Raw genomic sequence first — 72089 nt, 5'->3', positions numbered from 1 at the left:
AGGCCTAGTTTGGAGCAGGTGATCATCAGAGAAAAAAAATCTCTAGAAAAATATTTGATCATATTATAATAGCATGCTGATTCTTTGGCAAGTATATGCAATGTAATTATAGAAAAACTATAAAATAAGGATGTTTAATATTATGACAATAACGAAAAATATCAAAATGTGACAAAATATAAGAAAGGTCAACTAAAAATTAAGGCCAAGTATATTCCATAAATTTTTTTAAATAATGTTTTAAAATTCTATAAATAAAAATACTGATTAACACAAAAACATAGTGGAAACAATATGAGGAACTGCATCGATTTGTGGGGCAAGAAGGAAAAGAGTTATGAGAAGGAAGGAAAAGGAAGTTGAATCCAGCAAAGTGTGGTGTGATGGAATTTCAAAAATTATAATATTTTCACAGATTTTTTTTAAAGCTGAAAGGAGAATAAGTAAACTGAAAAATATATTTGAGGACATATCTCTATGTATTTGTGTCTGAAAAAAACAGTTAACAGACATGCATGGTAGAACTTCAAGTTCAATGTACATCGAATAGAAGTTATAGAAAGATCAAATAAAGAAAATGGAGCAGGATTGTGGCTAAATCATCTATTCTTGAGAAAAATCAAGAAATCTCAATTAATAAATCACAAAACAACATTGAATTATTTGAGGCATACAATTTCTCAAGTCTTTGTCACCTCAATGTAACAGACATAAGAAATGAATCATGCCTTCTATTGTTTGCAAGCCAGTATGATATTTATACTTTAACAAAATTGTGAGAAAGTAAATCCTCAAAATATGCATGATGCTAAATAATCTAGTTAATTTACCACATTTACTTTTTCTACCTCCCAAATGGTTGCAAGTTTTATATATTAGACCTAGAACATTAAGTTTAATAACAGATTAATAAATGATTGCAAGAATTCTCACCCAAGGAATTGCCCTTGCTGTCTAATGCCAGTTCTAGGAAAGAATTCCTAAGAGTTAGTAACCACTTCTCCTTTCCTTCTCCAGACAGATGAATTTCCCAACTCTTACATGGCTCCTGGAAATTTCACCCGGGTCACTGAGTTTATCCTCACGGGTGTCTCAGACCGTCCAGAACTCCAGATTCCACTCTTCTTTGTTTTCCTGGTCATCTATGGACTGACTGTGGCAGGAAATCTGAGTATCATCACTCTCACCAGTGTTGACTCTCGACTTCAGACCCCTATGTATTATTTCCTCCGACATTTGGCTATGATAAATTTTGGCAATTCTACTGTTATTGCCCCTAAAATGCTCATCAATTTTTTAGCAAAGAAGAAAACCACCTTTTACTATGAATGTGCCACCCAACTAGGGGTGTTCTTGGTTTTCATTGTAGCTGAGGTTTTCCTGTTAGCTGTGATGGCCTATGACCGCTATGTGGCCATCTGTAATCCCCTACTCTACATGGTGGTGGTATCTCGGCAGATCTGCTTTCTGCTGGTATCCCTCACGTACCTCTATAGCTTTTCCACAGCCGTGGTGGCTTCATCTTCTGTATTCTCTGTGTCTTATTGCTCTTCTAACGTAATCAATCATTTTTTCTGTGACATTGTCCCTCTGTTAGCATTGTCCTGCTCTGATACTTACTCTCCAGAAACAGTAGTTTTTATATCTGCAGCTACAAATTTGGTTTTTTCCATTGTTATAGTTGTAACATCTTATTTCAACATTGTTTTGTCCATTCTAAGGATACGGTCATCAGAGGGAAGAAAAAAAGCCTTTTCCACATGTGCTTCACACATGATGGCAGTCACGGTTTTCTATGGAACAATGCTATTCATGTATGTACAGCCTCAAACTAAGCATTCAATGGATACTGATAAGTTGGCTTCCGTATTCTACACAGTGGTGATCCCCATGCTGAATCCCATGATATACAGCCTTCGAAATAAGGAGGTGAAGGCTGCCTTGAAGAGATTTCTGAAAAATTCATGCTATTCTAAATCAATATGATTTTAGGACTATATAAGTAAATGAAGAGAAGTTTAAGATAGGCTGCCATTATGCCAGAGAAAGTAAAGGTTAGGTGACCGACCTACTTACTTTACAAGCAAATAATCCTGGGAATTAAAGGGAGCTAGGATTTAGAAAGCAGTGAATTAAAAAATCAAGTGAAGCTCTAGGAGTTATGAGGTTAATACAGAAACAAAGCATTATTCACTGACTTTGGGTAGGTAGATTGAAAGAAATAGTTCTAACATTCAGGAGAGATATAACTTGAAAAAAATTAAATGAGTTAAAACTGAGTAACAGAATATGGATCAGAGAAGTAAGTCCATCTTTCTTATTCTTTGGCTTCTTTTTTGTTCCTGGGTATGTTTAGTCAATGAACTTTGAAAAACTGTTGTTGCAGATGGCTAAAAACTTTCTTAAAGTGAAGTCAGCAAAATTAAACTGACAAATATATTTAAAATAAAACTCCTTGACTTTTTAAAATATCATATTTGAATGAAAAACATATATACTACCAATGAACTTATATCCTGAACGCCAGCTAAAATATAACTGAACTTGTTTTTATATCCATTGATGTAATTTATACAACTTTTTAATGAAAGACTGAGAGTATCGTCATTGAATATGCTTTCCTTCTTCGTACATTTTGATTGATAAACCTCATGGATTTTGTAAAAGTTTTCCTTTCTCGTTATTCTGAGTCTTTTTTAGTGTGTCTAATAAATTTACTCTATTGTGGCAATATTAAGCATTCATTGGACCATGTTTGTGTAAGTTCTTTACATCATTACAGGAAAGATTCAATTGATTTGTAAAATTTTTGTTCTGTTTTCTGATAGATTTTGATTAGTGAGTGTACAGCAAAATAAATTGTACAACTTTGAATATGTAAAGGTGACCATATTATATCGAAGACTTATCAAATCAGAACTGAGTTAACCAATGTGATATTAAATTAATGTGTATCGTTTATATAGTGAACATTACCATGCTGGGCATTTCCAAAGAAGAAGAAGAAGAATCCAGCTTTGAAATTATTTTACTAAAAATATTTGAACCTGGGCCTGCCCTTGTGGCCTAGTGGTTAAGTTCAGTATGCTCTGCTTCAGTGGTGTAGGTTTGATTCCTGGACATGGACCTACACCACTTGTCAGTGGCTGTGCTGTGGTGGCAGCTCACACAGAAAATAGAGGAAGATTGGCAACAGATGTTAGCTCAGGGTGAATCTTCCTCAGAATTGAAAAAGAAGTTTGAACCCCTAAGCTAGGCATGTACCTGGTACATGAAGAATGTCCTAGAAAATATTCTTGATTTCATTTGGACCCTCAGGTAGATAGAGGGTCTAGAGAGAGAATGTTAACACACTCAATATGAGTGTTCCAGTTTCTTCACATCCTCACTAACACTTTGCATAAATACCATCAATGGCAACCCTCCTTGCCACTGCAACATAGACGTTCTTCCTAAGAACTTAAAACAGATTATCTTGAAACAGGTGGGCAGAAAATATTTATCTTATTTTTGTATTATGACCTTTAAATGATTGAAAACTGTACCTTAAAATGAGTCACTTCTCTTTCATTTTGGAAGGCACTGGGTATTGTATATAAACAAATAATACAGTGTTTAAACTAAGGCTTTTTTCCAAGATTTATAACTGTTTCGGACAACACAGGGTGCCAAAAATGACACAGATTTTATGTTTCCAAATTAGAACTGCTATCGTTGTGTTTTGTATACTTAAATAAATTATATCACTACTGAAATATAGGATTATTGCTCACTGAGATTGTTGATATCATACTTTTACTTCAGCAATATTATCTAAAATGAAAATAGCATGTGTTATAGAGCATCCTGTGAAAGAATGCTGGACATACAACTACCCAAATTCCAAATGATGCTCCTTTTTTGAGCATATAATTCTAGATCACTAATTTTCTCAGGAAAATTTTCAATTAACTCTGAAAACATTCAGGCAAGTGTATATATAGAAGCATAATAAGTAATCAATATAATGATGAAACATGTTTAGATAAACCACATATCTTATAGTAAAATAATCTGTCAACATTTTAGTTGAGAAGATCTGAAAAAGAAGGACTTCTATTTGAGGGAAGTCACTGCACAAGCAGGAGGAAGATTTTAAGAAATGCAGACCCATAGATTCCTAGCGTGATGGAACAGAGCCTCTATAACATTCTCAAGGAGGAAATAAAACCCATTTTCTGGCTGCTCTTGGTTCCACAGACCTAAAATAAGATGTGCAAAACTAAGTTTATTTTCTTCATATTCTGCCTCATCATTTTATAATAAGCATTCTAAGTACATAGAAGTACATAGAAAATATTTCTATATGCTTTTTTTGTTCTTTTGGTGAGGAAGATTCGCTCTGAGCTAAATTCTATTGCCAATCCTCCCCTTCTTTTGCTTGAGGAAGATTAGCCCTGAGTTAACATCTGTGCCAGTCTTCCTCTGTTTTGTATATGGGATGCCTCCACAGCACAGCTGATGAGTGGAGTAGGTTTGCACCTGGGATTTGAACCCATGAACCTGGGATGCCAAAGTGGAGCATTTGGCACTCTAACTGCTTTGCCACGGGGCTGGCCCCATTAATAAGCACTTTTTAATGCTATTATTATTAATCATTAGCCATAAAACATTTGTGCTAATTTGAAGACAACGCACTATCTTTTTACCCTCCCTTTACTCATTAGTATTCATAAGAAGATTGTTAATATCTAAGGTATAATCAGGAATGACATTTTTTAATTCTCCAAAATCAAGTTTGTCAGCCTCCTTTGACCCTATGTTCATTTACACTTTCTGATAGTGTGGGGTCACTGCTACAAATAAATGTTGAGCAGACTTTTTTTAGATAACATGCCACCTATCAAAGTAAGTGGAGTAATCTCAGAGCAATTAATATGAGTAAGGATGTAGAGGGACAGAGGCGAAAATGTATGTTGAATGAGTGCCTGGTAGGGTTGTATGACTGGAAAGGTGATATGGACCTGAATGTGGAATGCATTGGGAATGAGGCTAATGCATATTTCAATTATCCTAAAAAAATAGCTCTGATTACATATCTTGATTACTCCAAAAGCTTAGTGACTGTCGTTTGCCTACCAGCTAATGTGAGAGAATCATGGCATGGAGACCAAGAAGGATACAACAGTCAATGATAGTCTTAATGAAAGCTTGACCTGAGGAAGTGGAAGAGGAAGATGCTTAGGATAAGAGAGTACTTATGGAAACTGACATATAATAACATGTGGAACTTTGAAAGGGAAAATTAGAGGCTGTATGTGTGTTTGTGATTTACAATGTTTGCTTGTTAAAATTTATCATTGCAGTTTAAAATAAAGTACAGAATCAGCAATACATTAAATTTCAGCAGAAATAGAAGAGCTGGTGTAATTTAGAAGCATTAGTTTTGGATGATAGTTGATATGTTTGCTAACGAAGATGATGGAGAGACTGAAGTCTGCAGACAAAATATTAAAAATTGTAAACACACTTGGGGCCAGACCAGTGGTAGAGTGGTTAAGTTCATATGCTCTGCTTCAGCGGCCCCACATCCATGGGTTTGGATCCTGGGCATGGACCTACACAGAGCTCATCAAGCCATGCTGTGGTGGCATCCCACATGCAAAACATAGAGGAACAGATGTTAGCTCAGGGACAATCTTCCTCAAGCAAAAAGAGGAAGATTGGCAAAAAATGTTAGCTCAGGGCCAACTTTCCTCACACAAAAACAAATCAAATTGTAAACACAGAGAAGGCAAGACAAGACAGAGGCATGGGAGGGGGCACAGAAGCAACATCCTCTAGTGTAGTGCTTGGGGATAAAAAGAAGTTACAATCTCAAAACAGACAGTTGTCCCTCAGTGGAAAAGAATACAGATTGATTGAGGAACATATTAGGAATTTTTGTTGCAAGTTTTTAAAGGATTTTGAAATAGATTTAAAAAATATAGTATATCATCTAGATTGAGGTTTCTTAAGTTTGCAAGCCTAACCACATATAGGCTCTCCAGACATAAATATTAGCTGGCCTAAATGATTGTTTAAATGTGTCATTAGCACTGAAAGCTTATCATGTTCAAAACCATCACTCCATCTTAAATCATATCCTCTAAAAATGCAGAAACTGTCATGGCCATTGACTCAATTGCAAAAAAATCACTAATGTCTTTCTTGATCTACCCCCTCATCTGTCATTCCCTCATATGTTTTTCACATAATTCATAGTATGAATTATGTTGAAGATATCATGTTTCTGCTTCCAACCGTTGAGTGTATCTTATTTCCCTTATCACCAGCTTCTCCACTTTGGCCCAAGTCAACATTATATTATATGGGGAATCCTATAACAACAACTTGACTCAGTTTTTAAATTTTCACTCATAATTTCTACCCTTTAAACCCTATAATTCATTATCATTATAATAGCAAGAGTAATGTTTTTAAAACTTAAAAGCTGATCATGGTCACCTACCTTAAAATTTATCAATGCCTTACAATTTACTTAAAATGAAATCCAAATATTTATTGTGACCCACATTATCTGATTCTAGTAATTCTCCACTTCCTCATTACTATCTAGTGACACTGGGCTCAGTTAAATTTCCTCTCAAAAGCAAACAAACAAATAATGTAACGTCTTTTCTACTGTAGAGCAGCATTTTCAAGAAATACACTCCTGTCTGGAATCTTGAAATGTTCTTCCTATGATTTATTAAATAGTTGGTTCCATCCCATTTTTTAGGTTCTGGCTCACATATCACCCTCTTAGACAGGCCGTCCCTTAACATACCATGTGAAATAATTCTCCCAGGTTATCCTGATGCTTCTTGATGTTAAATTTTCTTATTCTGCTTGCTACAATTTACAATAATCTGCTTATATGTTTGGTTAACAGCTTCTTGTCTCTTCCTTATGATTAAAATAGAAGGTCCAAGACATGATGAATGAATAATTTATCCGAAACTTGAACATTGCGTGGCACAAGTAGCAAATCAACAAATACTTGGTAAATAATTAGGAGGATGATTCAATGGAACTTAGCAAAAGGATGATGTTTGGTGTTGGAAACAAACTGATATCATATACTCAACAATGTTAAAAGCTATTTTGGTCTTATTTTTCTGAATCTGTTTGCATTGTTGCTTCATTCTTTTTTCTCACTGCAGAATAATTTTCTATTTTTCTTTCTATTTTATCATTTGTTTTAGGAGTGATCATGTCAGTAACTCTGGACTTTCACAATTAGGTCATTCATGATACATAATTTTTTTAAAAAAAGAGCTTTATTGAGGTAAGAGTGACATACGAAAAGCTGAACACGTTTAATGTACAGAACTCGATGAGTTTGTAGATAAGTGGGCATCCTTGAAACCATCACCTCAATCTATGCCATAACCATATTCTTCATCTCCAAAAGTTTCCTCTTGCTCCTTAATTTATTATTATTTTGCGTGTATGTATACATAAATTTTTGTGAATGGGTAGATCGGACGTTAAATGACGACGTAGTTTTGACACTCTGCAACTCAACTACAAATCTTCAGATAAGAGACTATGACAAGACTTTCTTTGGTCCAGGTCTCCCCATTGGAACCATCAGTTGTGAATGGAAATGGACTCTAATAGGCTTGGTTAGGAGCAGGTGACCATCTTAGAAAAGAAAATATCTAGAAAAATGTTAGAACATATTATAATTACATGCTGATTCTTTGGCAAATATATGCAATTTAACTATCATAGAAACTATAAAAATAAGTGTGTTTAATATTATGACATAACAAAAAATATCAAAGTGTGAAAAAATATCAAGGAAAAGTCAACTAAAAATTAAGGCCAGATATATATCATAAATTTTTAAAATTATATAAATAAAAATACTGCTTAAAGCAAAAACACAGTGGAAACAATATAAGGAATTTCATCAACTTATGGGGCAAGAAGAAAAAGAGTTACATTGAAGGAAAAGGAAGTCGAATCCAGTAAAGCATAGTGTGACGGAATTACAAAAATGATAATATTTTCACAGATGTCATTTTTTTAAAGCTGAAAAGAGAATCAGTAAACTGAAAAATACACTTGAGGACATATCTCCATGTATTTTTGTCTGAAAAAAGCAGTTAACAGACATGGATGGTAGAATTTCAAGTTCAATGCACATCGAATAGAAGTTATAGTAAGATCAAATAAAGAAAATGGAGTAGGATTGTGGCTAAATCATGTATTCTTGAGAAAAAGCAAGAAATCTCAATTAAGAAATCAGAAACAACATTGAATTATTTGAGGTATACAATTCTTCAAGTCTTTCTCACACTCAATGCAAGAGACATAAGAAATGAATCATGGCTTCTATTGCAAGTCATGTAAGCCAGTAAGATATCCATAACTTAATGAAATTGTGAGGAAGTAAATCCTCAAAACATACATGATGCTGAATCATCTATTTAGTTTACCACGTTTACTTTTTCTATCTCCCAAACTGTTGTGAGGTTTCTATGTTAGACCTGGAACCTTAACTTTTTTTTCCCCTGCTTTATCTCCCCAAACCCCCCCTGTACACAGTTGTATATCGTAGTTGCACATCCTTCTAGTTGTGAGATGTGGGATGCCACCTCAACTTGGCCTGACAAGCAGCGCCATGTCCATGCCCAGGATCCGAACCCTGGGCCGCCACAGCGGAGCACGTGAACTTAACCACTCGGCCACTGAGCCGGCCCCAAACCTTAACTTTAATAACAGATTAATACATGATTGCAGGACTTCTTACCCAAGGAATTGCCCTTGCCATCTAATGCCAGTTCTAGACAAGAATTCTCCAAATGATGTAACCACTTCTTCTTTCCTTCCCCAAACAGATGAATTTCCAAACTCTCACGTGGCTCCTGGAAATTTCACCCGGGTCACCGAGTTTATCCTCACAGGTGTCTCAGAATGTCCAGAACTCCAGATTCCACTCTTCTTTGTTTTCCTGGTCATCTATGGACTGACTGTGGCGGGGAACCTGATCATCATCACTCTCACTATTGTTGACTCTCGACTTCAGACCTCCATGTATTTTTTCCTCCGACATTTGGCTATGATAAATTTTGGCAATTCTACTGTTATTGCCTCTAAAAGGCTGATAAATTTTTTCGTAAAGAAGAAAACCATCTTCTACTATGAATGTGCCACCCAACTGGGGGTGTTCTTGGTTTTCATTGTAGCTGAAGTCTTCATGTTAGCTGTGATGGCCTACGACTGCTATGTGGCCATCTGCAATCCCCTGCTCTACATGGTAGTTGTATCTCAGCGGGCCTGCTTTCTCCTGGTATCCCTCACGTACCTTTATAGCTTTTCCACAGCTGTGGTGGCTTCATCTGCTGTATTCTCTATGTCTTACTGCTCTTCCAATGTAATTAATCATTTTTTCTGCAACATTGTTGGTGTAATAGCATTGTCCTGCTCTGATACCTACTTTCCAGAAACATCAGATTTTATATCTGCAAAATTTATATTGAATTTTTTTCTATTTCAATTGATGCAATTTATACAACTTTTTTTATGAAAGACTGAGAGTACCATCATTGGATATGCTTTCATCCTGGGTACAATTTGATTGATAAACTTTGTGGATTCTCTAAAATTCTTCCTTTCTCATTATTCTAAGTATGACTCTTCTTTAGTGTGTAATAAATTTATTCTATTGTGATAATATTAAGCATTCACTGGACCATGTTCATGTAAATTCTTTATATCATTAGATGAAAAAAAATTAATTGATTTGCAAAATATCTTGTTCTGTTTTCTGATAGATTTTTTATCAGTGATTGTACACCAAAATAAACTGTACAACTTTGAACGCATAGAGGCAACTATATTATATCTCAGACTCAAATCAGAATTGAGTAAATCTATGTGATAGTATATGAACGGAGTATCATTTATAAAATGAATGTAACCATGCTGGGCATTTCCAAAGAATAAGCAGAATAATCCATCTTTGAAATTAATCTACTAAAAATATTTGAACCTGGGCCTGCCCTGGTGGCCTAGTGGGTAAGTTCATCATGCTCTGCTTCAGTGGCCTGGGTTCAATTCTTGGACATGGACATACACCACTTGTCTGTCAGTGGCTGTGACGTGAGGAAGATTGGCAACAGATATTAGCTCAGGGAGAATCTTCCTCAGAAAAATAAATAAATAAGTAAATAATTGAACCTCTATACTAACCATGTACCTGGTACATGAAGAATATCCCAGAAAATATACTCGATTTCATTCAGACCCTCAGATAGCGGGCCTAGAGAGAGAATTTTGAAACATTCAATATGAGTGTTCCAGTTTCTTCACATCCTAACACTTCACATAAATGTCATCAGTCCTTTTGATTAGAGTCATTCTAGAGGGTATGTAGTGGAACCACATTGTGGTTTTAATTTGCATCTATTTAATGGTGGAAGATACTGAGCATGAGCACTCTGTTAAATCTGTAGCTGTTCAGATACTCTGTTGGTTATACCAACCAGCACTGTGATCTCACACCGTCTACAACTTTGGGCTTTTAGAGACAAATCACTGAGATCATGTTTGGCTTGAAAATACCTCTGATTATGAGTTTTTTCAAGCCCTACTCCAAACAAATCAGCCCATGTCTATCAGCAAATCTGTAGGTATTCATGACCACCTCAACAGCCACATTCTTGGTATCTACCCAAAAGATTTGATTTACTCAAAATAAAATTTTGTTTATTACAGCTATGTTCATAATTGATAAACACTGGAAGCAACCAAATATGCTTCTATAGATGAATGGGTAAAAAAACTGATACATCCATACAATGGAACACTATTCAGCAATAAAAGAAATTGACCTATCCAGCCATACAAAGACACTGATGAATCTTCAAGGCATGCTTCTAAGAGAAAGAAACTAGCTTGCAAAGCCAACAATATTCTTTTTATATGACATAATGTAAAAGGCAAAACTATAGAGATAGTAAACAGATCAGTGGTTGTCAGGGGTTCAATGGTAAAATAAAAGGGTTAAATAGGTAAAGCACAAGGGTTTTATTTTTCACTGTAGTGAAACCGTTCTGTAGGAAATGCTAATGGTGGATATGTGACACTGCCTTTTTCAAATACCCATAGAAGTTTATGGGCAAAAGTGTAAATCTTAATGAATGCAAATATTAAAACAAATCATTTAAGAGGTCAGAGGAATCAAAAATGGAGTGCAGAAAGTGACAAAACTATCTACCAAATTAAAAATGTGTGAAACATTTCCATGAAGGCAGTGGAGTGAAATGTATTGACCTAAGTAACATTAGAAATGAGTAGAGTATGTAAGACAGAAATGACCGTATGTAGTCCTGTATTCTAGTTACAATGTTAGCTCTCATTTGGATATGGTTTAATAATTCTGGATCCATTATACATGTATACTGGAATTAAACAAGTAAATGGATGGCACATATCCATTTACTGGGGGCCAAGTTTATCACTGTTAGGGTGGGAGGTTGCAGAATAGCAATGAGAGGAAACCAGAATGATCAGTGTGATAATGGATCAGTGTCAGAGTCATCAGCATGAAGTCATGTACAGCTTAATACAGATACCAAGGTTTCTAAATGAAATAGTTATAGATATGTATATCCACATGAGTTAGTATACACATATATATTTCCTTGCTCTGCTAGCTAATAAGGGCTAGAAGCTTGACATCTCACCAGCAACAAATATATCTACTGCCCAGATATTAGATTCTAATAATACTCTTCAATGTAAGGAACCAGAGCTTTCTTGAGATTTGACTGATTTTAGGAATTGACTGGAAATGTATAGAATGAGTCCAGAGCATATTATAGTGTCTGAAAGTAAGGAAGTGGTAAGAAAGAGAGGAAGGAAAGAAGAAATGAAGTTAAGAAGGAAGGAAGGAAAGAGATAGATGAAGAAAAAAGAATGAATGAAAGAAAGAAAGGAAAGCAGAAGAGAGAAAGAAGGAGAGAAAAGAAAGAGAAAAAAGAGAAAGACATAGAAGAAAGACAGACAAGAATGGAGTATGTCAAAATAACACAGGAGCCAGTTGAAAATGTTTCCCATGGCCAAGGCAGGACAATGGGAGTAACAAAATAAAGTAGAATTTCAGAGCTGAATTATTATCTCAAGTGTGAAATGTTTCCATGATAACATACCGATATAAATCAATGATTGAATAAATTATTAATAGGGAAAAGCAGTCAAATCCCACAGGCAGAAGAATTTCAAACAATTTATGTAGATACTCCACCCTCAAAGAGGGGGAGCAGAACCCTCCACTCCTTGTATCTAAGTTGCATATAGCAAACTCCTTTCCAAAAAGTGTAGTATGGAAAAGATAGAGAAGTAACTTTGTAGCAGAGAAACCTGACAAACGCTCCCTCAGGCGAGCAGTGATAAGTCACATTGATAATATGTACTCTTGTTACCATGTGATGAGAATGTCAATTCACTTCCACAGTTTTCCTCCCCAAAACTTATTACCCCAATCTAATCATGAGAAAAACATCAGACAAAGCCCAATTGGGGGACATTTTGGAAAACACTTGATTCGTACAACTCAAAAATATCAATGTCATAAAAAGCAAGAAAAATCTGAGAAACTGTGACAGCCAAGAGGAGACTAAGGAAACTTGAGGATCAAATGCCATGATCTCCTGGATTAGAAACAGGTCATTGGGTAAAAAGTAAGAAAATCTGAATAAAGGATGTACTTTAGTTTACTAACAACAACAACAAAATTAAAAATATCTGATATTCATCAAATCATTCAGATATCTGAGTCTTACTGTGGCATGCCCAGCTTCCCTTCATTATCAGAAAATGGACTTCTAATTTAAAAATAAAAATCTGAAAAATGTACCATTATATAGAACCAATTCTGGTATTTTCTCTAGCACAAACACCTGGGCATCTTTATTCTGGGAGAAGAAAGACAAATGAAAAGATTGGGCCATCAGGAACCATGGATTTGACCCCTGATAGAACCACATGACATGAACGACATTTTGGAAATTTATTATTCTTTCTCTCTAGGCTTGCATCTACTCATGGGAATAATTACAATACTGTGCTAAAACATATTTTGTTTGTTTATTATTTATATGTTTATTTTTCACAGAACTAATTTGTTCCCAAATTAATCCTAAAAAATAATACTAATCAGCATACTGCTCTGGCTGATTGGGGTGGCAGGCACAAAGCTTTGCTGAATTGTCTGTCTTACACATTTTTCCTGATATCTTCCTCTCAGGGCACTCTGCAGCACTCCCTGAGTCACCCCCACAGAATCCTATTACTGCTCAAAACACTACCAGGCATTAAGAAATCCTAAAATCAAAAAGGGAATTCTGACTCTTGATAGAACGACTAGCTGAATTACTTTTGGTAATCCATTATTTTCCTCTTTAGGTGTGAGTTTCTTATTGGTAAATGTTGAGATTCTTCTAGGTGTATGTCTTTTTTTTTTTTTTTTTTAAAGATTTTATTTTTTCCTTTTTCTCCCCAAAGCCTCCCCGGTACATAGTTGTGTATTCTTCGTTGTGGGTTCTTCTAGTTGTGGCATGTGGGACGCTGCCTCAGCGTGGTCTGATGAGCAGTGCCATGTCCGCGCCCAGGATTCGAACTAACGAAACACTGGGCCGCCTGCAGCGGAGCGCGCGAACTTAACCACTCAGCCACGGGGCCAGCCCCTAGGTGTATGTCTTTTTTATTCTTTTACAGAATTATTTTTTTCACAATTGAATTCTTAATATTATTATTAATAATAATAACAACAATAATAATTACAACTACTCTGGTAGAATGAGGCGCTAGGCACAAAACTTTGCCCAATTTTTCTTACCACATTTTCCAGACATCTTCCTTCAGGTCACTCAGCAACCCTTGAGTCATCTCCACAGGATTATATTATTATTCAAAGCATTGTCTGAAAATTGTGAGAGTAAGTACTATCTATCACCCCCTGAATCAAATAATTCTCTGATTTTCACTTTCTCATAGGCATCCTGGAGCACTGCTTTGCTACTGGAGGTCTCTCTCATCAGTATACTCCTACCCCATGGTTGAAGCTCCTCCATTCCTTATAACAATCAATGTCCACTTGGACCTCCAATTGTAAACAATTATTTTAACTGAAGTAGCACTCATGAGAATCTAAGGTCCACTATGGCTTCTACCATCCTGTAATTTCTAAACTCTAACATTGAAAAGAAAATGCTGTCTTTTAGAAAATTTGAGATCTGAATGGCCAGTATTGCTTGGAATGTGATTGTTATTTTCCAAATGTACACAAGTAAAACTTTTCTTTAATAACACTGCTGGAGAAAACATGAACTTGTGAATATTGTGGTAGGAGTCTCATTTAAAATTTGATTTTGTAAGTTATTGAAATGAGATTAATTTTAATGACATGCTTGGGGAACCAAGATTTCCATTGTCAAAAGTTATCATAAGTTGTTATAATTTATTCCACAATATGAGGGAGTTTTTAAACAGCTATATTAACATATTTACTTTACTTGTAAAGGTTCAAGCCCCAAGTTCTCACAGATCACTCTTAAGTGACAACTCAAGAGGGAATGTGAGATAAAATTATCCTGATGGTACTTTCTCATTGGAGATGCCATGAAACATTCTTTCAAGCTCTCCTGGACTTTAAATTGAAGATCAAGGGAGTAAAAGAAAAAATAAATTCCAAAACTCACTCTGCACACGTGAAAAACACAATATTGAGGAACATTCTCCAGTGGAGGATTGGAAAGAGTACTGTATACATATTAAGCTAAATGTGAGTTCATTCTGATATCATCCACTCTAATCCAGTATCACAAGATTCACTGCAGACTTAATTTCATGCTAATCTGTAAAGTTCCTCTCCAACAGTGGGAAACCTGGGCCCCTCGACTTCAAAACCATTTAATTATTTGTTCAGCTCCAATATACAACAATTTCAGAGTTGTTAACTCAAACCTCCATGAGAAACAAATTTTCAGACTATGATACAGAGTTTATGTACAGTTCCTTTTGTCTATAGTTTTACAGTTTCTAATCAAAACACCACTGTCCAAAGTTACTTAAGTGAGTTAATCCCTCAGTGTGTTCAAATCATACATTTATAAGGCAGTTAGATACATTTATCATAGTATGGATTTCTTCCTGGCATTTGCTGGTTAACTTTTCATTAGTTGACTCATAAAATTTACTCTTCGTAATGTACAGTTCTATGCATTTACAACAAGTGAGTAGAGTCAAGTAACTACCCCCTCAGTAACATGTGGGACAGCTATTTCACCCTAAAAGTTTCCCTGTGTGTCTCCTAGTCAAATACTCTCCCTTCTCCCAAACTTTGATCAACTCTGCAGAACTCTTTTCTCTAAAGATTAAGAAATGAGAGGATAAATCATTCACTGGGAAGAGCCCTTAATAATGTATATAAAACTAACTTTGAAAAAACTTTATAAAAACACAAGCTTAACAAATTGTGGTTAATAACTTCTTTCCATTGTCATTAGAATTCAATTTAATTTATTTATATTCATAAATGTATAGAAGATTTCTTCTTAGTTACTTTTCCAATATCCCAATACCAGGTACCAAGTCATGGCATTTTATAGCAAGAGTAGGGCATTTATGTATGTTTGCAAGCTTAAAACAAAACTAAGTACTGCATTTTATAAAATAACTGTTTAATATTTCAAACATAGTTACTGCTTATACATATACTCTGATTAACACTGATACAATGTGGTCATATCAGGCTGTGTTTGCTAAGGAATTGCTGCTTTTTCCGCTTCAGTGAACCAGGTGTGTTAATGCATCACTCACAAAAAAATTCTAGATACTGATACTTCCTGCTTATTATACTGAAGTGTAGAGTTATAGTTGGGAATTTATTTCATATGATACTATGTGGCAAATACTATATTCAAAGTCAGTATATGAAACAGGCAAGTCCACCCCTGTTTTCCTGCAAACCATATTCACAATACTTTGCTTATCCATCATCAAATTCAGAGTCCCAGGGGATGTAAGCTTCTTCTTGCTTTGGAATCCAGGATTTGTACCGAATGCCTTACAGATCCTCTCACTTACATATTTTAAGGTCACTGTGTATAAACACAGTTGTATTTTTCACTTCTTGTCTATTTGGATCCTCTAGAAGATATATCTGGGGTATCTGGTGCATCCTCAGCTGATTGCTGGGCTCACTAAATTACTGAGAAGACAATAGAAAAAGCATTATATTGGAAAAGAGGAAATAATTCCATAATTTATTTCCTCTCCCCCAATGACAAAACATTTTTTAGTGTAGAGGATTATTTCATTTCCACAGAGATGTTGTCTTTGTCCTCTCAAGCTGCCATAAGAAAATCCGTAAACTGGGTGGCTTAAACAACAGAATTTATTTTTTAACAGTTCTGGAGGCTGGAGAGTCCAAGATCAACGTTCTGGCAATTCGGCTTCTGGTGAGAGTTCTCTTCTTGGTTTCTAGGCATCCACTTCTCACTATGTGTTCACATGACCACTTCTTTTTTAGAATGTGTGGGAGGGGAGAAAGAAAGATTGAGCTTTGTTGTCTCTTATTATAAGGGCACTAATTCCATTAGGAGGGCCCCACCCTAATGATCTCTTCTAACCCAAATTATTTCCCAAAGGCTCCATCTCCAAATACCATCACACTGGGGTTAGGACTTCAACATATGAATTTTGGTGGTGGCAGGTGGGGTGGGGGGATTACAACTTAGTCTATAGCAGATGCATTGTTCCACAATAATTGTTAAAAACATATTCTTCCTGTGCAGCTCCACTATGGCCACAGATTGGCTAAGTAAACAATCTAGAAGAATGCTCTATAGACAAGGTCAGCAAGGAAATTAAGTACTAACAGCCAGAGAAAACCTGGAAGAGGAAACAAATACTTCATGAGCATTTCAAAGAGTAAGACAAAGAGAGAGCATTATGTCTTAAATGTTCAGGGATAGGTTCTTGGGAGAGTTTTCTATTCAGTTCTTTGAAAGACATGTTGTAAGAAAGTTCACAAGGCAATTCTTATCTTTCTTTCAAAGATAAGTAAAACTCCTGTCACTAAGCAACAACACCACCACCATGGATAATTAAAACAATAATAAACAAATAATAGCATTTCAAAAGTTAGGGAACTTTGGGAGAATGCCAAACTAAAGAAAGAGTTGCAGAGGTGTGGTTCTGCAAAACCAGAGAATAATTAATTGATAGTTACTTGATCTCCAGCCTTCTTTAGGATCCCTATGGGGTGTCGAATGTAATTTTTCTGATGATCTTAATTGTATCATGCTCCTAAGAAAGATCCCTTGAGATAGAGTCACTGACAAAACTGTGCAGCTTTTTGCTCCTGAAACGCACTTGCAGAAGAAATAGGAACACATCCTACCCAGGTAGTTTCATAGACTGTATTTAAAACTTGAGATCTAACTGGGTCTTTAAAAAATGAGATAGACTAGAATGCAATCAATTTTAGAATAAAACATTTTAGGTGGCATTTTCTGAAATAAAGGTAAAGAGTGTTTCCTCTAATTTTATTTCAATTATGTACATATATGTCATTATATGAAATATATTTCTTATTAGTTTGCAATAAAAGAATAGAGATAGACTAAATTATAAACCCAAAGATAGACTCTATTAGACCATCCGGAACTGTCAGACACTTAATTGACTGGATTGTAATCTATGTCAAAACTGCCATTCCCATTTTTGTAAAATCTAGTCATTTTACCTGGGATGAGAGGTGAGCACATTAAAATCAAGTCATCAGTATATTACTTAATATTCAGATATAAATAAAGAACACTGATTATGAGTAAGGGAAATAAATGTCAAAATATTACTCCAATACTTAATTTTTGCTTCCCCATTACCAAGCATCTAGAAGGGGCTACATTAGGAAATGAATGAAAAAGGCATGGCTTCCACACACGTAGTCTACATTCTATCAAGAGAAGCAATATGTAAACAGATGGCTGCTATAAATGTAAGATGATACTTAAGTAGTTACATATAAAATGTTTCTGGAACACAGAGATGAAAACTGGTGGGTGTCACAGCATGGAAATTAGAAATCAGGGAGGTCTTTATAGGAGAGGTGGGATTTTGATAGGCTTTGAAGGATAAGTAGGAGTTTTCTCTCCAATGCTTCATTCACGTAGAGACGAACATAGTGAGAAGCACTTAAAGTAGCGAAGTATCTAAAGGCGTATTTTAATTTAGGACTGCAAAATGATTATTCTAATTAATGTAATTATTATTAGATTATCATCAAAGTGGATGTTCTTTACCCATAGAATGTGGTGGAAACATGCATACATACACACTGAAAAATTATTTTTGATTTTTCTTCCCATGCTTTATGAGAACATCTACCTTCCCCTGGTGTATTCTTTCATTTGTTTCCTGATATAACAAAATATATCAATTAGGCTATACACTTCTCTTTTCTTAATTTATTCTTTTCTGAGAACTTATTTGAGAAACTAAAATTGTAAGACACTCTTCTCTGTCTTTAATTTAAAGGCTATATTATATATTATTTATAGCTATCTGCATCCAACAGTTAAGGATTTTCTGTGTTTTTCTTTTTTGGTACCCTCCATATTAAAGTCCTGGAAGTATCTCACTCTGACCCGTGACACTGTCTACCCTGCTGCCAGTGAATTTTGAAAGTGATTACATTGCCTTCTATGTTTATGTACCTTTTAATGTATCAGGGGAGCATCATTATTTTTAAATGCATTTGTGTCTGCCATGTTTTGGGGTAAATAATTTTCTTTTTAATATTCACAATCCTTTTAGATATAAAATAGCACCTTTTATAGGTTAGGGAATTGAAGAACAAACTAGATTTTTGACATGCTAAAACTTATGTTACTAAAGAGTAACAAAGCCAAATCAAAATACAGTTCTCCCAATTTTGACCTTTCTACTATAAATGAATATGTACTATATTTCTTTCTGCTATATCCTGCTTGGCTTAAATCTCAAAATCTCACCTTTCAATAGTTATCTATCATTAGAAAAGCAACTGTTAATTACAGAAATGCTAAATGTGCTAGAAATTCCACTGCTTTTCCTTTCTCATAGATATAACAGAACAAGTGAAGCCAAATGGAAATTTTACATTTCCTCTTTAAAAATGAGATTGTCTGTGTTTTATATTTCAGCAAACAAGCCAAGAAAGTTTGAATAATTTGACTAAGGGACACAATTACTAATACATGGCATCACCATGAGTCAAACTCTAGGGTCATATATTTTTTAAATGTCATGCCATACTGCCTTTTAATAAGAAAGATCATTATCATGATAAGGAAATAAAGTTTTTAATGTCGCATTAGGATAGAAGAATCTAAATGCATGGGCCAACTATCGTGTAAGACTGTAACTGATTATGGACAGAAAGCTTGATGGTATAAAGGGTTAGGATAGAAAATTCAGTCCCATTCACCAAGTGTTTTCTGAGGACCTGCTGAATCCTGACTATAGAAGAACTATATAACTTTAATGTAGACAATGAAGACTTTGAAATTCTTAAAGATTTTGTCAACCTGGGTTCAATCATCAATGTAAGTGGAGAGTCTAGCCAAGAAATCAAGAGAAGACTGGGACTTTGAAGGGCATCAATCAGAGCATCAGGAAAGTCATCAAATGTAAGGAAGTGTTGTTAGAGACTAAGGCCAAGATTATCCACACCCTCATATCCCCACTCACTATGAATGGAAGTGAAAGCTGGACAGTGAAGAAGCCTGACAGGAAAAAATTGATTCATTTGAAATATGGTGTTGAGGAGAGCTCTACAGATATCCTGGACTACCAGAAAGATGAACAGTGGGTCCTAGAGCAAAGTAAGCCTAAACTATCTCTGGAGGTAAAATGGATAAAACTGAGGATGTTCTACTTTGGGCACATCATGAGAAGAGAGTATTATTTGGAAAAGACAATGATACTGGGAAAAGTAGACGGCAGCAGAAAAAGAGGAAAATCAAATCTGAGATGGATTAACTCCAAAAAGGAAGCCATAGACGTGAGTCCACAGAAGCTGAATGGGGCTGTTGAGGACAGGACATTGGGGACATCTCTCATTCATAGGGACACTAGGAGTCAGAGCTGAGTTGATGGCATGTAACCACAACAAACTTAATGCTCAGTGCTGTGCAGAAAGGTCTGGAGGGATAAAAGGAAATAATATGCCTTTCTCCAAAGATGATTAATTTCACTATAGTTCTGATTCTGTGTTAGCAGACACTTGATTGTCAAACATATACCTTTGAGTATATAAATGCATATGTATACACACACACATATATATTTATATACACCCAGATACACACTTTCATAAACATATACACACATATTTAATCATAAAAATAATGTGGAATAAAAATGATTGGTGTAGGTACTAAGTGCAAGGAAAAAAGTTATACTTTTTATCAGAAAAGAAATGTCTGAGGAGCCAGAGATGTTTCTGTTAGGAGATAGTTGTAGGTAAGCAGAGCCTGTTTGCATTCCTGAGCTGGTGGCAGTGAGGGGTAGCCTTGGGGTAGAGAATGGAATGGAGATAAACTTTCCTAAGGAAACATTACTAGATGGTTAAAACACTTTAGTACATCATAGCCTTCCATTTTTTTTAATGAAATTGAATTTCTTTTTTAAGAGAAAATAGTAGTGCATTCTTGTAATCCTTCTGGATCTGTGCATTCTCATGTCCAGATGTGAGGCTATCATTTTAGACATGTGTATGTGTTTGATGACATCTATTACACATATTTCTTGCAGTGGGTCACGGCCAAAAAAATTTCCTAAAGCCACTCGTCAAGAGAAGGGTGTTAGTCTGAGTAGCTGTATAAACAAATGCATGATTGTCTCTTCCTTTTTTAATTTTTCTCTCATAAGGGACTTCATTTCTCTATATGTAAGCTAGCATATGTGAGATTGAAATTTTCCCAGGTCTACATTTTCCTCCATGCCAGCATTGCTATCATTAGATATTGAAAATCTGTCTGTGCATCAGTGTTCTAAGATGGAATATAAAACATCTAGGACAAACTTACACAAAGTTGTTGCTAAATAAACATCTTAAATTAAAGCAAACAAAAAAATCAATAATACGAATAATTTTGAGATGACCTGAGCAAAAGTTGGAGTACATAAGAGCCATTAATCATTGAAAAGACAGGAAATATGAGTTATTTTATCTGTGAAATATTTATACCAAGTCTAATTTCCAGTGTGTATAAAGCAATTTATATTTTCTCAAAATTGTTTTTTAAATTTTTTGTGTGAAAAAAGAAAGAGAGAAAATGACATGACATTATGGGATTTAGTAACAAGAATCATTATTTCTATATATGTTGTCTTGTCCTAAAATGAATGTTATATTGATATTCATATTACAGTTATAAACAACAGTTCAAAAAATAGGTAAAACATATGAAGACATTCCAATTAAAATAATACAATAGTGAATTAAAAATGAATACAAAAATAATCCAAATCTTATGTTTTTAAGTAAATAATAAAGTAGCAAGAGCCATGCAAATTGACATAGATCTATTAGAAATTAGATACCATTTTTAGTCTAATTGAGCAAAATCTTTTTATATTTGGAGTGATTCATTGTATTCGATCAGGCAAGTTAATGCTTTACGTATAAACATATCTATGAAACACTGCATCAAGAAACAGTTGGAGAAATTTAAGCATTAAATGATAGAATAATTTGGGTATCTAGAGAACACTATAGTGGGTGGGTTCCTGCATCAGAAAAACACAAGTTTGAATTCTAACTGTGCTGCAGCCTAGTGTCTGGGCTTAATTCAGGCGCTTAATGTATCAGACTTCTCTTCCTTTTCTGTAAGATGGGCATATAAGAAATGAACTAAACACCTAGAAAGCATGTCATTGTGCCTTTCATAAAGTTACCCATTCTTAGTATGTGCATTATTAACAGAATTATAAAGATTGTGTAGGTACCACTGGTGACCTCTCCACACTAAGAAATGACTATAGAATAGACAAATAGAGCATTCAACATCTGTCAGCATTGCAGCAATGTAGTTTGCATCACACAGGCACGATGACAGGACTATCAGAGGGATGTTACCGTAGAAGATTCATTTTCCTTTATGTTACTAATGTTAAGGTTTCCTCAACAGAAACAATGGTTTTGAAGTTTCAAAAAGTAACGTTAAATTTGAAATAATATAATACACAAGAATTTCCAGCAGAGAGCCACTGTGGACTGAATCTTTGTTCAGCTCTTAACTTCATAAATGCAATCGATTTGTGTGAGAGAAGTAAGTTTTTCCCACAAAATATCTTATTTTGCTCTTTGTCACATCCCCAGACTCTAAAGACACTAATAATTTTACTATTAGTAAGTTCATATTAACAATAAAACTTTTTCAGAATTTTAAGATTTAAATTTAATTTAATTCAACTGGATTTCATTCTTCTCTCTTTATCCAGATGCACCAAAGATACATGGCCCAGATAAATTGCACTCAGGTGTCAGAATTTATTCTCGTGGGCCTCACAGACCATCAGGAGTTGAAGATGCCCCTCTTTGTGATATTCTTATCCATCTACCTCTTCACAGTAGTAGGCAACCTGGGTTTAATCCTAGTCATTAGAGCAGATGCAAGACTCAACACACCAATGTACTTCTTTCTTAGCAACCTGGCTTTTGTCGATTTCTGTTACTCTTCTGTCATTACACCCAAAATGCTTGGGAATTTCTTGTACAAACAAAATGTAATCTCCTTCAATGCATGTGCTGCTCAGTTAGGCTTTTTCCTGGCTTTCATGACAGCTGAGTGCTTGCTACTAGCTTCCATGGCCTATGACCGATATGTGGCCATTTGTAATCCTCTGCTCTACATGACTGTAATGTCCCCAAGAATATGCATCCAGCTTGTGGCTGTCCCCTACAGCTATAGCTTCCTGGTCGCACTATTTCATGCCACCCTCACCTTTAGCCTCTCTTATTGCCACTCTAATATCATTAATCATTTCTATTGTGATGACATGCCTCTCCTGAGGCTAACTTGCTCAGACACTCATTCCAAACAGCTGTGGATCTTTGCCTGTGCTGGTATCATGTTCATTTCTTCCCTTCTGGTTGTCTTTGTCTCCTACATGTACATTATTTCTGCCATCCTGAAGATGCGTTCAGCCGAGGGGAGGCGCAAGGCATTCTCCACATGTGGCTCCCACATGCTGGCAGTCACCATATTTTATGGGACCCTGATCTTTATGTACTTACAGCCAAGCTCTAACCATTCCCTTGACACAGACAAAATGGCCTCAGTCTTCTACACGGTGATCATTCCCATGTTGAACCCCTTAATCTACAGCTTTAGGAACAAGGAGGTGAAAGATGCCCTGAAAAAAGTTGTCATCTATAGAAAACAGACTTTTGTGTTCATGAAATTAAGAAAGTGACTGAATAAATAAAAATGGAATTTTCTTCATCGTCTAACATTTTTCCTCAAGAAACTATCAAATATGTGATTTCTATATATCTGTTCACTACATAAAGACATTTTCTAAAGACTTTCACTCACACTGAGACTTCAGATGTAAAACTAACCATAAAAATTTACCCCTGTTCTTTTGCTTTTCACATGGAAATGTGTTAAAATAATTAATTCTCTGGTCCTTAAGAATTTGTACCAATTTTTCCATTTCTGAAATGAAGAATTGCATCAAAAGCCATTATCTGTATATATAACTAGTTACAGGCAGAACGGGGACAAAATTGCAGACTCTCCACCCCTCCAGAATCCCCGGTTCAGGATTCTCTGGCAGCATTAATAATTTCTCACGTGAGATTAGTGGTTACCAGGGGAAAGGGTGGGTGGGGAGTGGGCACAAAGGGTGAATGGGTGCACCTACAACATGACTGGCAAACAATAATGCACAAGTGAAATTTCACAAGGTTGTAAACTATCATAATCTTAATAAAAAGTAAAAAAAAGTGAAGATGCATAGTATAAACATTTTCTTCTTGATTTGCTAATTTCTTGAAAAAAATTATAATAGCATTTAACAAATTGTGTTTACTAATGAGAATTGTACTTCATCTTAACTTTACCTATGTCATGGATTTAACGTGGACTTCTATGGACTTAGAACACTGGTTTCCTTTCAAAAGACTAACTCTTTAAATTAACTGCTTTTTTTATGCTTATGAGACCTCATTATATTCTTTTTTCTGGTTATCTAAAAAAATTAATAGGCGCATTATACATTGGAAACAACTATACTCAAAGTAATTGAAACTTGAGAGACCACTTTGCCAGTCGCAAGGATCCTATGCAGTTACACTAGGCAAACCTTGGGTAAGTTGGTCATTATTGATTAAGGTACAGCTTGTGACACAATGAATTCAGCAGGCAATATAGCTTGGTGAAAATAACATGAGCCTTGAAGTCAAAGAATGTTCTCAGGTCCCAAACATGGCGTTGTACTATGTGTGGGCTCTCACATGTTTATTTATCAGTTAAATGAAGAAATGTTACTCAGTTTGGAGTCTTTTTTAGGATTAAACAACATGGAAAAGGGTAATAGTCAATGGTAGGCATTTGCATATCATCTCTCTTTCTTTTATGAACCTAAAGACCTCAATTCTATTTTCAACTCTACTAATGAACTTGAGGGTGCAATTTATAAATAATTACCACACACAGCTGGTAACTGTGATGTAGACAATATATAGATATGTATGGATATGTTTTAAATAAATGGAATAATTTTACAATTCTCAGTACACAGACAATGGTTTTGAGTTTGCAACTCATGCATATCATTTAATATTGTTTTTCTATCTAGGGACCATTCAAATAGTTAACAACCAAAGACTAGAAATATGCTATTAATGCCCAGGGAGGGGAGATATATATTCAAGTAAAATTATTTCTTAAAAACCTTGCCTTAGGCCAGAGTCCACTTTTGATTTTACTGTACGTATGTTTTGATAGATCATAGAGATGCTGAACTGGTCTGATCCACAATTCTCATAAATTTCTTTCCTCACATTTTCTTTAAACACATTTACCTACTATTTGAACATTTCAGTGGCTCCCTGTTTTCTCACAAAGTTAATGTAGCGTGTTTTGCCTCTGTGTTCTATATACCAAAAAGATTGTCATTAATGTCCTTGAATTCACAACCTCCTGTCTTGGCAGGCTATACATTCAATGTGCCACAGCTGTTCTTTGAAAGAGAGATTCCCTGGATTCTAGATGCCCGAATGTGAATGCTGGGTCTAAAGCTTGCTAACTCAAAAGATCTCAGTACTGTCAAAGGATCAAAAAAGACAATGTATTAAAAAAATCATATTTGTTAAAGAGTAACAGACTTTTTAAAATGGTAAATTTCAGATTTCCTACTCTCAATTTTAAAATGCTGAACATTTAGAGAACTATCCAGCCAAAGGAAAATTGAGTTTCAGGTTAAAACTGAAGATTTGCTACATAACTATTGATACAGAAGGAAAACTTTGTTATGATTTTTATTTAAAATTTGATGATAATTTTGTAAATTAGTTTTGTTATTTTGAAGACAATTGCCTTCAATTAGACAAGTATTTTAAACTTGTTAATAAATTAGTCTACCTATAGAACGTATCACAATGGAAGATTTCTCTCAAAAAATGTGGAATTATGGAGTTGGTTCTAGTGGTAAATAATCAGGAATACAAATATCCATGTGGGCACCAGATAAGCATAAATTATAGGGATCTTAATATGAAAAATTATCAATATTCATAAGCATGGAATGCATTGCAAAATGGAAATATACATATGAAATTGAAATAAAATTTGTTTGAAATAGTGTATAGTCCATAATGTAAAGAATGATTTAAATGAAAAGGAAAGAAGGATGCAAAGATCAACCATGAAGTCACCCCAAGGATATAACTACTGTGACCATTTTGCCACGTACAATTTGAGTATGTTTTCTGTGTGAGTATATGATCTACAGGTCATAACATGTGTTGGGAACATTACAGAAATAATTTCTTACTACATAATTTCTTTAGCATGCTGCTCTTTTTAATTTGCTATATTGTGAACATTTTTAAATATCAAAAAATTTAGACGTTTCAGCTTTCTTATGGCTACTTAGTAATTTACTAAAGAGCCATGCCATAACTGAACAACAGTTATAATATATTTAGAGAAATTTCACTTTTTGGTAAGTAAAAATTAAACAATTTATGTATTGCATACTTTTATTATTTCCTTAAATATCTAGTCTTAAAATCATTGTATCAAGCGGTGGGAACATTTTAAGCAATTTTGACACTTACTATTACACTGCCTTCCAGAAATATGAAGACAAATTACACCTCTATTAGCTAGACCTGTTTTCCCACAAATTTACCAACAGTGGGTATTATTCTTTTAATTTGATCAATCTGATCCACATCTTATTGCTAGCCAGTCCTTTCATATTTAATGAGATAAATGTTTTGTCTTTATAATTAATACATAGATTGGGGAGAGATACACATAAATATAGGTATAAACATACCATCGAAAGAGACCCTTCATGAATTTAAGTGCTGCTTTAGCATATAGTATAATCATATAAATATGCATGGCTTTGGGGGGGATCCAAGATGGCGCCGTGAGTAGTCCTCTTTGTCTCTCCCCCTTCGAGTATACAATTATTTGGACACTTATCGCTTAACAAAGGATATCCAGACAGCATCTCAGGACGTCTGAGAGACCCACGTGACTATACATCGGAAGGCGGACGGACTTTCCTCCAGGAGGATGTGGAAATAGGTGAAAACTCTCCGACCCCGACCGAACAGCCTAGTACCCACAAGCGGCTTTCTTCCAACGGATGCCCCCAGAAGATCAACACACATCTAGGGCAGGAGTGAGTACACAACAGAGGAGTGATGGTGGAAACAGGTGACCAGAACCCTACCTAAACTCCCCGCAATTACTCCTAAACGCAGAGGGAAACTTTGGAGTTGCACACCTGGGCCCGTGTGGAGAGTCTCTCCACGCCATTGGCGGGGAGATCCCGCCTGGTGTTCACGGTGCCCGGAGGGTCCCAGAGAGAGTCGCTGAGGGTACGGAGGTCTCCCGGCTGCCACTGCCTGCGCGGTGGGGCTAGGGATTGCCGGAGATCTCCAAGCGGACTGGGGCTGGGGGAAGCTCCAGAGGCCGGCTCTGCGCCCCGGAGGGGAAGCTCCAGAGTTCTGCCCGGGCAGCAGAGAAAACTCTCTGTCTGCCATTAGTGGAGGGGCCACGCCCAGCATTCACGGCTCCGGGAAAGTCCCGGAGAGAATCCCAGAGGGCGAAGTGAGCTCCAGCTGCTGTTGCCCGCCCTGTGGGGCTAGGGATTGCCGGAGATCTTGGAGAGGACTGGGACAGGGTGAAGCTCCAGAGGCCCACTCCGTGCCCCAGAGGGGAAGCTTCAGAGTTCTTCCCAGGCAGCAGACAAAACTCTCTGTCTGCTATTAGCGGAGGGGCCACACCCAGCATCCACAATACCGGGAGGGTCCCGGAGAGGAGAATATCAGGCAGGGCAGCAGCTGACCAGCTACCACTGAAATCAGGATCTCCGGCTATCCCCCAAGACAGGGCAAAGGGCTCCCCGAGTTCCTGGGGAATAGGACTGGGGCTGGGGGGAGTTCCAGTGACCCAGCTCCATAGCTGAGGGGGAAACCCTACAGGCTCACAGCAGCCTCAGGGAAAGCCTCTGCACAGCACTAGTAGAAAGCACCCATCCGGCAGCCACAAGGCTGGAAGACCCCAGGACAAAAGTAGCATAGCTAGGTGAACTAACCACAGACTGTAGAAGATGCCAATAGCTCTCCTGCGACCCACAGTGGACAAGTGAGATTTTGTGGGTGCCGACAGCGATGGAGCGACAAATATAAGTGATCCACCACTGGCCGCTGGAAAAGCCCATAACACCGTTGCAGACCCCAAGGAGGGAGCACGTCTAGGTGGGCTGCAACGGTAGGCACCAGCAGCCTGAAGCCCCCTGTGACGGCCCCCACGGCAGAGGAGGGAATCCAAAGGACCACTGTGACTACAAGGAGGGGCCCAGGCCCAGCTAGCAACTGCGGACAGGGTTCCTGGTTGGTGCAGTATAAACAGCAGCTCCCCCATGGCAGCAGCTGAAACAAGTGAAAGGAGCAACTAAACTCTATCTCTATGCGGAGCACAAATCAACAACATCAAGCAATATGAAAAAATACATTAAATCTCCAGAACAGAAAGAAAATAACAAATACACAGAAAACAATCCCAAAGAAAATGAGATATATAACCTAAATGATGATGACTTCAAAACAGCCATCATTAAAATATTCAATGAGTTAAGAGAGAATTCTGACCGACAACTCAACGAATTCAGGAGCCATGTCACAAAAGAGTTTGATACGATAAAGAAGAACCAAACAGAAATATTGGAAATGAAGAACACAATAGAGGAGATTAAGAAAAATCTAGATGCTCTGAACAGTAGGGCCGATAATATGGAGGAAAGAATTAGCAATTTGGAAGATGGCAATATAGAATTGCTGCAGGCAGAGGAGGAGAGAGAAGCAAGACTAAAAAGAAATGAAGAAACTCTCCGAGAATTATCAGACACAATTAGGAGATGCAACATAAGGATTATAGGTATACCAGAGGGAGAAGAGAAGGAGAAAGGGGCAGAAAAACTATTCAAAGAAATAATGGCTGAGAACTTCCCAAATCTGGTGAGAGAGATGGATCTTCAGGTGACAGAAGCCAATAGATCTCCAAACTTTATCAATGCAAGAAGACCAACTCCACGGCATATAGTAGTGAAGCTAGCAAAAGTCAACGACAAGGAGAAAATACTAAGGACAGCCAGGCAAAAGAAACTAACCTACAAAGGAACCCCCATCAGGCTATCAGCAGATTTCTCAGCAGAAACTTTACAGGCTAGAAGAGAGTGGAATGATATATTCAAAAATCTGAAGGACAAAAATCTACAGCCGAGAATTCTCTACCCAGCGAAAATATCCTTCAAATATGATGGAGAAATAAAAACTTTCCCAGATAAACAAAAATTAAGGGAGTTCATTGCCACAAAACCTCCTCTTCAGGAAATCCTCAGGTAAACCCTCATTCCTGAAAAATCCAAAAAAGGAAAGGGGCTACAAAACCAAAAGCAGAGGAGATAAGTGGAAGGACAACAACAGAGAGTAGCAGCTCTTCATCAGAACAGATTAAACCATGGGACGAGAAACAAAGGAAATTGAAGAAAACCGGAAAACCAGACACAAAATGGTAGTGGTAGGCCCGCATATCTCAATAATCACTCTAAATGTAAATGGATTGAACTCCCCAATCAAAAGACACAGAGTGGCAGGATGGATCATAAAGAACAAGATCCAACAATATGCTGCCTCCAGGAAACACACCTCAGCCCCAAAGACAAACACAGACTCAGAGTGAAGGGATGGAGAACAATACTCCAAGCTAATAATGAACAAAAGAAAGCAGGTGTCGCTATACTAATATCAGACAAGGTAGATTTCAAAGCAAAACAGATAAAGAAAGACAAAGAGGGACAGTATATAATGATAAAAGGGACTCTCCACCAAGAAGACATAACACTTATAAATATATATGCACCCAACACAGGAGCACCAAAATTTGTAAAGCAACTCTTAATAGAACTAAAAGAAGACATCAACAACAATACAATAATAGTAGGGGACCTCAATACACCATTAACACCAATGGACAGAACATCCAGACAGAAAATCAACAAGGAAATAATAGAATTAAATGAAAAATTAGACCAGATGGACTTAATAGATATATATAGAACACTTCATCCAAAAACAGCAGGTTACACATTCTTCTCAAGTGCACATGGAACATTCTCAAGGATTGACCATATTTTGGGAAACAAAGCAAACATCAATAAATACAAGAGAGTTGAAATAATATCAAGCATCTTTTCTGATCATAATGCTATGAAACTAGAAATCAACTACAAGAAAAAAGCAGAGAAAGGTGCAAAAATGTGGAGACTAAACAACACGCTTCTGAATAAACAACGGATCATTGAAGAAATTAAAGAAGAAATCAAATATTATCTGGAGACAAATGAAAATGAGAACACGACATACCAAACCATTTGGGATGCAGCAAAAGCAGTCCTAAGAGGGAAATTCATCGCAATACAGGCTCACCTCACTAAACAAGAAAAAGCTCACATAAGCAACCTCAAACGACACCTAACAGAACTAGAAAAAGAAGAACAAACAAAGCCCAGAGTCAGTAGAAGGAGGGAAATAATAAAAATAAGAGCAGAAATAAACGATATTGAAACAAAAAAGACAATAGAAAGGATCAATGAAACAAAGAGTTGGTTCTTCGAAAGAATTAACAAAATTGACAAACCCTTAGCCAGACTCACCAAGAAAAGAAGAGAGAAGACTCAAATAAATAAAATTAGGAATGAGAGAGGAGAAATCACAACAGATACCAATGAAATACAAGAGATCATAAGAGAATACTATGAAAAACTATATGCCAACAAATTGAACAACCTGGAAGAAATGGACAAATTCCTAGACTCCTACAATCTCCCCAAACTGAATCAGGAAGAAATGGAGAATCTGAATAGGCCAATCACAAGTAAGGAAATAGAAACGGTAATCAAAAACCTCCCCAAAAATAAGAGTCCAGGACCAGACGGCTTCTCTGGAGAATTCTACCAAACATTCAAAGAAGACTTAAGACCTATTCTTCTCAAACTGTTCCAGAAAATTGAGAAAGATGGAGTACTCCCTAACACATTCTATGAAGCCAACATCACTCTGATCCCCAAACCTGACAAGGACAACACAAAGAAGGAGAACTACAGGCCAATATCACTGATGAACATAGATGCAAAAATACTCAACAAAATTCTGGCAAACTGAATACAGCAATACATCAAAAAGATTATACACCATGATCAAGTGGTATTTATACCAGGGACACAGGGATGGTTCAACATCCGCAAGTCAATCAACGTGATACACTACATCAACAAAATGAAAAACAAAACCCACATGATCATCTCAATAGATGCAGAGAAAGCATTTGACAAGATCCAACACCCATTTATGATAAAAACCCTCAATAAAATGGGTATAGAAGGAAAGTACCTCAACATAATAAAGGCCATATATGACAGACCCACAGCCAACATCATACTCAATGGACAAAAACTGTCCCTCTGAGGACAGGAACAAGACAAGGGTGCCCACTTTCACCACTCCTATTCAACATAGTACTGGAGGTGCTGGCCAGAGCAATTCAGCAGGAAAAAGAAATAAAAGGAATCCAAATAGGTAACAAAGAAGTAAAACTCTTGCTTTTGCAGATGACATGATCTTATATATAGAAAATCCCAAAGAATCCATAGAAAAACTATTAGAAATAATCAACAACTACAGCAAAGTAGCAGGGTATAAAATTAACGTGCATAAATCAGTAGCATTTCTATACACTAACAATGAACTAACAGAAAAAGAACTCAAGAACTCAATCCCATTCACAATCGCAACGAAAAGAATAAAATACCTTGGGATAAACTTAACCAAGGAAGTGAAGGATCTATACAATGAAAACTACAAGACTTTCTTGAAAGAAATTGACGATGACATAAAGAGATGGAAAGACTTTCCATGCACATGGATTGGAAGAATAAACATAGTTAAAATGTCCATACTACCTAAAGCAATCTACAGATTCAATGCTATCCCAATCAGAATCCCAAGAACATTCTTCACAGAAATTGAACAAACAATCCTAGAATTCATATGGGGCAACAAAAGACCGTGAAGTGCTAAAGCAATCCTGAGCAAGAAAAACAAAGCCGGCGGAATCACAATCCCCAATTTCAAAACATACTACAAAGCTACAGTGATCAAAACAGCATGGTACTGGTACAAAAACAGGTCCACAGATCAATGGAACAGAATTGAAAGCCCAGAGATAAAACCACACATCTATGGACAGCTAATCTTCGACAAAGGAGCAGAGGGCCTACAATGGAGAAAAGAAAGTCTCTTCAACAAAGGGTGCTGGGAAAACTGGACAGCCACATGCAAAAGATTGAAAATTGACCATTCCTTTTCACCACACACCAAAATAAACTCAAAATGGATCAAAGACCTAAAGATTAGGCCTGAGACAATAAGTCTTCTGGAAGAGAATATAGGCAGTACACTCTTTGACATCAGTTTCAAAAGAATCTTTTCGGACACTATAACTCCTCAGTTGAGGGAAACAATAGAAAGAATAAACAAATGGGACTTCATCAGACTAAAGAGCTTCTTCAAGGCAAGGGAAAACAGGATTGAAACAAAAAAACAGCTCACTAATTGGGAAAAAATATTTACAAGCCACTTATCCGACAAAGGGTTAATCTCCATAATATACAAAGAACTCACACTGCTTAACAACAAAAAAATAAACAACCCGATCAAAAAATGGGCAGAGGACATGAACAGACATTTCTCAAAAGAAGATATGAATATGGCCAAAAGACACATGAAAAGATGTTCATCATCGCTAATCATCGGGGAAATGCAAATCAAAACTACACTAAGATATCACCTTACACCCATTAGATTGGCAAAAACATCCAAAACCAAGAGTGACAAATGTTGGAGAGGTTGTGGAGGAAGAGGAACCCTCATACACTGTTGGTGGGAATGCAAACTGGTACAGCCACTATGGAAAACAGTATGGAGATTTCTCAAAAAGTTAAAAATAGAAATACCCTATGACCCAGCCATCCCATTACTGGGTATCTATCCTAAGAACCTGAAATCAGAAATCTCAAGAGTCCGTTGCACCCCTATGTTCATCACAGCATTATTTACAATAGCCAAGACGTGGAACCAGTGTACATGCCCAGAAACTGATGATTGGATAAAGCAGATGTGGTATATATACACAATGGAATACTACTCAGCCATAAAAAAAAGACAAAATTGGCCCATTCACAACAACATGGATGGACCTCGAGGGTATTATGTTAAGCGAAATAAGCCAGTCAGAGAAAGACGAACTCTATACGACTCCACTCATAGGTGGAAGTTAGTATATTGATAAGGAGATCTGATCGGTGGTTACCAGGGAAAAGGGGGGGTGGGGGGAGGGCACAAAGGGGGAAGTGGTGTACCCACAACATGACTAACAAAAATGTACAACTGAAATCTCACAAGGTTGTAAACTATCATAACATTAATAATAAAAAAAAATGTGCATGGCTTATTGTTCTGACTGTTCTTGCAAGTTTATTTCATAGACTTATTTAGGCTTATCTATCATTCATTACATATTTGAATTGTGCAGAATTTTCTTCTTTCCTAAATGTCATTCCACTAAGAAATATGAAACAATGAATTTATTCAACTTAAACATAAATAACATGAATATATAAGACCAGCATTTTGCCAAGTTTAATAGTAAATTAAACACTATATTTTAATTTTTTTGTTTATTATTTTAAATAGAATCTTGAAAATTTTATTTTCATATTTCTTTGAAGTCGTATTTTTATTATGGTATTATTTCATCATATAATGATTTAAGAGAAGATTTTACCATAATCATAATAAATCTAACAATATCTTTCTACAGAACTTACTTGTTCAGATACATTATCATATACTTTATAAATAATGATATTTTTACCCCTTCCTCCCTTGCATTGGATAGCACAGTAAAAATAAACTTTAGCCAGAGTCATAATCCTGAGTTGAGTTGAAATGTCTAGTATTTCATCTTAATATATTACTCTGAAATATGCTATCATCTCTTTTATCATTGAAATATTTATTCTGCTATGCCTAAAATACTGGGTTTTCATTGTGTATATGAGAGTCCACATTTAATTCAAGACATTCTGTCTTCTTTAACAATCCACTGGATTACTGAGCATGTTGGAATTTCTGTCTGTAGCAAATAACCTTCAGATTAAAAGCAGTCAGAACTGAAACCTGAGAATGGCCCATAGGACCAATGAGAATCATCTTTCCAATACAGTCATCGTAAAATAAGAATGAGTTAAAATCTTAACCCAAGAAGTGGAAGACTATCCAGAATGGATGTTCTGGAGAAAACAGTCTGATATGCTTCTATGCATAGTCCATGGCCAAAGGCGATAATTCAGAAGTGACTGAATTCATCCTCTTGGGACTTACAGACAGTCCAGAATGTCAAGTCCTTCTTTTTGGTATCTTTCTAGTGATCTACTTTATTAGTGTTATTAGTAACCTTGGGTTAATTATGCTAATTTATATCAGTCCTCAGCTTCACACGTCTATGTATTTTTTCCTCAGCAACCTAGCTATACTCCCTCTGTCACTTCTAATGCTCTGGTGAACTTCCTCCAAGAAATTAAAAGAATATGCTTAGTTGCTTGTGCCACTCAGTGTTTTGCTTTATCATGTTTGTGATTTGTGAAATATATATGCTCTCAGCCATGGCATATGATAGACATGTGACCATTTGTGACCCTTTACTCTATACCATCATTGTGAATAGAAGGGTCTGTATTCAAACGGTGGTTCATACATATTTGGTTTTTCTGTGGGACTGCTATGGGCAATTCCTATATTCCACTTGTCTTTCTGTAATTCAAATATAATAAATCACTTCTACTGTGATGATGTTGCCCTGATTGATCTGGCCTGTCATAAAATGCATTACAAAGATATCAAAGAAGTGATATTGTTCACACCTGCTTGTTTTAAAACCTTTGTCTCTCTTTTTATTGTCCTCTTCTCCTACATATTCGTTATATTTGCCATTCTGAGGATTAATTCAGCTGAAGGCAGACAAAATGCATTTTCTATTTGTGCCTCCCGCCTGACTTCCATAACTATATTTTAGGGTACAATCATTTGCATTTATATGAAACCCAAAACAAGCCATTCTCTGAATGCTGACACAATTGCTCCTGTTTTCTATATTGTGGTAATTTTATGCTAAATCTTTTAATACACAGCCTGAGGAACAAGGAAGTCAAAAATGCTTTGAAGAGAATTATGGAAAAGGTATGTTCTACTATAAAATAAATGACCTGAGGTCTAACTGAAATCCCTCAGGGCTGGGATGCAAAAAAAGAAACAACAATAAACAGTAGACTTCAAGTTTTCTGCATTAGCATACCATCAGTAACATGCTTTCTAATGTCATAATATTAAAAATGTTTTAATATTGATGCAGATAATACATTAATTTTCTGATTTTATTTTCTATTATTATGAAAACTGTAACTCCTGTTAATATTGAAATACCTGAGAATGAAATAAAATCAATTGCAAATAGTAGGCTAAATTTTGTTTCATAGATTGCTTAAAATCAACCTTTTATTCATAGAGTTTAACTTGAATGCTCCAATTCATGAGCCTTAATTGGTAACAACCATATCTACATTAGACCATTAAAGCAGCTAGAAGTCATTAAGATTGTCTGTAAAATGCACACGCATACACACACTTCTAGTAAGATGAATCTGAAACAAATTATTGGTTCTGATGACCTGACAGGGACATTGGCATCAGCACTGATGGAAAAACTAACTTAAAAACACTTAAAGAACAACTTGAATTTTGACAGTGAGACACACCCTTCAGAGCAGAATAAGGTCTTTAGATAATAATATTGTATCAATGTTATTGTACTGATTTTTATAACAGTATTGTGGTCATCTAAGAGAATGTCCTTGCTTTTAGTAAATAAAAATTTATAAGTCTATAAGAGTAAAGAATCACCATGTCTTCAACTGATTATCAAACACTTCAGGAATAAAATGTAGTAAAATCTTAATATTTGGGGAATTGAGGTCAAGAATTTACAAAAATTCTTTGTAAAATATGAGGATTTTTCCTGTAATTTTGAAGTAATGTCAAAATAAAAAATTAAAATAAAAAGAATCCTGCAGCATTTATTGTTTAATTTTAATTTAATATTTGTTTCAACAATATCTTTTAATACAATTCTTATTTTGGTGCCCCAATTTGGAATTCTTTGTAACTTTAAAAAGCTATAACTTTTTACAAATCATACTTATAAGCAATATATGTTTTCTTGAGAAAATAAATATAACCATCCATCCTTCTTCAATAAAACCTACTTTAACAAAATTGGCTTTTGCTTTATAAGGGCTTATTACTAAGATTGTATTTCTCACCTGTTACAAACTAAAACAATATACCATACTTTTTTAGGAAACAGTAAATCTCAATTTTGTATAATGGTTCTTAAAATGACTAGATCTTTGTTAAAACTTTATGATGGGCCATAATATTACAGTCAAGTTATTGAAACATATCAAAGTCTCCTCTTAAGGATTCAACCCTATTGAGTGAGGAGAATGAATCTGGTTCTTTCAGATTCAATTTAATTGTTTCCCATTTGAAAGTTGGCTACTTTAAAGGAATGGGAGAGAAAAGTGAGCCTCTGTATTTGTCATAGTAATTTTTACTGTGCTTGAAGTGAACTGCAGCCTTATCAGAAGATGTTTAAATCACAACCACCACAGGTCTTATTTATGATCATTTTTGTTTCAAATATTGCCAAATTCTACTTTGCCAGCATCAGCGCTGTTATGTGCTCCCAGAATAGATTTTCTGAAATGTGTTCCATGGTGTTACAAGCCCATGGCGTTGATCTACGAAAAGAGACGCGATGCCAAAATAAAGTTCAAAAATGTTTTACAGTATAGCCTTTAAGCTTGAAAACACAATTCCCATTAATGTAAAATAGAAACTAACAAAGCCTCTTTAATTTGTTTAATTCTTATTTTGAAAACAATTTTGATAGCATAAAACGTTTTTCAGAAATTTTGTTGAATGTTCGAAACATTCAGATAGTCCAGTTTGGACCCCAAGTTCTGCTTATGTGATCTAAATTCTCTGGGCCTCATAAGAGAGTGAGTTTTCTTTTTTTTTTTTTAAGATTTTATTTTTTTTCCTTTTTTTTCCCCAAAGGCCCCCGGTACACAGTTGTACATTCTTCGTTGTGGGTCCTTCTAGTTGTGGCATGTTGGATGCTGCCTCTGTGTGGTTTGACGAACAGTGCCAGGTCCACGCCCAGGATTCGAACCAACAAAACACTGGGCCGCCTGCAGCGGAGTGCGCAAACTTAACCACTGGGCCACGAGGCCAGCCCCTAGTTTTCTTATTTTTAAATTATAATTATCCAATGACCTCCATAAACCTTCATCTCATTGATAGTTTGATTTGACCAAAAATTATTAAAATCATCATTTGATGAAAAATTTATATTCTTTTTATTGTAGAGGTTTAGCTGTCACAAATGTCAAATTTGAAGAAAGAAAAGTCAAATTTCTGTGTAACTGGAGAAGAAGAATACCTACTAACTGATAGTCTCTTTCAATTTAAATGTACAATGACGAGAGATACTGTTTCTCACTTACAAAGATTTCAAAATGGAAAAATTTGTCTAGATGAATGGAAATAGAGACCATAATATAATATTGATAGAAATGAAAAGTTATATAACTTCTATGGAGGGATATTTGTCAAAGTCTAGCAAAATCACAGAAGCCAATAATCTTACTTCTAAGAAACTATTCCAAATAAGTAAATATAAATATTACTTATATTAGACACAGATTAGAGTCCAAATGTTCATCAATAAGGACACATTCTAGAATACAGGAAGATTTCTAGGTATGTTATACAGAGATAATCAGAATACAATATTAAAAAGAAAAAATTCAACATAATATTGAAAACAAAAATGCATACTTTACACAGTGTAAGACAAAAATATGATTACAGAAATGTATGTGTATTTTACTATATTTGATTAAAGATTGAGAGAAAAAATCAAAATGAACAACAAGGGTTACCTAAAGGAAGGAAGGAAATGAAGTGGGTGCTGACAGGTATAGAAGTCAATCATCTTTTCACATTTTGAATATACTTTGCTGTGCAGTTTTGATTTTGTAAGCATATTAAAATCTTAAAAAACTGAAAAAACAAAGTTGAATCCCCTTCTCTGGAAGGAGACCACCAATTGACCAAGGCATCCTGAACTTAGCTGGGGAAACCCCAGTTAATGAGCTGAGGAACTTAGGGATGACAAGCAGTCAGACTGTTGCACAGGCTCACGTTACAGCCTGCATGTGCAGGATCCTCAGGGCCTCAGAGATCTGGGCTCTGGTGTCCATCTGGCCATACAGGCCCAACAGGAAGGCCTGATGCAGCAATAAGGCTGTGTGATCTTGTTAGAGGAAGGTAAACTCTGGCAGTTTCCTGAGAGCCATCTACACCACCTCAAATTTCAGGCTGCCCAGGCATTACATGAACACGGACAAGAAGTTGGCTGAGATGCCCAGCTTGTTCTGGTTGGAGTGCAAGCCCAGGCTGAAGGCCTGGTTGCAGCAGGACTCCTTGGCTGAGCTCATCAGCTGTTAGGGGTTGATTGAGAAGAAGCCCAGGAAGAGATTTTTCATTTTATACATGGTAAATTCATTATCATACTCTCACATTCTTCAATATTTTCCCCTTTTCTTTATTCCTATGCAAAAGAAGGTCTGGCATATCTATTGCATGTAGTGCCAGACATCTTTGAGTATAAGCTTTAAGGAGCCTAGCAAATAGTTAGGGCAAGTTTCAGGTGGTATTGCCAAAATAATGCATCCTAAATGGGTGAGCACCTTATGTTAATGAATTCTCCTCTATTCACTCATATATTCTATACTGGTACAAAACTCCCCAGATGTACGTTTATAAGTATCCCCTAAGTACCTACTAGTATATGTCAGTGCAAATCTATTGCCTTGTGGATTATTTCTCCACATTGTGGTGCTTACAGTTTGTACTAAGCTCCTGACTGTTTATTTGATCTTCCTGTTTCTCAACTTGATTATCTGTAAAAGATGATTTTTTTTCTTTTCATTTTCCTCAGAACTCATTATCATCTCTGGAAGCCCTTTAATTCTAACATGTATCACTTTTCCACTTGCTCTGACTTATTCCAGATTTGATGTCAACATTTTTACATCTTCCATTTAGATTAACTCTCTTTATGAATCCTCTAAACATAAAAAAAAATGTGATTTTTTATGTTTATTGTTCAAAAACCTTTAGTGTATTCTATAGCAACAATTTGAGGGTACATTGTGAAACAAAGAAAAAGCCTATACATGCTCAAGATTTTTTCTTTTTTTTAATTTTGTATTACTAACATTGAAAAGAGAATATTGGACATATTAAAAATGATTGTATTTAGTTTTGTCTGAACTTAGGAGGCAGTTCACTGTTTTATGTATTTTTACTTTTCCTTTAAATACCTCACTCAAAGCAGTAGCCAGAGTTCTTGAAAAAAGTGTTTATGTTCGTTGACTCCATTTTTCATTTTTGATTCACTCTTTAACCATTTCCATATAGTTTCTCTCTATCTAGTACTGTACAAAACAAGGGCTAAGTTCTCAGGTTTTCCACATATTAATGAATTCAATAGACATTTAAAACTCTTCATCTTATTTAAATATTAAACAAGAAAACAGAAAAACTTATGACTTCAGTTTGGGCAAAGACTTCTTAAGAAACAGTAAGCACAAAATAGAAAAGAAAAGCTTGATATGTAATCATTTAGTATTAAAAATATTTGTCTCTGAAAGACAAGAAAGCAAAAAGGGAAGTTACATACAGGGAGATAAATTTTACAAAACATATATCCTACAGAGGGCTACATAGAATATGTAGAAAGAATTCTTACAACTCTGTAATGTATATATAGGCAACACAATGAAAACTAGACAAAAAATTTGAACAGACACCTCACCAAAGAAGACATGTGTTTGGCCTATAAGAACATAAAAAAGATGCTAACATTACCATTCATCAGAAAACACAAATTAAACCACAATGATGTACCATTATTCACCCATTCAAATGGTAAAGTTTTGAAGGCTGACAATATGAGAGTTGATTAAAATGTGGAAGAACAGGAACCCTCATATATTGCTAGTAGGAATCCCAAGTATTACAGCCACATGAATTTGTCAGTATGTCGTAAGTTAAGCATATACTTACTAGATGACCCAACAATTGCAGTCACAGGTATTTACCCAAGAAAAATGAAAACGTGTTCACAAATCAAATCACCATTACCTGCTCCATCAAGCCATTTTCAGACCAGCATGTGACCTTATACTGCTCACCCGAGAAAGTCTCATTATGTGAGCAATAATCTTTTCATCCTGAAGCTCTGGCTGATCTGTAATTCCCTTGAGAATGAATTCAGTGACATAAGTGATATTAACTTCAGCCATTTATTCTAGTGGATTTTGCGGATTTTGCTGCCATTGGAGAATAAAAATGACACTTCTCATGACTTCTGCCAGTGTTAGGGGACAGTGATCATTGGTGTCTTATCACCTTGAATTATGCCATCATGTGGGCACAAAGTGAACCTTACCTCTCTAAAGGCATGGCATTCTTGCCCCAGGGAAAGAAGTCTTTTACTTTCAAAATAGTCTTCTTAACAGTTATTTCGTTTTGTAATTTTAGAAAAGATGAGAGGATGCTGGTTAATAGTTGAATATTATATAAAAGAAACCACTTGAGACAAATAGCACTAATATTTTAGTGTTTTGCTGCAAGAATCTTTTCTATGCATATATAAATATGGCAGCACAAAAATATATAATTTATAAATAAAACTAAATTTATATTTTCAATTGTGTGCATGTTCCCACAGACTCAAAAAAATTAAAATCATCTATTATGACTGCCTGACTTAACTTTCCTATATGCCTTTTCCCACTTATAAAGAATAAATACTTGATGCTATAGAAGCCAAAAGAAAATTAATCAGAAAGAAGGGAAAACATACAATTTTATTTGCTTACAAATTAAACAGACATGATTTTTCCAATTCACTATTCACCACATTTTGAAGTTTGTTGCCCAAAGAGTTAATATTAACTAAGTAGTGTACCAGATAACTTATTACTCTAAACTGCAGGTGAATAAACATCTTTCTCCATAAATATGTGTCAATATATTTCAAAGGCTTAATATATCCAAGGTACTTACTCTAATAAGTTTCACTTCTCAGCAATATATCCTAAGGATGTATTCAGTGGTAGACAAAGTTGTATGGAAACATACACGTATCGGTAAGTAGAGTTCTTGACGTGTTTCAGAATGATTGTAATTATTTGTATGTCTGCCAAAGAGGTGGACTACATGTCTGAAAAAGAAGACTAGTCTTATTAAACCCAATATTATCCTGTTTAAATTTTATTTTTTCCTCCTGGCTTTATTTCCCACAAAGTGGAACCATAAAATGTTAAGAAGGAAAGGAGGCTTGAGAGTCATATCTAACTTCTTCATATTTCAAATTGTATTTATTACTACTATTAGTATTTATCTGTTGCAATTGAGTGCCATTCTTATCAGATACTCTACTTAGTACAATACATGAATTAACTTATGATAGTCTGTTGCTAAGGGTATTAAGAAGTTTCTACCTTATTATGCATGACTAACAATTGTAAAAACCCAGGGTTTTGGCTATGGTCACAGAGAATAGATGGTATAGTGTGAGAGTGATGGTGCAGCACATATTCCTTTTCATCAAGCTATGCTGTCCTAAGAATCGTGCTTTACTCCTTCAGCTTCAATCACCAGGACAGAAAAACAAGATTGGCAGATGCATCCATGTTGCTATAGTACCAAGCTAAAGGTTTAAAGCTTAGAGATGACAAACGTGAAAGCTGTAGTTTACTGAAGATTGCTAAGCTTTCCATGTATTATGCCAAGATAAAATTGTAGGAGCCTGAGCTTTTAAAAAGTTATTATGCAATGCTTTCCTTCCTGGTGAACAATTGTTTCAATCAAGAATATTCAGAATTAAGGGTTATCTTACTTGCGTATGAGACTTGAACATACTCAACTTTTTCTCACAGTCTTTTATATCAATTCCAGCTGTGAAGATATGATTGAGAATAATTGCAAGGCTACCATACAAAGTAAAAGTAAAGAAGACCACCTTCACTGAAAAACAGTGTCAGAGGAAGAGGTTTATTTATGATTTATCATAATACTTTACTTAAAATAACAAAGGTCATCTGTGCATTAGTTTCTTTTGTTATCTCTTTTATATAACTTCTGGATTTACAGTGGTTCCAGAGTACATCAAACCAAATCAGAGGGAACTATGTGAGAAGATAAATCCCTCAATGAGAATGTTAACCATGGTGGATATTTACTATCAAGAGGAATATACAAGCACCAAATTGATGGTAGCAAAACAATGTCTACTGTGGAGTTGCGTATTGAAATGGAGTTTGAATTTCAAAATTCAAAAAACTTAAAAATCTCATGAAAACAAAATTACCTTTGAAAGTCTAAGTGTTCATAAAATACAGCACTTATGATTTTGCATCTACCTTATAACTCTCTATATTATTTTATCAGTTCCTTTAATTTTTTAAAAGGAATTTTTCTTTGTAGCCTCCCATTACTTTCTACAGGTTGTTCTGAAGCAATCACCTTCCCACAACCTCATCATTTATTCAGTCATTTCCATACCTCTGTCAATTTTGAGGGAAAGTTCTTGAAATCATTGACGCATTTTACCCAAAGATTTCCTTAATAAGCACGATTATTTCTTGTTTCATTTTGTCTTTCCTTACATGAGTTTTGCTTCAAATTTTACCACACGTTAGCATCATCTATGGAGTTTTTAACATCCTAATGCCCAGGTACCCCCTGCCAAATTAATCAGAAGGTCTAGGTAGCACCCAGGTTTCATCATTTTTAAAACTCCCCGGGTGGTTCCAGTGTACAGCTATGTTTGAGAACCAGTAATCTAAAGAAGAAATTCAGTGGTTAGAATGACAAGCAGAGCTCAGATGTACTTTCAAACTTATTTATTCCTTTTTTAGTTTTGTTTGCCTAACTTATGGCTGAATTAGTTGAGTACATGACTCCACTGTGCCAGTGGAATTCAAATTGGAGTATGCCTATTTGTGTTCAAATGAAAAGACTAACCAAGCATTATGAAGACATAATTGAATAATTAAATTAAGTAATCGAATAATTAAAAATAATTTTCAATTCCTCCACTTCCATATCTGTTTCTTTCTGAAAATGATGGCTGGGAAGGCACCTGTGCTTTTGATTTTTTTTGTCCTCCCTTTTCAAAATCCATACTTTTCACACTTTATAAATGAATACATTTCTCACTTATCTGGAATCTTATGATTCCTTGCTCCAAGGTGTAAAAACATTCAGGGATTTAAAAAATTGGGTCATTTAGATAATTCCTTTCATCAAGAGACTCTCTCATCTCAGAATTAAGGCAAATTTCAAATGAAAGTTAAATTTGTATTTAAAGATTATTTATCAAAATTAGAAATATATTGTTTACTTTAATCATTTTGTACTAAGAACAATTGTGATTATAACTCAAACAGAAATATTTTACTATTGCAGCATGTAGAATCTGTAGAATTTTATGTCCACAAGAATGTGTCTATTTGAGTTTTAAGAGAAATAAGGTAAAGTAAGAAGGTAAAATAACCAAAGAAATAGTTTTAGTAATAGGAGTATGTTACTTTTGCACAGAAATGCTTTGCGCAGAAAGCATTCAATCATAGGGAAGAAGAAAATGGTCATTGGGAAACCTCCTCTCTCCTATCCTCTGCTTTGTTAATCAAGATATTTCTTGATTGACTCACTGCCTAGTGTTATCCAGATCATGCCATGTGCTTTATCAGTGTCTACATGGCTTTTTGAAGCCAAGCATCCTTCACTCCAGGGTTGCACTAAGCTTGATTTCTTTACCAGAGCTTACCAACCAGTCTACAGAGGCACACTGTGTAACGCCAGTGTACTCCAGGTGTGCAGACATTGTGACTTCTTAAGCCATCAGATGCACCCTTCCAAAATATGTACATACAAATAAATGATATAACATGACACGAGAAAAAGTTTAAGATGACCTGGTTTGAGTCTGATTACCTTATAGTCCTGTTTGAAACCAAGCATCTTTTCTGAGAAGCAATATTAGAGAAAGGAAATACCAACACAATCATCCTTTGGTATCCTCCTGGGGATTGGCTCAAGAACCCTCACAGATACCAAAATCTGGGGATGCAGTACTTGTACATAACCTACTCACATTCTCCCACATACTTGAAATCATCTCTGGATTACTTATAATACCTAATACAACGTAAATACTATGTAAATAGTTGTTATACTATGTTATTTAGGGAGTAATGATTATAAAAAATGCCTGCCCATGTTCAATACAGACATAACCAGTGTAGGCCCTTCAATCCACTGTTACTTGAATCCAGGGATGCAGCATAGTAGATAAAGAGGGCTAACTGTAGATTTCTATTTTATTTCAGGATTCAAACATTTAAGTGAGTATCCGTTCTTCATTTAAGAAGGAATTTATGGTTATTTTTTGAGGAAGTCTAGCCCTGAGCTAACATCTGCTGCCAATCCTCCTCTTTTTGCTGAGGAAGACTGGCCCTGAGCTAACATCCATGCCCATCTTCCTCTACTTTATAGTGTGGGATGCCTGCCACAGCATAGCTTGACAAGCGGTGAGTACGTCAGCACTCAGGATCCAAACTGATGAACCCCAGGCTGCCAAAGCAGAATATGCGAACTTCACACCTGCACCACAGGGCTGGCCCGCAAGAGGGAAATTTTTACCTTTTGTTTGTTTCCAAAGGCCAAGGATGGACTCTAAAAAATGCTGTTACCAACATTTAAGTGTAGAGTCATTCTTGGTGACCCAACCTCATAAGAGTATTTTGACAGAAGATCTCACCTGCCCTTGTATTTCTCCTCCAAAAGCCATACTGTAATAACTCTATTTTGTGGAGACCACTGCAAGAGGGAGGGTAATTCTAGGAGATTATCTGGTTAACTCAATATGAGGTGATTTAAGGAGTGTGTGTGTGTGTGTGTGTGTGTGTGTGTGTGTGTGAGACAGAGAGAGAGGGAGAGAGAGACTTGGAGATGAAGTAGAATTTTAAGTACAAATAGATATCCTTTAGAAAGTACTAGAAATCAGAGAGTATGAAAGAAAGAAATGCAGTCAGGATGTTAGAGGTATTACCACTAAAAGCCGACTGATTCTATTTGATACCACATCTTACCAAGGAGAGAGATTCTTAAAAGGAATCCATGTTATGGGTAGAGGGTTCATGATTCATTCCATATACAAACTCCACATGACTCACCTGCTTAGTAATGATTTTGGCTCCCAATGAGCTCATTCTGAAGTTGATTGGGTGATATATTAGTTCTAGATCCCTTTGTATCTTAACTTAACTTCTAGAGATATCTGAAAACTGTAATATTTCCTTCTATGTTTCTCTCAAAGTAAAATGAGCTGGACAAATTATATTGCAGATTTAAAAATAATCTTTTAATTATCTATATTCCTGAAGGAACCATACTTCAACTGTACCAATCAGAAAATTTGCATGAGGGCAAAGGTAGTCTATACTACTGGAAACAACATAAAAAGACCATAAGCTTCGGTTCACCTGAATAAGAACTCAAGTTTTGCGAAAGGATAAGACCAGAAATTAAATTCTGAGTTACTTACTCATGAAACCTTGGTCGATGCCCATATTATTTTTAAATTTCAATTTCCTCAATTGAAAAGTCAAGTAAAAATGATGCGTCTTGTATATTTTTGTGAGTATTGAATGAAGTGATGTATGTAAAGTACCCAGTAAACCCTACAGTAAGTAGGAACTATTCAAAAGATAGTTGCTTAAAAAGTAAGACAAGTCAGAACTATAAATTAAATCAAGATACTCCAAAAAACTACCTAAAATAACAGAATTGCTTCTATCACAGTTTCAGATTCTAACTTGGTGAATTTACACAAGAAGGGAGCTACATTATTATTGATGGTAAAATCCATTTTCTTCACAAATTTCAAACTAGAAAACCATTTTCAAATCTAATAGATAAAGAGTAGATGTGTGTGTATGTGTGTGTGTGTAAAACACAACTCATAGCAGTAGCCAAAATTCTTGAAAAAGTTGTCTACTGCTTCCAGTTTCTCATATTCTTTTGGCCTTTCCAATCCAGCTTTTCCCTCCACCAAGGGAGCCAGTTCTTAAATTATTTGACTATCAATAAATACAATAAAAAATTTTCAAATTTTAGTTGGATTTCCTCTGAAATTTGAAAATGTTGTACACTGTCTCACTCCTTGTCATTTGTGATATCACACTTCCTTTGTTTTTGTTTCTTTTCTTAATTGCAGTAAGAACACAACATGAGATCTACCCTCTTAACAAAATTTTAAGTGCACAATATAGTATTGCTAATTATAAACAAAATGTTGTACAGCATATCTCTAGAACTCATTCATCTAGTATAACTGACCCTTCTATCCATTAAACAATAACTCTCAGTCAGCCATCCTCCCAGTCCCTGGCAACCACCATTCTACTGTTTCTTTGAGTTTGATTATTTTAGATACCTCATAAATGTGAAATCATGCAATATTTGACTTTCTGTGACTGTCTTATTTCACTTAACACAATGTCCTCCAGGTTCATCCACATTGTCACATATGGCACGATTTCTTTCTTTTATGAAGCTGAATGATATTCTGTTATATGTATATAGCACATTTTCTTTATCCATTCAGTCATTGATATCAGGTTGTTTTCATATGTTGGCTATTGTGAATAATGCTGCAATGAACACAGGAATCAAAGTATCACTTCTAGATCCTGATTTCAATTATTTTGTGTATATACCCAGGATTTGGAGTGCAGAATCATACGGTAATTCTATTTTTAATTTGTTGAGGAAGCTCCATACTGTTTTCCACAGCAGTTGTACCATTTTATATTCCCACTAATCATGTACAAGGGATCCATTTTTCCACATTCTTTATATATATATATGTGTGTATATATATAAAAAATAGACATCCTAATAGACACCTGGTGTGAGGTGATAATCGAATTGTGGTTTTGATTTGCATTTTCCTAATGATTAGTGATGTTGATCATGTTTTCATACACCTGTTGGCATTTGTAGTCTTCTTTGGAGAAATGTCTATTCAAGTCCTCAGCCCACGTTTTAATTGTGCTATTTCTGGGTGGTTTTTTTTTTTTTTTTTGGCTTTTGAGTTGTAGGAATCCTTTATATGAATTGAACATTAACCCTTATCAGACATATGGTTTTCAAATATTTTCTCTCATTCTGTTGGTGTCCTTTCTCTCTTGAATTTTCTTTGCTGCACAGAAGATTTTCAGTTTGATACAGTCTCATGTGTCTAATTTCGACTTTGTTGCTTGTGCTTTTGATGTTGTATCCAAGAAATCATTGCCAAACTCAATGCCACGAAGATTTTTCCCTGTGTTTCCTTCCAAGAGTTTTATAGTTTAACGTGCTACATGTAAGTCTTTAACTCATTTTGAGTTGATTTCTGTGAATGGTGTAAGATAAGGGTCTAATTTCATTCTTCTGCATGTGGATTGCTTTGGCCATTTGGCGTCTTTTTTAGTTCCACGTGAATTTTAGGACTGGAAAAAACGTCATCAGAATTTTAATAGGGATCACATTTTCTTTGTTTTTCTCCTAACTTACTGATTTCAGTTTCAGTCTTTACTTTTCTACTGTTATTTTTTTTCAGTCGTCTATATTCTAGATTCCTTTTTTATGCCCTCAACTTCAATAATCAATAAATCTCAACTATATTTCTCAAATTGATACAATTGTTTGCATGATTCTGTATGATCTGACCCAGATTTTCCTCTGTAGCCCTGCTTTGCTCTCTCTTTCAAATCCACTTTTGCTCTAATCACACTAGTTTTATGTCAGTTTTTATGTTTCCATCTGCCTACAAATCTTGGTATATTATCTCTTCTTTCTTAAATGATGTCCCTACTCCCACCCTGCAAACCTAAACTACGTTGAGTTCCTCTGTATATTCTAATCATCATGTACCCCTACTTGGAAGGAATGATCAAAGTTTATGATACATGCTCCTTTGTGTAACTATTTTCTTTTAGGCCTCTCTCCCAAAAGATTGTAAGCTCCATGAGACAGGGACTATGTCTATCTTGCTCACTGCTGAGTTCCTGACTACTAGTACAGTTCCTAATATACTAAAAAATGTTAAATAAATATTTTTTAACTAATTAATCTCATATATAATTTAACAAATAAGTACTCTGAAAATACTCTGAAAAATATGTTATAAGCATGAACAAACACAACTTACCATCAGATAGCAATTATTGTGTTCCAACCCTTGTTTTCAATTTCTCAATGTCTTACAACTAATTATTTGCACATCTGACATTTGAAGTCGTCTAGTTTAATATTACCATTTACAATTGAGTGAAGTAAGGCTTCTCAATCTTATATAACTATCTCTTTCAGTGTCTAGCTATAAGTGGCTATAAGTGAATAAAAGAGCATCACAGTCTTTAATAACAATAATATCCACAAATACTTATTTAAGCTCACTCATATTGGGCCAGGCATACTTCCAAGCAACCTATATATTAGCACATTTAACACTCACAACAATTCTGTGATATAAGTACTATTATTATTCTTATTTACAAAGAAGGAATCTGAAGTATAGAGAGGTCAGGCACCTTGCTCAGGTGACACATAAAATAAATGGAAGTGCCATGCTTTTGACTGACTCCAGAGATATAATCACTAATTTACACTTTTCTTCCCTGCTCTGCTCTAAGCACTGGAATGTTGACTGCATCCCCCAGGCATGCTTGATTGCTGGAGCCAGTTGAATGCAGCCAATAGGCAGTTATGACAGAAGATGAGACAGTACAATGAGAAGGAGGGCACTTTGTCCTTGCTCCTGCTTACCCCCTGCTTTGGCACAATGTCTCTGGCAGTAGATGCATCCCTATATCCAGCTCCCTCCCGGCAGCCTCTCATCCACAGCCCTGTTCTCATTGGGCTCCTAATTTTCTCTGTGCCTCTTATATCCTTGAGGTGGTGATAAGATTGCATTGTTGTTAGATTCTAGGTATCTCACTATTTCTTGCTTGTTTATGTGTCTTTATTTGAATTATAGAAGTTGATTCTCTGGAATCTGATTGATAATTCTCTAACCCCATTGCAATTCATCCCTTTTTTCTTGATAATTAAATGTGTTGGAAATTTGTTAGAAAGATCACCTTTATGTATTTAAGTAAGAGTGGGTGCATTCTAAGACCTTGGAAAAATGAAACAAGCCAGGATTTAGAAAATGGACAATATTACTATTCTTAGAAATAATAAATTCTCTGTAAGATGCATGGGTCTTTACTATCTATGCAAAATACTAACTCTTTTTATTCATGTGATCAAAATTATATATTTGAAGTGAAATACATGTGGATGCGAGGAAAGAATAAAACATCTCTTGACAATTGTCCACTGGGATCCGATCTGGCCCTAAAACCTAAGCTGTAGTATTCTGTTACAGAATATAAATAATTTCACAGAACACCAACATAGAAGAAGTTTAGGCGGTAATGGTGATGAAACAAGACAAAAACGGGATCACTCAGTAATAATGTCGGAGCAGAACCACAAAAATAATCAAACATCATTTTCATCTGGCTAATACAGGGGACTGTTGCTGCTTTAACAATTAAAACTTTAGCTGTACTCCAAATTGTCCATGTTCTAAACAAGAACCATTAATACACTGAATCGTAAAAATTCTGCCACTATCTGAAAGCACCCAATCCAGAGTGCAACCATGTTTGGTTGAACCCTCCCCTACATAACTACACAGGGAAATCCTGTAACAAGCTTGGACCCTAAGACCTCCTACTGAGATGCTCCTGTTTTCCATGGTGTATAATCTCCCTTGTTGAGACAAGCAACAGTAATACAACTTTGTCTAGAGATTTGTTCCTGATGGCATTTGCCTGGACACCATCAACAGAGGAAATGTTATGAAATCTGTTATATACTTAAAAATAACTTTGGGAGTTATTGGATGGAGTAAAAGGTATGGATGAAACATATCTGACCATAAACTGACATGTTGAAGCTGGGAAATTGTTATTGGGGGATTATTATGTAAGTTCTTCCAATTTTGTATATGTTTGAAATTTTTCATTGCAAAAATTATTATATAATAGTTTATTTAATAATTTTTTAAACAATTCATAAGTAGTTGCACCAATTCAGGGATTGAAATATCAGTATATCTCTATTAAAATATTATTGGAGAGGCCAGCAAATCTGCACAAATGAAAAATAGAAGGTATGGATTTTTAAAAGGAAGAAATAAAAACATGCTTCACAAATAATGTGATCAGCAAAACCCAAGGAAATCAATGAATCAGAATAATAAAATTTTAACAAAAATGGCACTCATATACTAGAAATGTAAAAATTACAATGAGGAATTGCATATTTATAATAGTGTGAGATCTATTTTTTGTGTGTATATTTAACTAATACATACATTAAATATTTTCAAATAAAGCACTAAAGAAATACAATTTTTGGCTTAGAAATTTAATGAAAATAATAATATTCTACTACATTGCTAGTTTCTTTTAGATAATTTTATTCAAATTAGTCCACTATTTACTGAAAATATTAAAATAATAACCTATACTGCTGCTCTGGTGTTAAACTTATGGCTCCGTCAGACTCCCTGCCCTCAGGTAGCTCAGAGTCTAATGATGGAGACAGATATGGAAAATATATATTATAATACAGCATGAAAAATATAGCAGTGCCACAAGGAAGGCACAGAGTATACTGTGAAATAATTGATCAACATTCTTTTTTCCATTTTGAGGGATCGGCTAAGGAGAAGATTGAGTGAATTTGGTGAAAATCCCACTAAAATGTTAACTTTTGAGATTGTGTTAGAAGGATGAGAAGGACTTCGGCATTACAGAGGGAGGAAATATTCTGGAAAATTATTTCAATGACACAGAATGTGCAAAGCCAAGAAGTACATCCACAATCAAGGAGGAGATGAATTGTGTGGTGGACAAGAAGGGAAAAAGCAGGAGGCAAAGTTAGAAAGACAGTCAGAACCATGATGTCACAGAGCATTGTAGGTCATACTAATGAGTTTGGAGTAAATCCTATAGTAGAGAGAAGCTATAGAAATGTCTTATGTACAAGATTAAGATAATTGGATGCATTTCAAGAGCTCCCTCAAACAGAATAATGGCTTAACATGATGGAATAACATACAGAAAACTTGAAAGAGTCTAACATGTAGGAAAATTAATAGAGAAAGAATAGAATTAAAAATAAAAAAATGCATGTTATAAATGATGTGTATGCTTCTTAAAAAATGAGAGAATTTAGAGATGGAGTTTTATAGTTTACTATTTCCTGGTCTATGTTATTGGTGTGATATGGAATTAATAGTTAAAGTGAGATTCTTGTTTGGAGGAAGAAAAAGAATTGCTTTGGTTTATATATATAAAACAACTTAATGATATATGTATATACATATATATATATATATATATATTTGTCTGTCTGTCTAAGGTAATATTCCTATTCTATTACAATTAAAAATAGCACGAGTATCCAAGATTTTTAGTTACAGGTACTAAGAGACATCCTATAATAATATTTTCTTAAGAATTTTATAATTAAGTCAATTTAAATATATATATATTTATATGGACATATATATGGACAGAGAGAGAAGAGTGGTTAAGAGTCTTCATTCTACAGTTGCACCTTGAATCTCAATTCTAGCTAACACATTTGTCAGCTGTGACTTGATACAAATCATTTAAATTCTTCGAGCCTCTCATTTGAAATATGGGAACATTTTTCCTAAATTATAGTATTTTTGCATGGAATAATAATATAATGTATGTAGATTTTTAGTACCTTACCTGGCATGTAATAAGTATCCAATAAATTCTAGTCACTGTTATTATTATTATCATTCTACTTGTAATCATTATAGCATCAGAAAATTTCAGTTTGCAAAGTAATTTGATATCCATTATAGGTTTGCTTCTCAAAATTTCCCCATGCTGTAAGTAATGTTTTAACAACTTAATTGAGGCTCAGAGTCTGTGATCTTCCCAGGAGTACATGGGTAGATAGTCGAAGAGCCTGAGCACAAATCTAGATCTGGCCCCAAATCCTCTTCTGTTCCTACTACACTATTTTGTCCCAAAGGAAGATACTTCAAGGTAGAGGACATAGCCATCCCTGAGGAATCAGATAATCAGACACACTCAAACTAAACTGCATATTCATTAACCTCTAGTTGAAATTTTATGTTCTTTGAGATTGATTTCAGTTAATGTGTCCCCATGATAAAGCTGAGAAACCAGTCACTTTAATAAGGCCCTTTGAAACTGGTTAGCAAGTAAACCCACTTTTAGCAATGACAACAGGGAATTCTGTTTGCAATGAAAAGTTAGGTAACAAGACACAGAGAGACAGTTTTATCTTCAACACTTAAGCAAACTCTGACTTCAATTTCTTTTTACTTAATGATCAGCAATTATTTAATTAAAATCAACAGATGAAGAATGGTAGCTACAGAAAACGGCATTTTTCTTAATTTTCCCAGATACACTGATCTTTTGCAGCCTGACTAGAAATGGAAACACTAACCTTATTCTTTTCATATTATGTAATATGAGCAAGCAATAGACCCTTGGGAACATCTAAGTTTTATGGTGAGACACTGCATATTAACCAGTACCAAATATTTTGGAAATACAATCACTGATTAAAATTTTTCAAATTCAGTCTCAAACTAATACTTTTTTCAACAGTTAAGGTTGATGACATATGCTACAACCAGAAGGCCCTGTTAGATTCATTAAAGAATACTGGATATTTAATTATTCCCTGAATAAAGAAAGCCAAAAGGGTACGCTTAGTAAAAGCCTACTCAAATGAAAATAAGATAGAAATATCAAATGTAAAGTATACATATCAGCAATATAAGAATGGCATATGCCATGTGTGTACAATTTGGATGTAGGTGATGGTCAGTGAGTTGCAATAATTAGACAAAGTATTGGTTGAATACCTTCAGAATATGGATTATAAACTGAACTACGATAAAATAATTATAAACTATGGTTTGATCATTTTCTAGCAATAGGACAGGACACAAAAATCTCATCATAGGGCAAACAGTATCCTAAAATATATTGAATTGTCACTCCAAGAAAAATAAATAAAATAAACTTTCTTGAAAGAATAAATGAAAATTTCAGTTTAAAATTATCAGAAAAGTATTTCAATGTGTGTGTTCACATAGAAATTTAAAGAATACAAACAAAGACATATGCAGAGGATTATCCACACATAACCATAAACACCTTTGTAGTTAAGAAAGATTGAAACTAGAGACTTCAGGAATTAACTACCAGAAAATGAGTAAAGAAAAAAAAAACTTATGTAAATTGAGTTAGCAATTAAAAATAAAAGGAAAAGAAACTCCGTAGTAGTCTCTTTTTTTTTAACTTGCTTTATCTGTAGTTCCTGAGATAAGTTGCAGACTCAATAAATTACTGTAACAATAAATGAATCTCTCAGAAAGTTTTTGGCAATTTGAGTCCCAACGGTGCCAGGCTTAAAATGAAGTTTCCTCTTTAATGTAAATTTATTTAATCTTTAATAAAAATAGAATAATCTGGCTATTCTTAGCTTTCCCACCTCAGTTATCTTAATTTCTATCTCCCCCATTCCCATCCTTCTTTCCACATTGACTTCAAGTAGTCGAGGGCATGCCAGCCTTACGTATATGTATTTAGTCCCTTTACATGGAATACTTCTTAGATATCTTTACGGCCCATTCTTTTACCACTGGACACTTTCACAGTGGAGAAGTGTGAGAACACTGGAGCCAGATGATCTGGGTCCAAATTCTGGATCTGCCATTACGTGGAATCACAGTACTTGGTCACATAATATCCTGTGTCCTGTTTTTGTCATCTTTAAAAGAAAAATAGTAATAGTAACTGCCTCAAGTGCTTCTTTAAGGATCAAATGAGTTAAAGTGTGTAAAGGTCTAGAATTATGCCTGAATTATCTAAGTGCTAAATAAGCATTAATTACTACTACTGCTACTTCCTTTCCTTGACTTAATTTTTTCTCAGTATCATTTATCACTATACAATTGTGGGCCCTTGTAAGAATTTTGGATTTCACTCTGGGTGAAATGGCAATCATTCCAGGACTCTGTACTAGGGAGTAAAATAACCTAATTTATTGTTTAAAAGAATTACTGGTTGTTAAAAATCAACTGGAGAGGGGAAGTGTGGAGACAGTGAACCTAGTGAAAGGATGCTAGATGAGACCAAAGGGTAGTATTTTAGTTGGTAAGAAATAGTTGGACTGGATACGTTGAAGGTAGCACCAACTAGAATTCTTAGCAGATTAGGTGTAGAATATGAGCAAGAGGAGTTCAGGGTCACTCTAAGGATTTTGCCTGGAGCAACCATAGGGTTTCCATGTGCTGAGATATGAAGAGTTTGAGAAGAACAGGCTTGAGGTGGGGAGGGGCAGGATATTAAGGACTCAGTTTTGGACACCGAATCTAAGACGCTTAGTGCACATCCAAGTAAAATGTCAAGTAGGATGTTGAATATTGGAGTCGAGAATTCAGAGGACTGTATTGGGATGAAAAGTTATATTGGGCGTCATTGGTATGAACATTGTTAAACTGTATAAAACTGAATGAAATTAACAAATAAGTGAAAGTAATATAGAAAAACGGGAGCTGGTCTTTTCAAAATTTGAAATTGATGAGGATGTGTGGAGTTTTGGGTTTTTTTCCTTTATTATGAATACACATGGAAGGAAAATCATCCTGATTCCAGTGTATATGCAGAGAAAAGTAACTCAATGCAAAAATTTCACCGAATTATCTCTAAAACACTGAAAGTGATATTTATCATGGGAGACCAAATGTGGGACCAGAGTCAATATGTTGCCATGTCTGTAACTGAACAAATGCTGGCTAAATCAATACTTTCTCATTTCCTCTTTTATTATATTCCCAGAATAGTGAGTTATAGTACCAATAGCTGTGTTAAGATGTCAGTTCAGGAAGACAAGTCAGCTCAAACACACCTCTCAAAGGTGGGCTTTGACTCCACCAAGAGAAAACTAAATGGATAAGGGAGAATATTGTGTTCCTGTCAGATTTTATGTACACAAGTATATGTATATATGTGGGTGTTTGTATGTATGCATATACATATATGTATACATGTTATGTATGAGTATTTGTATATAAATATGCATGTGTGTGTGCATATATACATTTGTTTTGTTTTTGGAGAAGATATTAGGTACAAGTTATAGTATTAAGCTGAGTCAATACAGGGAGAAGAGAAAATTAAAAGGACAGAATTTCTAGCCCCTCACACAAAAGTGTTAAAAAAGGAAAAATTGCCATCAGATTCCACAAATGTAGCTCTATGTTGGGGTGATTATAAAGCAACATAATCTAAAACCCACTTAAATCTTCAGCTTTATGTAACACTTATTTTTTCAAGTAAATTCAAATGTTCTATGTCTACCATGTGCTTGATATTGTGTGGCATCCTTGGCAAAAACAAATATATTCCCTTCCTGATAGTGCTTAATAGTTTGGTAGGAGATTCACATATCCATCAAATAATTACGAAAATGAATGTTTAATTTCAATATGAGCTCGTGAGCCTAAGAGAAAACTAGAGTGTCAGAGGAGAGTGATTAAGATAGCTAATGTGCAATCAAGAGAAAAATTCCAGTAGCATGAGCTACTAGCCACATGTATTGTGTGGAGTCTTTCAAGTGTGAGAGAATTTCATCAGGCCCTTAGGAGAACAGGCACATGCAGAGCAAAGCAGTACCAGTATGAAAAAGAAAGGTCGTAAGCCTGTTAAAGAGAAATAAGGGACAAATTATCAATCCTGATTCTTTTTCTTGTGAAGCCCACCAGACTCTAGTGCAAATAACACTTCTGCCTCACTAGTCTGCTAATGTGTCATGACATGCTTAAGTTTGGCTTAGATGAACAGTGTAGGCTTTTGATCTGACATACTTAATTCTTAGGATACTGTAGGATGAAATTATCCTCTATAATTTTTCACTCAAGAGTCTAATATGACCCCTGTAACCATTCGGAATGATGGTGGAAAAGTGATTGAATGAATCAGTAAGCAAACCAAATGAACACAATTTAGGCTGTTTTTCTGCTTACAATGATCCCTTCCCCTCTGAGAATCTCCCTCCTCACAGAGGTGAAATGCGACATCCGTTGTTGTACTAGTGGCTCTATCCCTATAAGCACCATACTCTGGAGTGGTCACATGACTGAGAATAAGCCAATAAAATGTCTTTCCAGGGAATTTGAATTTGTAATTCTAGTGAGTCTCAATTGATCACTTAATCTTAGGTCAAGTGCATCCTGGAGCTGAGTTTTCCATTGTAGACTTTCCTGTTCACTGAGAAACAGAAAGCTGGTCTGTAGAGAAAGAAAAATAAATTTAGATGGGAGAAATCCATGTGGGCTCATGAAATGAAAGAGTGTAGCTATCTTTGTTTCTAGTGTCCAAGGCCCAAGTACTGGTTTCTTGTGAAGCCTGGTTACATTTTCTGAGTCTTATAACATACCACTGTAATTTTATTGAAAATAAAAACAAAAAAACTTGACCACTATTTATTTGTATTAAGTCATTTTGAGCGGTATCTGTGGTTTTAAGTTGAAATAACTTTTTTTAAAATAAATATTAGTTCACAACCTCAAGAGTTTCTGACACTGGTCCATGTAAATGAGGGTGAAGAGAGATGGTGAGGAGGGTGAAGCAGTCAGACCACTCCAGATTCGTAGGTGGCAGTTTTAATAAGCAAGGGAACTTGCATATCAGGCTTGTCTTGGCTGGCTGTGAGGAGATCTCCACACCCATTCACCAGAATCTTAAATGTTTATATAGAGGCCTTAACTGAGCTAGGTCACATATACTACCCAGGTGGTCCCAACAATATCTTACTCTCTCAAGGCTATGTCCTTGGAGCAGTTCCCACCGTGGGAATGGTGAGTGGAACATATATTCCAGGACAGATGAGGAGGTTAGGAGCCTCTGATTGCCCAGTTCCAGCTGAAAAGTCAACTGGCAGTTGCATCTTCTGGATTACCTCTTCCAAAAATGAGACAAGTAGAAGGTGAATGGATTCTAAAATCAATGTATTGAGATACAAGACTGTGCTACTATAACCTATGTACTGTAATAGATGTTAGATATTAGATACTGTAATAGATATTAGAATGGATCTAGAGACACAGGAAATCCATTTGGTTCATTTGACAATGAAGTCATGAACAATAAACAATGAACCAAATGAACAAACATGAACAAAATGAACAATTAACAAAATCAGGTTCCTTATCAAATGAACAAAATGAAGCCATGCTGATGGTATGTGCCAGGGTTACTATAAGCCCTTTCCTATCATGAGCTGATTCCCCCTGTTTATTCTGTGATTCCTGCTTTCATCTCACCAAAAGGCTTACAGTGCAGACCCAGGCATGACCAGCAATCGAAATCTTTATTCAAGCTATGGCATCTCAGTGAAATAGAAAGAAGCTAGTTCTTGCAATTTTACGATCTTTGAGTTCAACCCTAAGGTTTATCACTTCCAGCTAAGTGACATTAGATAATGTCTCTGTCTTTTTCCTCAAAACTACCAGTGAGAGGTGGGAAAAAGATGAAAAGTTGCTTTGACATCATTCATTTCTGGGTGAGTGGTACTCATAAAGCTCAGGAACTCAAAGTTGGTTCTATTGTAGAATTTCAGTTCCTTGAACAATGCAGGAAGCACACTGGATATCTGACTTCCCTCCAAATCTATTTGAATATTATATGACTAATGTTAACCAATAGTATAACAACAGAGACTTTCACAACAGACTTAACTGAATTTTCAATCTCACTTGAATCATCTAACAGTCTTGGACAATTGAAGAAATTATTGAACTCTAAAAAAATTAAAGTGGGGGTATATATAAACCCCATAGGAAGTAGTGCCTGATAGGCAATTGTACCCCAAGAAGTTGCTGTATAGTCTATATGCTACATAATAATTGTATATAATATATACATATATTATAATGTATAATATGTATACAGTAATTATATACACATGCAGAGAGAGTGTGTGTGTGTATGTGTGTGAAATTGTGGTGACTTGTCATAGAGTTGTGTTTTCTGTCTTTTAGTTATTGTTATGTTTTTCATTTTTCCTACATTGACATAACACATTTATTATTTGCTTAGCATATTTTTTTAAATTGACTTAACATTTTATTTAAATAAATCTGTAAACAAACTTTATATAACCACTGGAGATGAGAAAAATCTACGCCAATCGCCATAAATAGAAAATAACCAAAATATAAACACTCAAACATCTCAAATAATCAAATGTCTTTATAATACATAAAATTAATTATGTATTGCATTTTGGGAAATACTGGCAAAAGAAATTACTGTATAGAAGCTAATCAGAAGTCTGTGATAACCAGTTTAGCTTAAGTCATTCAAATTATCTTTGTACATGTTTCATGATTAAGTTAGATTTTAGGTTTATGTGAAGATATCAATATTGTCATGTTAAACTATATATTTTATTTTTACATCTGGCTCATCCTACTCAACACCACCATTAAAGCAACAGTGAGGTGTTGCAAGTGGATATAAATTGTATAAATTCTGGAGAGAAAGCAATGTGTTACAAATATGACTTACAATTTCTTAAATTGATTTCTTTTTTTGGGGACAGGACACCATAGGAGAGAAACTAATCTTGAAAGTCATGATTGTCAATCCCTGAGGGCTTTGAGTTTTCAAGGAAGGAAGACATCTTTGTTGCTGTTTTTTGGTTTTGCTCGTTTTATAATTCCAAAGCATAACATTAAATAGGTAAGAGAAGAGTACAGAGCTTAGACAGTAAAGCAAACAGTGAGAAACAACTCAGAATGGTAAAAGAACCATTTCCCTGACCGCAAGTAGTAAAGTCTCAGTCTGAGATTGGCAGACAATGTGAGTAAGATTTAAAGTTATTGAATCTTTGAAAAGGGATGTTGCATCCCTTGCTCTGGGTAGCATACCGGAATCAGGTGAGGTTGTTGCAAAACCACACCTATGAAAAGAATGTTCAGATAAGTCTGAAGAACTGAAAGGACAATAGCTTACTTTCCCAGAGGATAGCCCTGGAGACTAAAAAAAAGCCTCAGAAAAACCAGAGTTCCAACATGGCAACAAAACAGTAATGTATAATTTTTGTCAGTCTGACTTAACAAAGTACTGCAAACTAGGTGGCTTAAAACAAAAAAGATGTATTCTCTCGCAGTTCTGGAGTCTAAAGTCTGAAATCAAGATATTGGCAGGACCATGCTGCCTCCCTCTGAAGCTCTAAGGGAATATCCTTCCTGGCCTCTTCCAGCTTCTGGTGGCCCCAGGCACTCCTTGGCTGGTGGCAGCATGAATCCTGTCTCTGCCTCTGTCTTCACGGACATCTTCTCTCTATGTCTGTGTCCAAACTTCCTTCTTCTTATAAGGACATCAGTCATATTGGATTAATGGCCCACCCTACACCAGTATGACCTCATCTTAACTAACTACATCTCCAATGATCTTGTTTCCAAATAATGTCATTCTGAAGTACTTGAGGTAAGGGCTTCAACATACCTTTGTGGGGGATACAATTCAACACATAATAAATAAAAATAGCTAAAGATGTGCATTGGCTAAAATGTTTGATAGTGACTCACTTTGGCCATACCTACGTTGGTATGGATTGCAAATAAAATGGTTAAGAATTCCTAAGTCCAACAAAGAAGCTTGTAAATACCTGAAAATGCTGGCGGAAAGAAGTGGCCTAGAAGTTGGGACAAAAGGGATTCATAGCCAAGTAATGTGACAACTGGAGACCGTGACAAGTCAAAGAACTCATCAGGCAATGAAGCAAAAGAGATATAACCTAATATCTAAGAACATAATTTTGAGTTTTCACCTCCTTCTTATTTAGATGGAGCATCAGAAGCACTGCATTCAATACCAGGAGGATAAGGAAACATCTGAGGAGACTTGATCATCCTCAAAGCAAAATTTGCCTTAGAAAGTAGTAGGATGCAGAGGTGAGATGCCAAGGATCACGTTTATGGAAAATATTGTGAGAACACTTGGAGTAGGATTTTGGCTGACTGCTATTACAAGTGAACCCCCAAAATACAGTGACTTAATAATATAGAATTTTATTCGTTTCTCAGGCAACAGTTTCAATGAAGGATTTGGGTAAGGCAATTAGATCCTCAATACGTGGTTTCTATATATGGGTCTAGGGCAACCATTTCAGTGACAACACTTTCAAGTGGGAAGGTGAAGGAAAAGGTCCAGATCTAGTGGCGTAAACCTTGAGGAGATGATCCTTAGGTCTTACAGATAATTTTCTACTGACAGTTCACTGCCAAATCTTCATTAAAAGGTTATATACTCGGCTAGGAAGGGAAGATGGGAACTGTGGTCTGTAGCTGGACAGCCAATGCATTATTTCCAAAAGGAAAAATGAAATAGTAGAGACTGAGGAATATCTGCCGTAAAGATCTCAGAAAATATGGTCTTAAAATGTCAGATTATAATGTCAGTCTCTGTGAAAGCAGTTGTTCTTTGAGCAACCCTACTTTTTGTCCTTCACGTTAACTATTTAGAAGCAAATTTGATTGCTTCAAAAACATAAAAAGCTTTGTTAACGTAAATTCCAATATCAACCAAAGGTACTCTTTCCTCCTGCTCAGAATCTAAAGTTATGAAATAGAACTCTCCTCCCCCCACCATCATCTGCCTTTCTTCAGATCCATTTAAGGGATAGCTGCCCACAGTTAATTAGCAAATTAGCCAAAGTAGCAATACTCGGTTTGTATTAGTCCATCTTGCTAGCTGTTTTAACACAACTGTATGCTACTTCTCAATCCTCCTGCATGTACTCAATTGTGCATCCCCTTTAACTGGATTAGCAATTACCCAAAAATAAATTCACTCATCAGAAATCACTTCTAATACCCATTTTCCTTTATGCTGGTAAGTTAGCAAAAGTAATCAAGGGTAGACAAATTTATATTCTACCTGTAGTGAGAATGGAAGGTAGATTAACTATGCTATAGATGCATTAATCTAGATAAATTGAACAGTAATCTTCCGAGGATTTTTAACTGTGCCTAAATGGGATACTATTTTGAACTGTATTGATCAAGTCTTGATGCATGATTGCTGCAATTGCACTTAGTTAAAAAGTGCTTCTTATCTGGTAGATCCACTCCTGGCACTGAAAGTTTGATTTAAGCTGCTAAGAAGCAAAGAATGTAACATTAGTGAGAAGAAACCGGAGTCAAAGAATAGTTTCAAATAATTACCAATCAAAGGTTTAACAACACAATGCATTATGGCCAAAGGTCAGTTTTTAAACATCAGAAAATTCATATGAGGACATGAAAGCAATTTTTTAGAGGTAATTTCACCCTTTTAACATCAAGAAATGTATACCAGAACCCAAACCTAGGAGTAGAATTAAGATAATTAAACAGATTATTAAAAGACAAGCATTGTTAACTATTGAACAATGCATACTGAGGAAAAATTTTGTGATTGTATTGAGAAACCAGTTAAAAATTCTGAATACAGTTTCATTTTCAAAAATCCGTGTATGTATAAACATTACAGAACACTTTAGGTAAATCAGGGTCCATCAACATCCTGTAGTCATGAAAAAGAGATTAATTCTTATTCTTTTTCTCAAGAAAGTATATATTTCATGTGACATTTAGGTCAAGGAGCATGTGTGTATAGAAAATAGTCTAGTAAATGATGTTGGCTCTAAAAAAGGTACCTCAAAATTAACATTTCTTTATCTGAACTTATTTTTGAGTTCCTCCAATAACTAAACTTAGCACAATTTTACATACATTGCAAACAACACTAATATGTCAGTTTTAATAATATGATTACATATGTAGGATAAAGCAGGCTTAGTAATTAGAGTCCATTCTTGGGGTAAAGCATCATTGTGTTAGACTGAACCTTTTATTATTTGTATGTGTTGACTTTAGAAAGCCCTGTTGAGCTAGAACTTTTATGCCTCGACATTTAAATAGGTAGTGGCATAGCATAAAAATATCTATTGCAGTTTCATTGCCCCAGTTTTGCTTTGATGATTGCTTTGCCGACAGCCTCTTTCACATCCTTGTTTCTCAAACTGTAGATCATAGGATTCAGCATGGGAATCACTGTGGTATAAAACACAGCCACCATTTTCCCTTGCTCCAAGGAATCTCCAGTGGGTTGTCTGAGATACATGAATATGAGAGTCCCATAAAACATGGTAACAGCTGTCAAGTGGGACCCACAAGTAGAGAATGCCTTTCTGCTCCCATCAGCAGAGCGCATGCGTAGCACAGCTACTACGATGAGAGTATAGGAGGTGAGGACCACTGAGAGAGAATATGTGAAATTAATTCCAGCAATAACAATCATTGTGTATTCTTTGATGTGGACACCCCCACAGGCAATCTTGATGAGAGGAGGGTCTGCACAATAAAAGTGGTTGATTTCAAAGTTTCCACAGAAGTACAAGCAATAGGTCCATAGTGTGCATATTAGACTCACAGAGAATCCATAGACATAAGGTACAGAGATGAGCCGAACACAGACAGTCCTGGACATTTTACTGCCATAAAGCAGAGGTTTGCAGATGGCCATGTAGCGATCAAGCGCCATGACTGCCAGGATATAGACCTCCACGAGGACAAGGGCAATGAAAAAGTAACACTGCACCAAACACCCAACATAAGAAATGGTTTTTGTCTCTGATAACAAGTTTTCCAGCATTTTGGGGGTGACATTGGAAGAGAACCACACATCCACAAAAGACAAATGACTCAAGAAAAAGTACATAGGGCTCTGAAGCTGGGGACTGATGCTGATCAAAATGATCATACCAATATTCCCTAAAAGGGTGATCATGTAAACTAGTAGGAACACCACAAAAAAGATGAGTTGAAGCTCCTGACGACTGGTCAACCCCACAAGAATAAATTTTGTCACAGCTGTGAAATTTTGCATTGCTTTCACATAGACCCAATCTCTATTGCCTAAGGACAAAAAAAAAAGTCTTTGTTGTATTCTTGAAAGTTTGACTGAAATTTATCCTTATTCTAATTCAAATAATTTAAAAATCAATGCAGATTTTGCACAATATCCAAGGCAAGAATGTAAAAGAAAAATTGTTTCATTTAATAAGTCTGTGGGTGGTTGCCACCTATATTTGTCAGTTTTCTATTAGTAAAATAGGCCATTACATTCATTGCTAGTATATATTATTTAATTTAGACATTTATATTTTGCTAAATTATTGCAATATGATATCATCACAGGGATCAAATATGACTAACACTAGACTAAGACTTACTGGTGGTAATTGGTGTTACAATCCAGTTACTGACGCAATTATCCTCCATGATGCAGCATATGATATCATATGCTTTCAACATATGAAATCCCTAGTCATCTTGTTTTGTTTAGCTAAACATTATGCTTGTTTGATTGCTACTACTGTTAGAGGTAAAGGGATTTAACAGCTCAGGCTCTATCAGTTGCAAACTGCAAGTGGTCCAATGACCTAGCATACACTATCAACATTATGTCAATAGATAAAGACCATGAGACAAAGATTAGGTGAAGTGTTTTAATAACCACTGTGTCACATCAGATTCCACTGGTTTTGAGAACCAATCAGTTCAATGCCAAATTATTATATTCAAATTTAATGTCACTACAAGGAAAATGTTCCCAAACCATATTTTCTCCTTCTAATACACTTCCCCAGTTTACTTCTTCCAAGAAGTAAAAATTTAACGTGGATCTTAAGAATGTGTCTGTAGGATAGAACCATCTTTGGAATTTAAACTCTCCATAGGAACAGTGTTTGAAGAATACATTACTGGTTTACAATTGGGCTTCTGTTTATAATTACTTATAATAATTCATGTTACCAATATTATTTATATGTCGTCAGAAATATTTGATATGTGTAGCAATATTATAAATTTTGGAAATACGAAAGTGAACAAGATATACAAGATTCTGGCTTTCATCATGCTCTCTTCTTTTTAAAAAGGAGTAAACAATAAACAAACATACAAATGAGATACTTTAGGGAGTAGAGCTCCTATGATAAAGGTACACCATGCTAATAAGATAAGAAGTAAGGGTGGGGTGAGATGCAGACAGAGTGACCAAAAAGACCCCTCTAAAGAGGTGATTTTTGAGTTAGTGAGAAGAGTCAGCTATGTAGAAATATGAAGGAAGAAGGAAATGCAAATGGAGGTGCTCAGAAGAGGAAATAGTAGCTTGGCAAATTGGAAGAGTGCTGCTTGAGATATTCCTTTATATATTAAAAAGTGTATGAACTCTGATTATGTTGTGACCCCCTCCAATTAGTAGCAGAGTGCATTTGGGAAGTTACTTAATCTCTATAAACTATTTTCTTACACCTCAAATGATTAATATGGAAATTAAATACACCATACATAACATGAACTGAACATATAACATAATAGACACTAAAGCTTTAGTTCTGAGCTAAGCTTCCACTTTCTATAGATTTCCATCATTATAGTTCATTTGTTTTGGCTCCTTTTAGGTGTGTAAATACTTAGCTAGAGGAGAACTACAAACTCTGGTTGGGAAATAGAGTTAAAGTCAGGAATTTCCCTTTGTAAAAACTGCTGACCCCACTCCATGAAAAGATAACTCTCTAATTAACAGAGTTTGACTTGGATTAATGGTACTACTGTAATGTTTTAAGTATAAAACAACAAAAACAAAAGCATCAAGACATCTACAAAGCGTGAACTAGTACCTCTTTAGTTTTATTTCATGCATGATGTGTGTATTTTTCTTCCAACACATAACCATTGGTTCTATGATCATATACTTTGTCTCATTCATTTTGTAACTCAACCTGCTCAGCTTATTTGCTACATTTAACAGATGTTCAAGAATATATTCACATATATGATTTTTTTAAAGCATACTAATGCCTAAGTCAGCTTCATGTATTACTTTACGATATTCCAATATTATTAAAACTCTCTAAGAAAGATTGTTCTGGGGCAACAGTCTCAACTTTACAATATTAGTAAGAATAGCTAACTTTTATTGAATGTTTACTAAGACTTTTGCATGTAAGGGTCCTATGACACAAGTTCTCTTAGCATCATCACTTTACAAATGAGGAAACTGAAGCACTGAAAGACCGAGAAGTTATCCTTGGATCAGATGTCTGCCAATTGACCAGATTGGAATGCAAATTGATTAAAATGACTCCGTCTTGTACTCTTAATAACCTTGTATTGCTGCTCTTTTGATAACCTATTTTGTTATTCCATCTATTTACATTTAAATTTCATTTTGATTATTCTCTAAGATAGAAGAAAGTTACTCTGTTAATAATTCATCCTTGGCGGACTAGAAGAGCTTGTGTGGCCTGAAACAGGTTGAACTACAGAGCTACTGGACCACTGCTTCTCCCTGCTCCCCCAAGTTTAGGTATCCCATAGACTTTGGATCAGGTAACCAAGTGACTTCTGAGTTAGAGCCAATTTATTATAGACATGTGCATCATCTATCAAGACAATTGAGAAGATGGAATGTGTGATTTACAAGTAAGGAAAGAAATTTATTTTTACTAACCTTCCAGGAATTTAACTTGAAGAAAAACAGTGAAAGTATAATTACTGATCCAATTATTTCCACTAATGCAATGTCTTCAATTCCATTCATATATAATTTTAAAACAGCATTGTGAAAATCAATGGTCCTGGTAGAGAAGAATGAAAGGGCAAAAAATAAGGAATAAAAATGTTGCAAGTCCACATTGTAACAAGCTCATTCTTAAGAAGTTTTGAATAAATTTTGGATGGAAATAAGAATATTTCCTAGTAATATAATTCCACACAATAAAATACTGTGATAATGAATAAGTCTACATATAAGGTTTTAGTCTTCTTTTCAAAATATGGAGAAAAGTTAAAAGATTTGACTGTATTCATCTGTACTGTAAAGAGCATACAATTTGCAGACCTAGCTTCAACAAAGGAGAACAGCAGATCAAAATTTCTCAATATTTATAATTGAATCTTCAACACTGAGAACATTGAGAGCATCTCCTTAAGCAACAGTCCACATAATTATGAAAGAAATAGTGATTGAAATTCTAGAACTATCCCAGGAGTAGGAGGAGTTAAGGAGTGTTAATTGGAAGGATAATTCTTGTAATAAAATTAAGAAATCAAAATTCTTGGTATCATGAAATAATCTCTCTTACCTTCATGTGACTTCTGCCGTATTCCATTCACATTTGACAATTATACATCTCAGGGAAATATTCTTGGTTCGCATCATGTGAAATTTCAGTCAATCACTTTCTTTTCTGTTGTGCTACAGTTCTAACAAGCACCGTCTGTCAGGATGTACGATCACACAATGCATGTCCTATGCATCTCGTGGTTGTTTTACAGATGTCAGATGCCTCTACAGTATAAATCACTTGGAAACATCTAGGGAGAATGAGTACAAGTAGAGGTCATTGGTGAAGTCGCCAATTATAGTAGAACAATTTCTCTCACTGAATTTAGGCTTTTCTGGGTGTCAGTAGAGCACTGACTTTGAAGTCAGATGGATCAGGATTCAAACCTTGGCTCTCCCACTTCAACCACATGGCCTCGGATAAGTAACACTTCTCAGCATCAATACTCATCTCTACAATGGGGAAACTACTATCTTACAGTGTGATGTGAGGATCTCAGATAATATAGAGGTAACTCTAAGCAAAACGTCTGTCCTATATGAAGCGCTCAAAAAAACCCTGACATTATTTGTGCAGTTTCACCTCAAATCAGTTTACAATTATGATATGACCAACTCTATAAGATTGTGAGTAATATTATCCCTTTGTTGAAGAATGATAATATGCATATGCTAAATAATGATGAGGTTAAGATCCTCAACCAAGTTTAGATAGCTGGCAAGTTAAAGAAGCAGAATGCCAACCTGAGTTGTTCATAAACCCTAAACTATATACCAACTAAATTTATTTAGTCTGAAACATTATTGGGAAAAATTGTGCTCATGCAAAGTTTTCTTGTGCATTCTTCAGCTTCCAAGTACTCAGAACTTCTGAGTCTCTTCTCAGTTATTATGGAGAAAGTCCACGAGATGAACTCATTATCACTAGGGAATTACGATGTAATATGCACTCTCTCAAGGAAATGTACAGTTGAAAAGAAGAAAGTCTGTGTGTGTGTGCATGTGTGTGTTTCAGAGAGAGAGAGCAAGAAATAGAGAGACTGACAGAAAGGGATAAATATGCCTTATGGATAGATGTTGGATATCCCTAAATATAATGAAGTTGATAGATTTAGAAATAAATATAACCCTAAGATCTGTTTAAAAGTATTTTACAGAATTATCCTGAATGCTTAGCAAATGGCAAAATTGTGTGAGGTTCTGCAAGGAATTTAGACTGATGGAAATATGAGCCAGAAGAGGTATCAGAGATCAGAGAGTATAACCTAAAAATTAACTAGACAAATGGCAAAAAGTGACTTCTCCAAGGTCACCCATAAATTAATTTGAAATTTGGAAACCTAACCAGAAACATGATTTAATCTTTGATCTTGGTATCATAATTCTTGATGCAACACTCTCCAAAAAACTAACTAAATAACTTTCCAAAAAAGTAAGTAGAGAAAGTATTTCACATAGGAAATAACCAGAGATTACAAAGGTCATCCAAAGCCACCTGCTAACAGACTGCAAAGTATTAAAATGCTTTAAAATTGTATTTTGTATTCTTATCACACACACAGAAAATTGACTATGTATGGTGATAGACATTAATTTAGACTTATTATGGTGATCATTTCTCAATGCATACAAATAATGAATTATTATGTTGCACACTTGAAAATAATATATGTCAATTATACTTCAATAGGAAAATATTTTTGAAAAACACATTTTGAAATTTATTAGTCATCAGCAAATAATTTGGTATATGAAGAGTTCGCGAATAAATGGATTGATTGCCAAAAAAAAACTTTTATCTTACCTCAAAAGTAACATTAAGCACATTAGATCTTAAAGATTTGCAACTGTAGACCCAGCAATATAATTTAATCTAAATTAGCAATGTGTTTATATGCAAATAGCTTTAAAGAATTGCCCAAGATATATGTGTGCATACGAAAATGAGTTCATATTTATTTCTACTGTCCCTTCAGGAAAATAAAAATTGAAAACTGGATAAAAAAGAATTTTTTATCATAGTGCATCAATTTTATTGTGTACTTACTTCATTGTGGATAAATTTGTAATTACTCAAATGTATGTATTACATTTCTTTTGTTATGGTTTTCCTGCACCAAAACAGATGATTTATGTATATATGTATGCATGCATGTGTTTATTTATTCATCTCAGCACATAGAGATTTTAAGGATGTCTGAGTTGCAAAGTTTTTGCCTCATGCTTGCCTCTGGTGAAATGAAGTAGAAGCATGCTATCAAATTATGTTAATATATTATAGCAGGACATGCTATTTTTAACAAAAAATAGACCACTGTAAATATTTTATTTCTTGCAAATACAAAAATTATTTTAAAATATTTAAGTTGCAATCTTAGTCACATGTGCAAAAATTTCCACATAAGTATTAATTTATTAAGTGGAATCTGGAGAGCTGTGCTTTGAAAATGACACATGCATTCACTAATTCTACCCACTCTTCAGTCTGACTGGGCACATGAGAAGTGCACAGTCTGGTTCCTGGCAACCTGGAGTTGAAATATGGCGGTTACCGGAATCTGTAAAAGAGAGACGCTTACCGTGTTGCATCTCTTAAACACCAAAAAAGTGAAAAAAGAATTAAATACAATATCGCTATTTTGAAAGTAGTACTCTGACTAGATCCATGTTTCCCATTGAGAGAAGTATTAAATGTTAAACAATCTCATAACTATTAGAGAGACTACTTTTATAGCTTTGTACTAGAAAACTAAATGAAATATATTATTTCTTTCTGCCTCAAATTACTCTCTAAACAGGCAAATTGATAAGTATTTTCCAAATTCATCCACTGCACTATTGAATAAGAAAAGCAAAATATTTTCATTCTAGCTAAGTATTTGAACAATTCCAATTAGTGTACCTGTGAATTTTGATTCAAATAACCTTTTAAATTAATTAATTTATTTTTTTAATTAATCTTTTCTACTTACGTCTGTAGGAATGGGTCATTCTAATTTGTTTCTTTGAATTTGAGACTTTCTCTTATAACTAAACAATAATCAGTTGATAAACAAATATTTATGAAACATCTAAGACAAAATCAACTCAATTTTATTCTATTTTGTTAAACATGTTCTGCTGATCACTTTGTTCATGGCGTCTTTCACATCCTTGTTCCTGAGACTGTAGATCATGGGATTCAACATAGGGATAACTGTGGTATAAAACACAGCCGCCATTTTCCCCTGCTCCACAGACTCCTCTGTGGGATGTCTGAGATACATAAAGATAAAAGTTCCATAAAATATGATGACAGCTGTCAAATGGGACCCACAGGTGGAAAAGGCCTTCCGCCTTCCTTCCACTGACTGCATCCGTAGAATGGCAACAAGAATGAACAGATACGAAATGATCACTACAGTCAGAGAATATGTGAAGTTAATGCCTGCCAGTATGATCATTGAGTATTCTTTTACAAAGGTCCCAGAGAAGGCCAGTTTGATGAGAGGTGGGTCTGCACAGTAGAAGTGGTTGATCTCAATTTTCCCACAGAAGTACGAGCCATAAGTCCATAATGTTGCTGCCAGACTGATCACAAAACCATATATGTAAGGGAAATAAATCAGTCGAATACAGACAACCCTTGACATTTTGCTGCCATAGAGCAGAGGGTTTCCAATTGCCATGTATCTATCAAAGGCCATTATAGCAAGAATAAAAATTTCTACATGGACAAGGGCAATGAAGAAAAAACACTGGATTAAACAACCAGTATAAGAAACAGTTTTTGTCTCTGATAACAGGTTTTCCAACATTTTAGGGGTGACGTTGGAAGAAAAGCACACATCAACAAATGACAAATGACTGAGGAAAAAGTACATGGGACTGCTAAGCTGTGGACTGATCTTAACTAACACGATCATGCCAATATTACCCACCAGGGTAATAAGATAGACCACTAGGAAAATGATGAAGGACAGAACTTGCCATTCCCGATGACTGGTTAGTCCCAAAAGAATAAACTCTGTCACTTTGGTGAAGTTGAGCATTTTCTCAGTTCTAAGTCAATATTAGTTACAAATCTCGGTAATAACTAAAAGGAAATTTTAAAATTAGATATTCATTATTTATATATTTATCCATACTCCCTTTTATTGTTTCCTTTATTAAATGTTTATGACTGGACTTTGCTACTCTTTTCAGCAAATCCTTTCCGAACACTTGCTAGATAACAGGCTCTGTGAAACTTACCAAAATGAACAAATACACAGGCCCTGTTACATAGCACTTATAAAAATATTGTGATTGAAATATGCTAGTACTAAATATTGTGATTAGCCAAATTTCCAAGACTACTTTTTAAACATCCCTTGTTTCCAATACTGGCATGTTTGGTAGTTTCATATTCTTAATATATCTACTGAGGGTTATAGTGGCTTCCATCTCTTCTCCACAATTAGAGATGGAAGCCTGTTAATCAAATAATTCATCAGTCTTAAATGTCAGATGAAAAATTATGTTTAATTTAACTTCCTACTTGCAGTCGTTTCAATTGAAGAGGGACAAACTGATCACAGTTGTCCTTAAAGCCAAGTATAAAGGGGTAAACCACTTATACACATTCATATATTGCGCAGATTCCCTAGATATGGACTCTTTTCAAATCAAACATGTACTTATAATCTACTAGCTATTATTATCTGTTATTTCCTAAAGATTCAAAGTAAGGCAAAGAGATTAATATCAGTATTTATAGCAGTATTAATATAAATGAACCGTCTGAAACCATAATATGTTCTTGTAGAGCTAAAATGCGGGAGGAAACTGGGGAATGATTGACCCTTCTTTGGAGACCCAGTGGACTTCTAGGAAAGCTTCTTGAATATTTTGAATACTCTCAAATATGACTGGTATCATATCAACCTCTTCCCAGAATATTTTACAAGTTATTTTCCTGAGAAAAGACAAGTGCCTTGCATGATGTTAATAGGTATTATGGAGAAAGTTTCACAAGTTTTCATTCATCAAATAATAGTGAGAAATCTTCATATTCTATTGAATCTCTTAGACATAGACAATCTACCAAATAAAATTAAACTATAAGAAGTTTCATGGGAAAGAATTCTGTTATGCTTAGTCTAGCTAGTAATTATTTAGCTTGAAAATGAGAGAGACAGAGATTCCATTATCATAAATGAACATTCATTTCCTTTAGAACACAGAGTATAATTCTATTCAATAAGAATCTCGAGATAGCTTTCAACAGGACAATGAATTTCTTGGAGATGGATTGCGACATGCCACCCAGAGACTAAATGTCATTTCTAAGGAAAATGATTATTTCTAAAATACTTATTTTAACCTCCAGGATTACACTTAAACTACAATTTGATGGTTATCCATATTTATCACTGGGTAATGAGCAGGAAAGATAAGATCAGGCAGGAAGATAAACCTCATTGCCATATAAAAATAAAAACAGACCCTTATCACAAAAGTAATCCACTGCTTGCCACACATTCCATTTGTAAAGAAAAGTTTTCTCAAGAGAACAAAGAAAGTTACCAACCAAAGTATATTAGCTGGAGACAAGACAACTCCAGAGTCTAACGCTCATTATGTAAAAATTGAGGCATTAACTA

At 35.2% G+C, this 72089-nt stretch overlaps 4 protein-coding genes and 1 pseudogene across 4 annotated transcripts; 3 read left to right on the top strand and 2 right to left on the bottom strand.

Moving 5' to 3' along the window:
- Positions 1-1041: 1041 nt before the first annotated feature.
- Positions 1042-1986, top strand: LOC139040723 (olfactory receptor 8J3-like). The gene has a single exon (XM_070487485.1). It carries the CDS (start codon positions 1042-1044, stop codon positions 1984-1986), a length of 945 nt encoding a protein of 314 aa, XP_070343586.1.
- A 20559-nt stretch (positions 1987-22545) lies between these two features.
- LOC139040491 (olfactory receptor 8U9) lies at positions 22546-23505 on the top strand. The gene has a single exon (XM_070487267.1). It carries the CDS (start codon positions 22546-22548, stop codon positions 23503-23505), a length of 960 nt encoding a protein of 319 aa, XP_070343368.1.
- A 10721-nt stretch (positions 23506-34226) lies between these two features.
- LOC106844089 (olfactory receptor 5AL1-like) lies at positions 34227-35155 on the top strand (annotated as a pseudogene).
- Positions 35156-62286: 27131 nt separating this feature from the next.
- Positions 62287-63219, bottom strand: LOC139040905 (olfactory receptor 5M9-like). Its single transcript, XM_070488616.1, has one exon. It carries the CDS (start codon positions 63217-63219, stop codon positions 62287-62289), a length of 933 nt encoding a protein of 310 aa, XP_070344717.1.
- A 6344-nt stretch (positions 63220-69563) lies between these two features.
- LOC106844127 (olfactory receptor 5M3-like) lies at positions 69564-70496 on the bottom strand. Its single transcript, XM_014861428.3, has one exon. The coding sequence runs from the start codon at positions 70494-70496 to the stop codon at positions 69564-69566; it is 933 nt and encodes a 310-aa protein (XP_014716914.1).
- Between the last annotated feature and the right edge of the window lie 1593 nt (positions 70497-72089).

This window comes from Equus asinus, chromosome 17 (assembly GCF_041296235.1).
Source record: "Equus asinus isolate D_3611 breed Donkey chromosome 17, EquAss-T2T_v2, whole genome shotgun sequence".
In the NCBI taxonomy this organism is placed as follows: Eukaryota; Metazoa; Chordata; class Mammalia; order Perissodactyla; family Equidae; genus Equus; species Equus asinus.
Note: the sequence above shows the minus strand (reverse complement) of the source record. Positions and strands in the feature narration are given on the sequence as shown.

Excerpts from the sequence above, each read along its gene's own strand:
- LOC139040905 (XM_070488616.1), bottom strand. The coding sequence starts at position 63,219 with ATGCAAAATTTCACAGCTGTGACAAAATTTATTCTTGTGGGGTTGACC.
- LOC139040491 (XM_070487267.1), top strand. The coding sequence starts at position 22,546 with ATGGCCCAGATAAATTGCACTCAGGTGTCAGAATTTATTCTCGTGGGC.
- LOC139040723 (XM_070487485.1), top strand. The coding sequence starts at position 1,042 with ATGGCTCCTGGAAATTTCACCCGGGTCACTGAGTTTATCCTCACGGGT.
- LOC106844127 (XM_014861428.3), bottom strand. The coding sequence starts at position 70,496 with ATGCTCAACTTCACCAAAGTGACAGAGTTTATTCTTTTGGGACTAACC.